General features: G+C 38.9%; 5 protein-coding genes across 5 annotated transcripts; 2 read left to right on the forward strand and 3 right to left on the reverse strand.

Annotated features, from left to right (window-relative positions):
- Positions 1–14,466: 14,466 nt before the first annotated feature.
- Positions 14,467–15,411, reverse strand: OR56A1 (olfactory receptor family 56 subfamily A member 1). The gene is given in 1 exon segment (NM_001388907.1): positions 14,467–15,411. A coding segment is annotated over 1 exon segment (945 nt).
- Positions 15,412–19,368: 3,957 nt separating this feature from the next.
- On the forward strand, positions 19,369–26,394 carry LOC119877339 (ubiquitin-like). The gene is made up of 2 exons (XM_038568120.1): positions 19,369–19,384; positions 25,908–26,394. The coding sequence occupies exons 1-2, from the start codon at positions 19,369–19,371 to the stop codon at positions 26,228–26,230; spliced, it is 339 nt and encodes a 112-aa protein (XP_038424048.1). The 3' UTR covers positions 26,231–26,394.
- A 4,033-nt stretch (positions 26,395–30,427) lies between these two features.
- Positions 30,428–31,372, reverse strand: OR56A1B (olfactory receptor family 56 subfamily A member 1B). The gene is given in 1 exon segment (NM_001388728.1): positions 30,428–31,372. A coding segment is annotated over 1 exon segment (945 nt).
- An 11,702-nt stretch (positions 31,373–43,074) lies between these two features.
- OR52L2 (olfactory receptor family 52 subfamily L member 2) lies at positions 43,075–44,028 on the reverse strand. Its single transcript, NM_001388908.1, has one exon. The coding sequence runs from the start codon at positions 44,026–44,028 to the stop codon at positions 43,075–43,077; it is 954 nt and encodes a 317-aa protein (NP_001375837.1).
- Positions 44,029–69,509: 25,481 nt separating this feature from the next.
- Positions 69,510–70,475, forward strand: OR56B6 (olfactory receptor family 56 subfamily B member 6). Its single transcript, NM_001388729.1, is given in 1 exon segment — positions 69,510–70,475. A coding segment is annotated over 1 exon segment (966 nt).
- The last annotated feature ends 1,614 nt before the right edge of the window (positions 70,476–72,089 follow it).

Below are 72,089 nucleotides of genomic sequence, written 5' to 3' on the forward strand. Positions count from 1 at the left end.
AAAGAAACAAAGGCCTCCAAGGGGGAGGGGCCCCGCGAGGAGCCGGGCTGAGGCCGGGGCGAGTGTCCCCAGGACAGGAGAGCCCCGTCCCGAAGCAGGAGCTGCAGCAACCTTCCCGGGCGGAAAGGGGCTCGCGGGGAGGTGGAGCAGGACCCAGGAGGGCGGGGATGCCCTCGGGCTCCCGGGGACACTAACAGACACCTGCGGCCCGGGAGAGTGCGCCATACCCCGCGGCCAGAGCTCCCTAAAAGACTGAAGCACGCTAGGCTGGACCCGGAGCAGCTCGGAGGGGCTCGGGCGGCGGCTCCGCGGAGGGGGCTGCATGGCCGAGAGCGAATCCAACAGCGCAGGCCCCGGAGCACAGGGCAACGGGACAGGGCCCAGGATCCGGCCTACCCCGGGACAGGCAGAGGCCGGGAGGGCCCAGGACAGCGAGGACGCTCCTGCCCCGAGCTGAGCAGATCAGCGGCCCCGCCCCGGAGCCTCCAGGCCCTGCAGACGGAGAGCTCCAGAGTTACTGCGGGGGCTGAATCCAGGGCTCCAGAGCTGCAGCAGCCACTGGGGTTGTTTCTCCTGAGGCCTCACGGGGTAAACAACCCCCACTGAGCCCTGCACCAGGCAGAGGTACAGCAGCTCCCCCAAGTGCTAACACCTGAAAATCAGCACAACAGGCCCCTCCCCCAGAAGACCAGCTAGACGGACAAGTTCCAGGAACTTAAAGTAAACAGAATCAGAAGATACTCCCCCATGTTTTTTTGTCTTTTTTTCTTTTTCTCTTTGATTTCTGATTGCTTCCCCCACCCTTTTTTTCACCTTTCTTTTTCTTTCTCTTTTTCTTCTCTTTTTTCCTTTCTTTTCTTCCTTTTTTTTTCTTTTTCTCTTTTCTTTCCATCTCTCTCTCTCTTTTTCTCCTTTAATACAACTTGTTTTTGGCCACTCTGCACTGAGCAAAATGACTAGAAGGAAAATCTCACCTCAAAAGAAAGAATCAGAAACAGTCCTCTCTCCCACAGAGTTACAAAATCTGGATTACAATTCAATGTCAGAAAGCCAATTCAGAAGCATTATTATACAGCTACTGGTGGCTCTAGAAAAAAGCATAAAGGATTCAAAAGACTTCATGACTGCAGAATTTAGATCTAATCAGGCAGAAATTAAAAAATCAATTGAATGAGATGCAATCCAAACTAGAAGTCCTAACGACGAGGGTTAACGAGGTGGAAGAACGAGTGAGTGACCTAGAAGACAAGTTGACGGCAAAGAGGGAAACTGAGGAAAAAAGAGACAAACAATTAAAAGACCATGAGGATAGATTAAGGGAAATAAACGACAGCCTGAGGAAGAAAAACCTACGTTTAATTGGGATTCCCGAGGGCGCCAAAAGGGACAGAGGGCCAGAATATGTATTTGAACACATCATAGCTGAAAACTTTCCTAATCTGGGAAGGGAAACAGGCATCCAGATCCAGGAAATAGATCCCCCCCTAAAATCAATAAAAACCGTTCAACACCTCGACATCTAATAGTTAAGCTTGCAAATTCCAAAGATAAAGAGAAGATCCTTAAAGCGGCAAGAGACAAGAAATCCCTGACTTTTATGGGGAGGAGTATTAGGGTAACAGCAGACCTCTCCACAGAGACCTGGCAGGCCAGAAAGGGCTGGCAGGACATATTCAGGGTCCTAAATGAGAAGAACATGCAACCAAGAATACTTTATCCAGCAAGGCTCTCATTCAAAATGGAAGGAGAGATAAAGAGCTTCCAAGACAGGCATAACTAAAAGAATATGTGACCTCCAAACCAGCTCTGCAAGAAATTTTAAGGGGGACTCTCAAAATTCCCCTTTAAGAAGAAGTCCAATGGAACAATCCACAAAAACAGGGACTGAATAGATATCATGATGACACTAAACTCATATCTTTCAATAGTAACTCTGAACGTGAATGGGCTTAATGACACCATCAAAAGGCGTTGGGTGTCAGAGTGCATAAAAAAGCAGGACCCATCTATTTGCTTCTACAAGACTCATTTTAGACAGAAGGACACCTACAGCCTGAAAATAAAAGGTTGGAGAACCATTTACCATCAAATGGTCCTCAAAAGAAAGCAGGGGTAGCCATCCTTATATCAGATAAACTAAAATTTACCCCGAAGACTGTAGTGAGAGATGAAGAGGGACACTATACCATACTTAAAGGATCTATCCAACAAGAGGACTTAACAATCCTCAATATATATGCCCCGAATGTGGAAACTGCCAAATATATCAATCAATTAATAACCAAAATTAAGACATACCTAGATAATAATACACTTATACTTGGTGACTTCAATCTAGCCTTTTCTACACTCAATAGGTCTTCTAAACACAACATCTCCAAAGAAACGAGAGCTTTAAATGATACACTGGACCAGATGGATTTCACAGATATCTACAGAACTTTACATCCAAACTCAACTGAATACACATTCTTCTAAACTGCACATGGAACTTTCTCCAGAATAGACCACATACTGGGTCACAAATCAGGTCTGAACCGATACCAAAAGATTGGGATGGTCCCCTGCATATTCACAGTCCATAATGCCTTGAAATTAGAACTAAATCACAACAAGAAGTTTGGAAGGACCTCAAACATGTGGAGGTTAAGGACCGTCTTGCTAAAAGATGAAAGGGTCAACCAGGAAATTAAGGAAGAATTAAAGAGATTCATGGAAACTAATGAGAATGAAGATACAACCATTCAAAATCTTTGGAATGCAGCAAAAGCAGTCCTGAGGGGGAAATACATTGCAATATAAGCATCCATCCAAACAAATGGAAAGAACTCAAATACAAAAGCTAATCTTACACCTAAAGAAGCTACAGAAAAAACAGCAAATAGATCCTAGACCCAGCAGAAGAAGAAAGTTAATAAAGATTCGAGCAGAACTCAATGAAATCAAGACCAGAAGAACTGTGGAACAGATCAACAAAACCAGGAGTTGGTTCTTTGAAAGAATTAATAAGATAGATAAGCCATTAGCGAGCCTTATTAAAAAGAAGAGAGAGAAGACTCAAATTAATAAAATCATGAATGAGAAAGGAGAGATCACTACCAACACCAAGGAAATACAAACGATTTTAAAAACATATTATGAACAGCTCTACGCCAATAAATTAGGCAGTCTAGGGGAAATGGACGCATTTCTGGAAAGCCACAAACTACCAAAACTGGAACAGGAAGAAATAAAAAACCTGAACAGGCCAATAACCAGGGAGGAAATTGAAGCAGTCATCAAAAACCTCCCAAGACACAAAAGTCCAGGGCCAGATGGCTTCCCTGGGGAATTCTATCAAACGTTTAAAGAAGAAACCATACCTATTCTACTAAAGCTGTTTGGAAAGATAGAAAGAGATGGAGTACTTCCAAATTCATTCTATGAGGCCAGCATCACCTTAATTCCAAAACCAGACAAAGACCCCACCAAAAAGGAGAATTACAGACCAATATCCCTGATGAACATGGATGCAAAAATTCTCAACAAGATACTAGCCAATAGGATCCAACAATACATTAAGAAAATTATTCACCATGACCAAGTAGGATTTATCCCTGGGACACAAGGCTGGTTCAACACCCGTAAAACAATCAATGTGATTCATCATATCACCAAGAGAAAAACCAAGAACCATATGATCCTGTCAATAGATGCAGAGAAAGCATTTGATAAAATACAGCATCCATTCCTGATCAAATCTCTTCAGAGTGTAGGGATAGAGGGAACATTCCTCAACATCTTAAAAGCCATCTACGAAAAACCCACAGCAAATATCATTCTCAATGGGGAAGCACTGGGAGCCTTTCCCCTAAGGTCAGGAACAAGACAGGGATGTGCACTCTCACTACTGCTATTCAACATAGTACTGGAAGTCCTAGCCTCAGCAATCAGACAACAAAAAGACATTAACGGCACTCAAATTGGCAAAGAAGAAGTCAAACCCTCCCTCTTCGCCGATGACATGATACTCTGCATAGAAAACCCAAAAGACTCCACCCCAAGATTGCTAGAACTCATACAGCAATTTGGCAGCAGGACAGGATACAAAATCAATGCTCAGAAGTCAGTGGCATTTTATACACTAAGAATGAGACTGAAGAAAGAGAAATTAAGGAATCAATCCCATTTACAATTGCACCCAAAAGCATAAAATACCTAAGAATAAACCTAACCAAAGAGGTAAAGGATCTATACCCTAAAAACTACAGAACACTGTGAAAGAAATTGAGGAAGACACAAAGAGATGGAAAAATATTCCATGCTCATGGATTGGAAGAATTAATATTGTGAAAATGTCAATGTTACCCAGGGAAATTTACACATTTAATGCAATCCCTATCAAAATACCATGGACTTTCTTCAGAGAGTTAGAACAAATTATTTTAAGATTTGTGTGGAATCAGAAAAGACCCCGAATAGCCAGAGGAATTTTAAAAAAGAAAACCATAGCTGGGGGCATCACAATGCCAGATTTCAGGTTGTACTACAAAGCTGTGGTCATCAAGACAGTGTGGTACTGGCACAAAAACAGACACATAGATCAATGGAAGAGAATAGAGAATCTATAAGTGGACCCTGAACTTTATGGTCAACTAATATTCAATAAAGGAGGAAAGACTATCCACTGGAAGAAAGACAGTCTCTTCAATAAATGGTGCTGGGAAAATTGGACATCCACGTGCAGAAGAATAAAACTAGACCACTCTCTTTCACCATACACAAAGATAAACTCAAAATGGATGAAAGATCTAAATGTGAGACAAGATTCCATCAAAATCCTAGAGGAGAACACAGGCAACACCCTTTTTGAACTCGGCCACAGTAACTTCTTGCAAGATACATCCACGAAGGCAAAAGAAGCAAAAGCAAAAATGAACTATTGGGACTTCATCAAGATAAGAAGCTTTTGCACAGCAAAGGATACAGTCAACAAAACTAAAAGACAACCTACAGAATGGGAGAAGATATTTGCAAATGACCTATCAGATAAAGGGTTAGTTTCCAAGATCTATAAAGAACTTATTAAACTCAACACCAAAGAAACAAACAATCCATTCATGAAATGGGTAAAAGACATGAACAGAAATCTCACAGAGGAAGACATAGACATGGCCAACACGCACATGAGAAAATGCTCTGCATCACTTGCCATCAGGGAAATACAAACCAAAACCACAATGAGATACCACCTCACACCAGTGAGAATAGGGAACATTAACAAGGCAGGAAACCACAAATGTTGGAGAGGATGCGGAGAAAGGGGAACCCTCATTACACTGTTGGTGGGAATGTGAACTGGTGCAGCCACTCTGGAAAACTGTGTGGAGGTTCCTCAAAGAGGTAAAAATAGATCTGCCCTACGACCCAGCAATTGCACTGCTGGGGATTTACCCCAAAGATACAGATGCAATGAAACACCGGGACACCTGCACCCCGAGGTTTCTAGCAGCAATGTCCACAATAGCCAAACTGTGAAGGAGTCTCGGTGTTCATCGAAAGATGAATGGATAAAGAAGATGTGGTCTATGTATACAATGGAATATTACTCAGCCATTAGAAACAACAAATACCCACCATTTGCTTCAACGTGGATGGAACTGGAGGGTATTATGCTGAGTGAAATAAGTGAGTCGGAGAAGGACAAACATTATATGGTCTAATTCATTTGGGGAATATAAATAATAGTGAAAGGGAATATAAGGGAAGGGAGAAGAAGTGTGTGGGAAATACCAGAAAGAGAGACAGAACATGAAGACTCCTAACACTGGGAAACTAACTAGGGGTGGTGGAAGGGGAGGAGGGTGGGGGGTGGGGGTGAATGGGTGCTGGGCACTGAGGGGGGCACTTGATGGGATGAGCACTGGGTGTTTTCTGTATGTTGGCAAATTGAACACCAATAAAAAATAAATTTATTATTAAAAAATGGAAAAAAATGAATGAAAAACAACAACAATAAAAGAGAAACAGACTCATAAATATGCAGAAAAAAACTAGTGGCTGCAGGATGAGGAGGGGGATAGGTGTAAACTATTTGGTTGAGAAAAAAGATGTTGGTGCAAAAGTAAAGTGAAGGTGGTGATACTAACCAAGGCAGTATTTGCCCCACAGCAAGAAAAAGACATGTAGAGAAGTATGATCTTACAGTCTCAGAAGTACGTTCTAGCAGAGAGTAGTTGGCTGGATAAGCATAGTGTACAGACTTCTTTATACTCCTCCAAAGGCATCAGCAGACCCAGGAAGCTAAGGAAACTCACCCAACTCTGAGGAAGCACAGCACATGGACCTATAAACAGACCTCTTTTTGGCTCCATCTACAGACAAATCAATATTTACTTTTTCAGGAGCAAGCATAAGTCTCACAGCTACTTTCCCAAACAGGACACAGTTCTTAATTCTATTATAAACATCCAAGCGAAGGCAATAAATTCAGTGACTGTGGAGGAAATCCACCAAAATCTGCCCTTCCCTAAAGTATTAACTCATCAGGTCCCCTACCTGCTATGTCCTAACAGCAATGTCCCTTGACAGACCAGAAGAACTCTGCACAAACTAAAGGACTGAGCATAAAATGCTTTAATCATTTGATTTCCATGCCAGGATCCTGATGTCATCCTAGCAAACCTCAAGAAAGCTTTCAGGAATATATCTGGACAGTCTGGGGCTAGAGACTGGGTCTGGAGGGGAGGACATTCAAATCCCTGTACCCATGCACTAAGATGCAGCATATTATCAAATGAGGCTCTAAGGCTGACAGTGTCTCAGAGAGACCAGGAGAACCATAAAATCTCCAGAAGTCTCCTACCACTTCTCACCCTTCCCACTACACAGCTTGAAGTTCTACTGACAATCGATGTGTACAAATGACATAGATAAGGGTAAGTTCACTGAACAGAGTTCTTCCTCCTCCTCAACACACAGATAAATTTACTTTTTTCCAGGCTCACCTGTATTTAAATGAGGCTATAAGATTGAGTTTGGCCAAAGAAATGGCATGCATTTACTAGGCATAATACTTACAGCCTACTTGATGTCCTCTACACTCTCTCCCTGCCATTCTGGCCAGTTGCATTTAATCCACTGGAGACATGAAGCCCTAGAAATGATGGAACCACACAATGGAAGAAGCTAGGTCCCTGAAAGACAGCATGGAGAAGAGCCTCCCCTCCCACATACTTTGAATGAATGTCGTTAAAAAATAAAGTTGTATGTGTTAAACTACTGACATATTGAGATTCTTTGTTTCATCAGCCAGAAACTATCCTGATTAATGCTGGAAATACTGAGAAAGTTGACAACCAGAGCTAGAAAGATCACACAACAAAGAAAGCTGACATGTCTACTAAATAATAAATCTAGGGGAAATGTTGGAACAATTAAAATAGTTGTGTGTATTTGCAATTGTTGATTCCATTGACAAGTTATTACAATAAGTAGATGAGCTTAGCAGAAAGTTGACTGGTCTTCAAGTAGAAATTAATTATAATAGATAAAGTTCATAAATATGGAAACTTGAAGAATTGTCCTACTGCTTGGGAGATCGAAGGTTAAGAGAAAGTTTTACGTTGTAAAACTTTGAAAAACAGACTATTAGCAACCAGCACTGACAAGAGTAGATTATGTGTACAGTTGTCTTACTCAAGTCCAATGGCCTTAGATAGACACCATTACCTAAAAAAACACTGACATGGTGAACTAGAAAAGGCAATAACAAAATGAAAGAAAAAATTTAAATTATGCTTAAGAAAATATGTGCATTTGATTATTAGTGCTTGGAAATGCCCTGATAAAAACAGGTCAAAAATCTGTTTGGTTTTTGAGGGTGTTTATTGATAAAGGCACCTGAGCTTAGCTTTTAAAGAAACTTTTTGATTAAGAACTAAAACAATAATTGATCTTAATATTTTATGAGCTGGAAGCAGGCTCCAAATGCAATAATGAAAAAAAGTCACATGTTCCAGTGCCTTCATGTTATAATGCCATGGGGAACAATGAAGAAGACACAACCCCCAAAGGCAGAACAAATGGCCATAGAAACAATGGTAAGTTCCTCCCAGAGAACATAACCAATGTTTAGTCAATGTTTAGTCATTTTCCACCACTTCAGTGGGTAAAAATGTTGCAGCACCTGCCACCAAAGTATTCCAGCCTTACCATGGACAAGTTCCTACTAAACGAATTCCATGGCTCACTTCCAATCTTAATGTCTGGTAGCAGTATCTTCTCCACCATTATCAGTGCAGTGAGGAGAAAAATGACTGGTCCACAAAGAATCACATCAGAACCTGATGGAGAAGACCCTCACTGCTCGAGATCTTGGACTTCGTGCTGCATACAGTGACTGCATGAAAGCCTGGGTAGTCTCCCTTGGGAAAAGAGTAAGTATATTTTACATGCGAGAATCTCTCTTGTATCATTTCTCTTTAAGAAATGAATATTCAGGGGATCCCTGGGTGGCTCAGCGGTTTAAGGGTCTGCCTTCAGCCCAGGGTGTGATCCTGGAGACCCCAATCATGTGGGCTCCCTACATGGAGCCTGCTTCTCCTTCTGCCTGTGTCTCTGCCTCCCTCTCTCTGTGTGTCTCTCCTGAATAAATAAATAAATAAAATCTTTAAAAAAAAAAAAAGAAATGAATATTCAGTGACCCAGCTTCACCTATAGGCAACTGGATCTATGTGAGCAGTGTGGCCAATGGAATGATAGAAAAAGTGATGTAAATCTCTCCCCAATTGAGCCACTAAAACCTCCTACAAGATCCTGAACATTGTCTCCCCTCCATCTCATGACAGCCAGATTCAGAAATACCTGTGGAGATCCATAAGGGCTTAATACGTGGAGGATCCATATATGGAAGAAGCTTGCATCTCTAAGTGTTGACATGAACAAAGCCCCCATGAATGGGTTTGGATGAGAAGTAAACTAGTATGTTCACTTAGTTGTTAGTTACTAGTATGTTAAGGTACTGTGATATCTTTGTTGTAGTAACTAACTTCACAAGTTTTGATGAATTCAATATATGATGGGTTTTGTTGTGCACTGCCTCTGCTATCTATAATCTGAAACACAAAAAAACTCAGAACACTACAAATCTGTCTAGGTGAAGTCTAAAAATGTACCTCAATCCCTAGACAATATTTTGGGAAAAATGGATTTAGTTAGCAAACATACCTGATTCCTCTCTCTTGATTCTGGTCTGTTAGCTGAATGACCATTCAGCTAGGTATTCAAAAAGGTATTTTACCTTTTTGTTCTATTGCTTAATCTGCAAAATTGGGAATAATGATAATTCATGAGCTATGTTGACTATAATTTCTCTAAAAGTAGTTTATCTCTTAGTAACTATCTATACTAATCACTAATGTGTTAAACACACATAAAGCACTCAACTAGTTTTTGGCTGAGTGGATAAAGAAGTGAATTAATATTGTTATATATTGTCCTTAGCCAATACTACTAATGTAACATCTTATTAAATACCAAGATACAGTCTACTCTCATGAATTCTAGACTAGTGTCATAGATTTGATATTGATTTTGAATGTCACTGAAGAAAAAATCAGAGTATAAATTGTTATATTCCTTTTATTCTTTTAATAATTAAATCCCCATGTGCCGTATGAGCAGGAAATACAGTATCTTCTTGAAGCCACTCACTACCACTTCCCTAAGTGTTGGAGATCCCAGTTTTCTTCTTTTTTTTTAATCTAAGATTTTATTTATTTATTCATGAGAGACACTGAGAGAGGCAGAGACATAGAGGGAAAGGCAGAGACATAGAGAGAGAAGAAGGCTCTTTGCAGGAAACCTGATGTGGGACTTGATCCCCAACCCGGGATCACGCCCTGAGCCCAAGACAGACACTTAACTGCAGAGCCACCAGGCTTGTCCCCCTACTCCAGGAGTTTTCATAACAAGGAGTTGTCAGTTCCCCTTCAAACTACAGCTCACTCATACATGGAATATAAGAAATAGTGGAAGGGATTATAAGAGAAAGGTGGGGAACTGAGTGGGAAAAAATAGAGAGGGAGACAAACCATGAGAGACTCCTAACTCTAGGAAACAAACAAAGAGTTGCAAAAGCGGAGGTGGGTGGGGGGATGGGGAGACTGAGTGACGGGCACTGAGGAGGGCACTTGATGTGATGAGCACTGGATGTTATACTATATGTTGGCAAATTGAATTTAATAAAAACGAAATTAATTTAAAAAATAAAAATCAATGAAAGAATGATCAAACTATGGGCAAAGGTTGAACGCACCCTGGTATTGCTATGCCCATTAGTGGCCACAAGAGAGCAGTATTGACTTGCAGGCTATGAGTATTTTTTTACTCCTGGCTATAGCTCCAGGATTTATAGACTCTGGCTGCACAGTTTGGTGTCAGGATGACCATATACTAAAAGGCTCCCAAACTCCACTATATTGTATGTGGAAAATGTAATTTTGTTCCTTCAACAATATTTAGGTCTTCATTTTGAGCACTGGTCACCAACATTGACTTCCTTTTTTCTCCAGATAATTTAATTCCAGGAGATTTGTTGCTCTTTCCTGCTACTGCCCCTTTATTTAAATCTGCTTTGGTCCTGAACAGCAGTGTTCAATGGCTTCAGGTATCCGGTTCCAAAAGGCTCTGTATTTCTCTTGCAAATGTGACTACATTCAAACCAGGGAGTAGAATAAGTGGCAAATGGTTGGCCTCTCCCCTTTCCCTTCTCATATTTTAATACACCCCCTTCCAGTACAATTGGACCATGGTGACTCCACAGATATTCAATAAACTAACAAAACATCTTTTTTTTCTTCCAGTTTATTGAGATATAATTGACAGCATCACAGAAGTCTAAGGTGTACTGAATAATGGCTTGATTACATATGTAGTGAAATGATTACAAATTTAATTAATATCTAGTTAATATCATAAGGAAGAAAAAAGTTTTCCATGTGATGAGAACTTATAGAATCTAGTCTTTTAGCAACTTTCAAACATACTATACAGCAGTGTTAACTATAGTCGCCACGTTGTTCATTATATCCCCAGTACTTACCTGTCTTAAACTGGAAGTGTGTACCTTTAAAATGTCAACTTAAAATGCTGTTAGTTTCTGATGCTTCATTCTATCCATTCAGGACCTGTTCAAAGACTATACTAAAGGAACTTTTTTTTTTTTTTTTTTTTGCTATGGGAGCTTCATGGCAAACTTGTGTCTGCTGTACAAGATCTAGCTCTTTGGGTAATCCTGTTCCTCCATTTTCTTTATCTGTAAAAGGAATCACCCCAAATCTGTCTTAGAACCACTGTGTCCAGTTCCTTGAACCATCTACACAAGGTTTGACAATTTTGTGAGAAACTGTGGTCCTCTTAATCTGTCTCCCAAGGACCAGAGTGGAGAGCCAACCTCAAGTATGTCTTGTCTGTTCTTATACTTAGGGCTCTACTACCTGGAACTAAAGATGCATTATAAACACTATGAAGACTCCTAACACTGGGAAACGAACTAGAGGTGGTGGAAGGGGAGGAGTGTGGGGGTTGGGGGTGAATGGGTGCCGGGCACTGAGGGGGGCACTTGATGGGAAGAGCACTGGGTGTTATTCTGTATGTTGGCAAATTTAACACCAATAAAAAATAAATTTATTATTAAAAAAAACAATATATCCCAGCAGATTGAATGCAAAAAAAATAAAATAAAATTCTTTGTCTTTTCAAAAAAATAAAAAATAAATAAACACTATTGGTTACTCTTCTATCCACTTCAATATTGTAAACAAGGAGATGTTTGCTGAGTCCCCTGATGTGCCAGAAGCTGTGCTCATCACTACGGAGAATGACAAAAGGTATGCTGGACTCTACATCCCTTACAAATTCCTAATACAAACTGTAGTTTCTATAACCATGTAGAGGCAGTTTGAGTCAAGCTTCTTATAATTATAGTGGCCGTTTGCACTGATCTACAGAAACCTAGTGGAGGAATTAAGATCTGAATAAGATCCGAATTCAGGAATTCCTCTTTGAGTCCCTTCTGTATTTGCACCTGGGAGAAGCATAGCAGAGGTAGGGAAAGCACTCCTTGAGAAACCAACGGAGTAGACCAAATGCTGGGCATATCACCTAACAATGTGTCCTATTCCTATGAATTGAATCCTTATTGTTAGATGTTTTTAAAACTAATTTTTATAATCATCCACACAAGGGTCTTATGAAAATTAATGTTATCATGCCCAGATACTAATATATTGAAAGTGCTCAAAACATTTGAGCTTTTGTTTTCATTGTCATTACTATCACTGTTACCAGTATGTAAGGATGTTGAGATTATTACTATCATTTAGGTCATCAGTGTTGAAGCTGGCCCTTCTGTCCTCTGAGGGACAGGAGGAAGGTGGTAGTAGATAAACTCTTCCAGCAGCTGTGAGATGGAGGGGAGTCCTGTGAGAGAATTCTCTTGTAGAAAATGACAAATGCTTAGTCACACCTATGGCTCTGGCTTAAGAAAATGAGAGCCAAGCATGAGGGTATTGAGAGCCGATTCTTACAGGCAAATGGATGTCATTTTCCTTTCCTGCTGTTATTGAGTGTGGCTTTGGAAGAGTCTGCCCTAGAGCCCACAGCAGCCCTAAGCTACAGTTACTCTGTGGAATCTCCACTGAGTGATGCATGCAGTCTCTCTCTATTCCTCTTGACAGCTAATTCCAAACTCTTCCACAGCTATGAAAGCTGTCCCTGTAACATTACGTTATGATGCCATGTCTCTTTGCCTACCTGCATAGGAGGACTTGATTCTGTGTCCAGTGTCCAGTCCCTGAGAGCTAGTGTGCACTATAGGGTGCTGCCTCAGTTGTCCCCTATATGGTCATAAGCCCTCAAACTCAGAACCAACAGAAGCTGCAGAGTCATTAACTCTTGTCTCTCAGCCCCAGACCCACCTATCCAGATATGCTTTGGGATGCTGGGATTTGAACTCTGGGACTCTTCTTTGTCAGCTGGCTCCCTTTTACTTTCCACCCACAGAGAACAACAGGAAAAGACTTGGAAGGCTAAAGCAGAGCAGAGGATCCTTGTTTCTTCCTGTCTGTTCCTGTCGTATCAGTATCCCTGAGCAATGACTGACTCATCAAGGGCAGCAGAGTTGATTCTAGACTTCAGGATTTATTGGTTGGTTGGGTTTTGGACTTGAGTTTGATTTGGGTTTGGGTTTGGTTTGGAACTCCCAGGGTCCAATCAACCTTATTGAATTTCCTCTCAGGTACCAGCAGTAGCAGGACAGAGTCTCATCCTCAGAGATATTAATCCCAGCTCTGAATACACCTCCTCTGAGCTCCTGTGACAGCAGTACCAGTTTAAGGTAGCATCCTCCTTAGATATTTGACACCCAGTCCCATGGGCTTATCGCCAACTTTCTAAGGTCCAATGACCAAATTCTTCCCAAGTGTGAGATTCTTCCTTCAGGTGCTACCTCTGGCATTACTTCAGCAGCCCCTGTTTTAGTTTCAAGTTTCCAACATCCATTTAACCATTTGCTTATATTAAATCTCTGAAAACAAACAGTGCAATTTCCTTCCTCTTCTCCTCACTAGACCTACTATATTATCCAGAAACCTGACCCTTTGCTATGTCTTCTCACCTTCAATGAGAGCTCTTGAGCAGAGTCAACAGATCAAATAAGACCTGATTTTCAGCTTCCTAGGTATGTAGGAATATTTAGGAGAAGTGGCCAATCCACTGTCTCAGTCAGTTTCCCTATTTTCTGGGAAATGGCTTCCTTTCTCCCCATCTCTCTGTCAACCAAATGCTCATTTCTAAGACTCGTTGAAAGTATCGAGACTGTATAGGATAGAACAGGAAGCTGGCATTGTTGTATATTAATATGAACATTCTTCTCCTGCAGGCCTACAGATGCTTTATCAGGCAGGACTCTGCCTTTTCTGAAAACCCACTGGTTCTCAAGGAAGTAGGTATGGGCAGGAAATAGATATCCAGAAGAACAAAACAGAAGCAAAGGAGATAGAGGCTTGGTATCCAGGGTCAATTGCACTGGAGGGGGCATTTCTGCAGAAGAAGCCCAGGCTCTGGAGTCTGGATTTTGATCTCTGCCATTTCCCAAATAATGTGGTCTTTGACAGTTACTACTCTTGAAAAGCATTTTTTTTCTACTGTGTAAAATGGAAGTAATAACACCTGCAGAAATGTTGTGAAAGATTAAATTTACTTAAATAAAATTACCGAGGCTCAAAGCAGCAAATCAAGAAATACAAGTTCCTTCTTTTACCTACATTTATCTGAACCAAGTGAGAAAAATAAAGGAAGAAATCTGGGTCAGTTATGAAGTGAGCTTCAGAGTGTAAAATAAATACCAAGTTTTGTCCAATTCATTGCCTAGACAAAATTACTGAGGAGAAGAAAGAAAATGAATTAGAAATGTATTTTACATATTCACATCCTTTTCCACAGCAATTTATTCATTCCTTGTTTTATCTCTTTGGTCCGAACTCCATATACAATAGGGTTCAAGGCAGGAGGTATGAGGTGATGAAGGACATTGAGCAAGATGAGGATGTCCATAGGGACACTCTTTCTGGCCACATTTGTTAACACAACAACCAGCAGGATGGTGCTGAAGAACAGGATGAGGATGAAGTGAGAGCCACATGTGCTCAGAGCTTTGACAGCAGCCCCCTCAGCCTTGAACCTAAGCACAGCTCTTAGGATAAAGGTGTAGGAGAGGAAGATGAGGATGAAATCTGAGCCCAGTAAAGTCCAACCAGCCACAAATTGGTAGATTCTGTTAAGGGTGAAATTGTCACAGGATAGCCTGGACACAGACAAGTTGGCACAGATGCAGTTCTCAATGACATTTTTCCCACAATAATGGAGCTGGGCAGTGAGAATAGGAATAGGTGCAGTGAGAAGGGCATTCCGGGTGACAATGAAAGCACTAGCTTTGGCCACAAATTGGTTAGTGATGATGGATGGATACCTCAGTGGGTGGCAGATGGCCACATAGCGGTCATAGGCCATGACCATGAATGTGCAAGACTCCATGGGGAGGAAACTGTTCATGATGAACATCTGGAGGAAGCAGGCAGAGAAGCTGATGGACCTCAGATCAAACCAGAAGATGGCCAGGACCTTGGGGATGACAGTGAGGCAGAGCACGATGTCCAGCAGGGAGAGGAGGCTGAGCAGGTAGTACATGGGCTCATGCAGAGAGGCCTCCAGCCGGATAGTGATCAAGAGGGTGGCGTTGGCCCCCATGGCCAGGAGGAAGAGGAGGCTGAGGGGCAGGGACAGCCAGTGCTGCCAACTCTGGTAGTTAGGAAAGCAGATGAGGAGGAATTCGGAGACTGGAGCAGTGGAGTAGTTGCTGGGTGAAGCCATGGAATGAATCTTGAGGCTTCTCTTGACTATTTGTATGGGCAGATACAAGAGGCATTTTTTTTTTTTAATTCACTTCAAAAGTGTGTTGCTCACTTACTCTTTAGGAAGATCATGATATATAGGAGACTCTTCCCAAAAGGCAGATCCCAGTCAATATCATAAAGACAGACTGGTGAGATTTGACAAATAATGCTATGATCTATGAAGGGAAATGAGTCAGTGAAAAAACTAAGATTTGAAAGGGAAATAATGCTAGGGAATAATCTCACATTAAAAATATGCAACAAATCATGTCAGTCTGGTACCAGTGTAATAAAAATAAAATGTTAATAGTATAAAAAGATAGGCCTAAAACACAACTAGTTTTTACAATTAACCAGTACTAAGATGAAGGAAGCATGAGAAGAAGAACACCTATTTTTAAATAGGTGTTTTTTGAGATAATTATTGACATTGATGTGGAATGAAAAACCTTTAATTAGATACTCACCTACTACCATAGCCAATATAATTTTAGATGGAAAATTGTGTTATATCCTTTCCCTCCACTCATGATATACTAGAAGAAAATAGAACACAAAATTGATTAAATCGGTCCTTTGCTAAGACTCCAATCCTATTTGAATACAACCATTTGTTCTCGAGGGCCTGTACCTGATCATCCCAAATGTTCTTAGAATAAGTCTAAAACTACAGAAATGGCTGCTTTTACTATAAATTTATAGTTACCAACTTTAAATGAGTCCTCAATGCTGCCTGTCCATCCTACAAAGCTTGCCCGATCGACTTTTCCTTCTTTCAAAGCTGTTTTCAAGCCTTCTTCATTCTTTTCAAACCTTTAACTCCACTTCTTCTCTTGAAGAAATGGCATCAACCACTACCTCACAGAGAAAAGAGATGCCCAGTGATATTTTCTTCAACTTCCCAAGATAAAACCTATCAACCTACTTACACATTCTCCCATCCTTTCTTTGTTTCCTCCCACTGAAACAGAATCTGCCCATCCTCAAACTGTCAAACCTTCTACCTCCTCCGGTGATTTGCAAAGCTCCTAGCCTTGCAGTTACATGATCAATGGTTTGTTCTACTTCTCTAATTTGGAGTCATATTTCCTTCTTCACTAGATCTGCCTTATTTTTCAAATATTCTCCAGTATCTTTCATCTTTAAAAATAAAAATAAAAAAGCCTCTTGGTTTCCTTCCAGTTATTTCTCCTTCTCCCTCCCTTCACACATAAACTTCTCACAAGCACTGCCACACTCACTGTCTCCAGTCCTCACCTCACATCTGTTCCACAGCTCCTGGCATGGCCTCCTTCTAATAGGGTCATGAAATGCCAAAAAAAGAAAGAAGAAAGAAAGAAAGAAAGGAAAGAAAGAAAGAAAGAGAGAAAGAGAGAAAGAGAGAAAGAGAGAAAGAGAGAAAGAGAGAAAGAGAGAAAGAGAGAAAGAAAGGAAGAAAGGAAGAAGAAAGAAAGAAAGAAAGAAAGAAAGAAAGAAAGAAAGAAAGAAAGAAAAAAGAAAAAGAAAATCTTGCTAAAGCAATTGATCAATTCCTCTTCCTGACACACCCTCTTTGTTTTGGTTTGCATCACAATCTCCTAGTTTATTTCACACATCCTAGTCTCCTCATTTTCTCTTATGCTTTTTCTTTTTCTTTTTTTCTTTTTTTTTTCATCCACCATCTTAGCATCAGTTTCAAGTTTCGGTCCTGGGTTCTCTTTGATTTTCTTTTTTTTTTTTTTTTTTTTTGAGATCTTATTTATTTATTCATGAGAGACAAGAGACAGAGAGAGAGAGAGAGAGAGAGAGAGAGGCAGAGACCCAGACAGCGGGAGAAGCAGGCTCCATGCAGAGTGCCTCATGTGGGACTCTATCCCGGGACTCCAGGATCATGCCCTGGGTGGAAGGCAGGTGCTAAACTGCTGAGCCACCCGGGATCCCTCTCTGATTTTCTTCATCCCTCTGTGCTATTCTGCTCTACTCTGTCTCCTACTTCCTTCATCCATATGCTCAATTACCATCTCCATGTTGATGATTACTAAATTATATCTTTTGTCTAAACCTCCTTAAATGCCTACTTGACATATCAACTTGGATTTTTCAAAGATATCCAAACACACCAGGTTTAAAATTAACCTACTATTTGTCTGCCAAGCCTGGTTTTCTAGCATCTCCTATCTCAGTGAATAGCATGTATATCTGGACTATTCCACAAGTCAAGGGCTAGAGACCATCTTGAACATATCCTTCACCTGTACCACCTATTTAAAACCCACAACCAAAACCTGTCAAATTTTCCTTTTAATTAGCTCTTGAGTCCACTTACTTCTCCATCACCACTATCACCAGCCAAGACTACAGTACTATTATCTCTTGGGTGAAATTTACTGAAATTGCCTCTTACTGCATTCTAGGTTTCATTATAAAACCATTCTTGGGATCCCTGGGTGGCGCAGCGGTTTAGCACCTGCCTTTGGCCCAGGGTGTGATCCTGGAGACCCAAGATCGAGTCCCACGTCGGGCTCCCAGTGCATGGAGCCTGCTTCTGTCTCTGCCTCTCTCTCTCTCTCTCTCTCTGTGACTATCATAAATAAATAAAATTTTTTTAAAACTTTAAAAAAAATAAAAATAAAAATAAAACCATTCTCTACTTTGAAATTAGAGAAATTTTTTAAAATATTAAAACATGATCTTGCCACTCATCTGATTAAAATATGCCATTGGCTTCTCATTCTTAATAGACATAAAACAAAATTCTGAACTTTAACTTTATTAGATCACAAGTTTATGAGAGAAGAAACCATGTTTGTTGGTGTTTTTCATCATTATAAGTACAGTGTATAGGTAGATTCCTTTATAGGTGCTCATAGTTAATTGAACAAATTATTTAATAAATGAATGAATGAATGAATGAATGAATACTAAGTCATATATCATTTGCATCCTTCTCCATTTCCCAGCCTCATCTGATACCTTTCTTTCTCTCACTCCCAGAGCTCCAGTCACACTGTCCTTTTTCAGATCTTCAAATACAATATGCACTTTCTCCTCCCTCTTCTCTTAGAAAACTATGCATCCCATACTTTTATTTACATGTCTACATCCACTTACTTTCTATTCATCCTTTACATCTCAGTTCAAATATTCCCTTCTCTGCATGGTTTTCTCTAATCCTCTCCAGACAAGATACAGATATCCTATTTTATGTTCTCATAGCATTTTATCACACCCTCACAGTTTATATGTGAGTAATAATTTGGTTATACTCCTTCCCTCATGTCCAGTTAGACATTTCATGCCATGATAGGAGGAACTATGCTCACTAACTGGTACAGTGCTGGCATTAAGAGGTACCCAACAATATTTATAGAATAAATTAACTGCTTTATGAGCAGAGTGATAGAGAGGGACAAAATAAAATTTTCTAAATCAGCCTGAGGAGAAAAGGAAGCCTTTCTAAAGTTATCAACACCTTAGCTGAGTTTTGATGGAGGTGGAAGACATACATGCACAAAATTGTAGGTAGCATATTTCAGATATATAAAATGGGTTATGTAAAAGCATGGAAATAAGTTGGAGAAAAAGTTCATAAGGAAACTCTATGATATATTCAATTTGACTGGAGCCATGAGGGTGGGGAGTTGAAAGAAAGAGCAGAAAAAGAAGTTAAAAACAAAGAGAAAGCCAGATCATGAAGGACGTTTTCTATGCTAAGGATTTTAGAATTAATCTAATATATAAAGAGAAGACAGAAATATTTTCATTAGGGGAGAGAGGTGACTAGGTATGGGTTATAGGAAGAGGACACAATGCCACTGATGATTTGAGTAAGGAGAGACAGCAAAAGCCAAAAGAATGGAAACTGCAATTGCCCAGATGAGAAGTGTTGTCCAAACAAAGTCTGAGCACTGAGGATGGACAGAAGCAGCATATTCTGGTGGTAATGTAGACAGCTATGAAAGATACAGGAGGTGAGAAGCCCAGAATTTTCTGGCTTGAATAAATAGAATCACCAAGGTGATCACAGGAGAATTAATAGGTTTAGTGTGTATGAGTATATGTCAAGACTGAGGTGTTTACACTCTACATAGAGATTTATCTTAGACTGTTGGAAATGAGGAGTTTTGAACAAATTTGAAGGAATCTGGTTTAAGATATAAATTCAGAAAGCATTAGCACATAGCTGAAGTATTTGGAATAGCATAGAGCTGATATGCCAGAAAATAACAACACCAAAGGGTGAAAAAAGAAAAAAAGAGACATAAATGGATGGCCTCCATTTATGAAGGAAAGTAAGATAAATGAAGTTCATTGAGAAAGTAATTTATTATTATTACTATTATTTACTATTTAACACTTAACACATAGATTTTGGACTTCTTTGTCTCACTCCACCCTCCTGTGAAATATCTGAAGACAGACAAAGTCCACTTTTCCACTCATACATACCAATATTCTCTAACATCCCACAGATTCTTAATAAAAATCTATTGAAAAGATTTTTGAATTATTGGGCCTTGGTGTTTTATGTTGTTGGAAAATCCCAAGGAGGGAAAGGGAGACAAGAGAGTTAGCCAGAGTTTCAGTGTGCTGGAGAGGACACTGAGAAAGGGAGAGAAAAAGTCCTGTGGTGGTGTCACTGAGGGGGCAGGCCACAAATCCATGGTGGAACTTGGGTGCTTCTTCATGACACTGTTTATAGGTGCTCCTCAAGAACCTACTCCTTGGTTAATGGTAAAACCCCGGGCTCAGTCTCTGGCTTAAGAAATCTTTTGCTTTTGCCCTAATTAATACAACACAAAACATTCTTATTTTTTGCTCCTAACATATCCATTAGAATTTTCTTGAATTTCCTCCAGTTTGGTCATTACCGCATTATCCATACAAAACCTATCTCCCTGCACCAGTCTTTCCTCTCCTTCTTGACCCTTATCCTCTCTATATCCTATTTTCTCATCCTGGTCAAATATTATTAGCACTTTGTCCTCTTCTAGCATTGTTTAACATAATCTTCGTATCTGTTTATGCTTCTTCTCAAAGTTTACTCACTGATCAATTCTCCTATGTATCTGCTTCTGTTCTTCACATATTGCTCATTAACTTTTGGAAAAGTGAAATCTCTATTGCTCAAAACTTATCAAGTCCAGGACACTTGTCTTCAGCCACCCAGTGTTACCACTTCAGATCAGAGTCTATTAAATCCCAATTCTTCACTGCTTAACATTGGAGAATGGGACAGAGGGAGGAAGTGAGAAATCTGGAATAGGAGAGAAGGAAAAAGGGACAGATTCATAGATATCCTGAAAGGTAGAAGTACACATTGAACATAAGTCAGTGATGTGGTATATGAAGTAAACATCGATTTAGGACTTTAAAACTAGACTGACAGTATTAGCTGCAATATACCAAATGTCTAGTATGTACCAGGCATTCTTTTAAGTGATATATATATAATTTAGATATAAATATTAAATTATAAAAATGTAAATTAACTATAAATATATTTTGTACACATACAATCTCAAGAGCTAAGTAGATGAGAATCTTTCTCAACCCTATTCTGGTTATTTCACCTGGAGTATCCTGTCCAATTCAGTACACTATGTATTAAATCATATAAGTTACAGGATGATAAAAAGCAAAGGGCATAATCATTACAAATTATAGATGTGTGACCTGCCAAAAACAACTTCAAAATATAGGAATGGTTGTCTTGGGGAAAAGGGCAAGACTAGGACCATCAGAGAGATATCACAGAAAAATTGAGCCCAATTGAATATGAGAGAGAGCTTTCTATAAATCTAAAGGAAGTTCTATCTCTCCAGTTTAAACTGCTCTACTGAGACAAGGTTGGGAGGCAGCTTCTTCATCATCATTTTTTTCTGAATCTCCATGCAAGGCAACTAGTGACATACTAAACTCGGCATCCCTACACTCTCTATCCCAATGTCGAATTTATAGATCTCCTTCCTTTCCTGATCAGACAAGATGAAGTCCAATTCTCTACATGCACTAAATCTAACCAAGCTAGGAAATGGAATCCTCTTTTAGAAAGGCAGAGGGAAGAAAGAAAAACTAAGACGTTTCTTACAGAGGTGCTTAGGATTTCGGAATGCTAATATATCCAGAGCCACTATATCTCCCACCTCCTCATTGTCTTTTCTTCCTGTTAATTGGAGGCTGCCTATTAGAAAAGGTCCCTGCCTGTCTTGTCACTCTTCCCATCTAGATCCAATTCAGTCTGTGCTATCTACCCACCCTTGGCCCCAGAACTTACAGAAGATGTCAAAGGATGAGTCTTTAAATGATATATCAGCTGTATTGGTAATCATGCTGGGACTTTGCTAAATAAATCTGAAGAGTTTTATGAACTCCTATTCCTCTCCTACCCTCCCTTTTTTGGACCCAGATGGGAAACAGTGGCTTGGAAAATAGACTTAGGAGATGATGATCTGAGTCCTTTGGGAACTGTCTTATTATGCTTCTGCAAGTAGGAAGTTGGGATGTGAAGAATGGAGTGGTTTAAAACTAAGGTTAAAACTTGCCGGAAGCCAGGAGCCAATGATCTGGTGCACAAACCTGACATGGTCAAATATGTAGGAAAAGAGAATATAGAGCAATCCCTTTTGTTATAATTTTAAAGTTTTGAGTGAAATTTCTAAGTGACCTACGGTAGTTAAGTTCTTTTACATTTTTTCTCATTGAATCATCTCCCTTAGATAGGAATGAGCAACTCTTTGAAGTAGGAACTATTATCCTCACTATGTAGGAAATAAACAGAAAGATGAAGCCTTGCCCAAACTCACCACAGCTAGCCTACATTCATAGCCACGTCAATCCAATTCCAATGTCTGTTTTCTAAATGACATTTCTCTATACTAACAAATGTGACCATAGGTATTGATATCCTAAACAAAATTCTAGCAAGTCAAGTTTAGCAAACTGTTAACATTTTTTAACTGACAAATATATTTATCTTTTGAAGAATGCAGAGTTCAATACAAGGAAATTGTCAACACATCAAGATTGCAGATAAGATCATGAGAATAAAACCATTCAAATCATAAGAAGGTTTAAATACTAGCTCTGGCATTTTCTATTTGTGTCATTCATCCATTAGACAAATACTAACTACCACTTATGCCCCACAAACTGTATTGGGCACTGTATACAATGCTGAATAAAGCAAACACAGTTCCTATCCTCACCAAGAGCTCATTCTAATTATGTGGTTGTTAAAAGAAAATAGGCATCTCTAAATGTACTTCTTTGAATAATTTCTAAGATATATTGTTTAGCAAAGAAGCAGCAAAAACAGTGCACAGAATAACATAATTTTAATGCTATGCAAAGAATACATATAAAAAAGTGTATATATAAATACATATGTTATCATATATTTTATTATATATAATTAAATTACCTCTAAAAGAATATATAAGAAACCTGTAAGAATAGTTGCTTCTGGAAAAGAAAACTGTGCTTGGCAGTATAGAATAGAATGGTATCTTAGAGATTGCTGGTTATTTACCCAATGCCCCCATTCTTAACAAAAAACAATTTTATTGGGGTACCATCTATACTGCCAAAATACTATACCTCTCAGATTCTGAATGTTAGCAGATGTCATTTGGTGGGGTTTTTAGGAAGACTCTTCAACATGAACTAACTCAATTGAGAAATGAAGGCCTTTAGCCCACACTCCTTCCTTATGGATTGAGGATTGATACCTGAATTTCTAGTTTAAACTATCAGCAACTTTGAGGATAAAAGTCAGTTTCTAAGTATGATAAAGAAGAAAGAGAGAAACTAGTGAAGCTCTGGTTTCAGCCTTGGATGCCCACTTCTGAAATGCTTCTATGTGAAAGGAAAAGAATTTTTTAATTTGTTGGTCACCATATTTGGAGTTTCTATTATATGCAGTCAGATATACACTTACTGAAACAGAGAACGAATTACTTTTACTGAATACCTTTTTTAATCTTCAAAATTTTGAACCATGTACCTATATTATTTTTTAATTAAATATATTTTTTTAATATTCTTTCGAGGACTCCCGGGTAACTCAGTGATTGAACATCTGCCTTCAGCTCGGGGTATGATTCTGGGAGCTGGGATTGAGTCCTGCATTGGGCTCCTTGCAGGGAGCCTGCTTCTCCCTCTGCCTATCTCTCTCTCTCTCTCTCTCTCATTAATAAATAAATCTTTAATTTAAAAAAAAGTATTCTTTTGGTAAAAACAGTAAAAATATAAAACAGCTAAATGCTGAAAGTTTTGGTAATTATAAAAAAGAAAATATACAAAATCCTAACTCTGGGAAATGAACAAGGGATAGTGGAAGGGGAGGTGGGTGGGGGGATGGGGTGACTGGGTGACAGGCACTGAGGGGGAGCACTTGATGGAATGAGCTCTGGACATTATACTAGATGTTGGCAAATCGAACTCCAATAAAAAAATATACAAAAAAATAAAATAAAATAACATATAAAAATTAAAAAAAATAAAAATCCTATCATATACCATCATAGAGCATTACTATGGGAGTATCAGTTTAGGTAAGGTAGATCAAAAAGGTCTTAAAGAGAGGTATAAATAGGAAGACAAAGGTAGAAACAGGACAGGCAAGAAGGCTATTATCTGATCCAGGCAAGAGATGGTGGTGGCATGGACTAGATTGGTGGCAGAGGAAAAGACTTTGAATAAACAAATTTTGGGAGAATAGTCAAGTCAACATAATTATGAATTAGAAATGAGAAATGAAGTATTCAATGTAAAAATCAAATATGAATCTTAGGAGTCTATCTTGGGCAACTTGGCAAAGATAGGCTCATTTACTGTCATGACATCACACATTAGGATTTCTGGGTATTATTGAGTGTACATCTGAAATTTGTGATAATAAATTTAATGTGAAATCAGTAAGTTTATTTACAGGATTTTTTTCCTAGTAAATTTCAATCTTTTACAGAAGAGACAAATATTTAGATTTAAACAAAGTTTGGGGTTTTTCAAGCAACTACAATGGGGAAGAGAAGAAAGGAGGCTAGATTATTTCCCAAAATGTAATTAAATGATGGGCTATAGAATCTATTTGGGGAATATAAATAATAGTGAAAGGGAATATAAGGGAAGGGAGAAGAAATGTGTGGGAAATATCAGAAAGGGAGACAGAACGTAAAGACTGCTAGCTCTGGGAAACGAACTAGGGGTGGTAGAAGGGGAGGAGGGCGGGGGGTGGGAGTGAATGGGTGACGGGCACTGGGTGTTATTCTGTACGTTAGTAAATTGAACACCAATAAAAAATAAATTAAAAAAAAAAAGAATCTAAGGCTAGACAAAAATAGTCAGGACAAGGAAGGATGAACGATATGAAGGGGATTCAGCCAATGGCCTATAACACAAGATATCCAACAATTGTGATGTCCAAGGACAGTTGAAAATTTGAGCCTGAAGGCAGAAGGTATAAAGTAAATGTTTCAAGTCTATCTGTTAGAGGTGGACCAACACAAAAATGAAATAAGTCAAAATTGGAGATTTAAACAAAAAAAAAAAGTTGTTTTGAGTACAGGCAAAACTAAGTACTCAAATTTCATTTTCCCAGCAATAAGACTCCACCAAAAAATAAATGTATATACATAAATAATTAACAATTATAAGAGAAGATATACACAGTATAGTTACCTAAAGATACATCTAGAGGAGCTTAGGAAAGACTTAGACTTCAGGCAAAGAATATGTTCAAGAGAGAAATAGTCTGAGCTATGTATTTCTAGCCCATAGTATTCCCATGGATTTTAGACAATTTAGTTAGGTAATAAATAATTTATTTAATTTTCTTGTTGTCTCATCTAATACACCTGTAAACATAATTCACCTGGACCCATATATTAGAAAAGGAGCAGAAACTTACTCTCCTGTGCCCTTTATAAATTTGTTTGGGATCCATGTAATTGTAGCAATCTGGAGCTTCCTGCTGCTTTATATTGCACAGGAGGATGGAGTCCATCTGAAATAGATACAATAAGGGAAACAAAGAGATAACCACTCAGCTGGCAAGCAGGCATACATGAGCTGTTTCTGTGGGAATCCAGCAACACAGTTCTATTCACTTGTGCTGGGAAGTCCATGCAAAGATAGGACCAGAACAGACTGATGGCTAAAACCGAAATCCAAAGTGATGCTACAATTAAGCCAATAAAAAGTGAAAAATCTGCTTTGTGGTTCCCACTTCTCCCGCACTTATTTTTCACTGTTTCTCCACAAGTTCCTAACTGGTGACCTTTAAATGCATCCCTGAATTCACTGACTTCTTACATTTGTTTTCTACTTACATAAACTGATTGTTTTTCTCCCCAATCCAATACTCATTCTTTGAATGCTCGCTCTGAACAGTACAACCAATGGCAGCTCAAAATTTTTCCTCTGATTATGAAATAATACACTGACATTCAAACATTCCAATTATATAATATTGTATATCATTTATCTTTGTAGGCAAGCAGCTGGAAGATGGCTGTACCCTTTCTTATTACAACATCCAGAAAGAATCAACTCTGCACCTGGTCCTGCGCCTGAAGGATGGTATGCAGATCTTCATGAAGACCCTGACCAGCAAGATCATCATCCTGGAGGTGGAGCCCAGTGACACCATCGAAAATGTGAAGGCCAAGATCCAGGATAAAGAGGGCATCCCCCCTGACCAGCAGAGGCTCATCTTTGCAGGCAAGCAGCTGGAAGATGGCCACACTCTTTCTGATGACAACATCCAGAAAGAGTCAACTCTCTACCTGGTTCTCCGTCTGAGGGGTGGCTGTTAATTCTTCAATCTTGAATTCTTAGTGCCCAATGATGGCATGGCTCTGCACTCTAGCTAGCTATTTGCCCCAATTTAAGTTTAGAAATTACCAGTTTCAGTAAGAGCTGAATCACTGGTTTTCTCAATAGCTGTTCAAAATGTTAATAAAAGTTTTGTTGCATGGTAAAAAAAAAAAAAAAATCATTTAAAGTGCAGCAAAATGTCACCCATTAGAAATAATTGTATAAGCAATCTGTTGTATATTTTTCATCTGTCCTTCTAAGTATATTAAAATTATATACATGTAAATATAATATCCCATATCAGTTTAACTTACATACATGAGCCTGTTATAAACTCCATTATATCCTATACCTTTGCACTAGGCACAGCCATTAGATATATAATGAGTCTGTAGTATGTTTTATTATCTGGTAAGGTGTGACAAATCTTTTTAAAAACTCTCTTCTATTTGGTGAGACTATAACCTTACATATACACTTTACATTTTAGAGTAACTGCACCAAAAATCCTCTGAAAACCTTTGCTGTAATGTTTCTTGAAATTGCATTGACTGTATGAATTAATATGAGGAAAACAGACCTCTTTAAAATGCTCTTGTGTCCTTTCCATGGACATGGTTTATCTCTACATTTAATCAGGTCTTCATTTAAATACTTTAAGCGTAATTTAAAACAGTATCCTTAAAGGTTTTGTGTATTTATTATGATTCCAATTTCTACATACTAATGAGTTTTATATTACTATAAATAGTATGTTAATTTCTATTGTTTTCAGATGATTTTTGTTGGTATAAAGAAAACTAGTGATTTTTTCAAGTTTATTTTATCTGAACATTTTATTGAACATATAACTAATTCTAAAACCCTGTTTATTATGTTTACTAAGTATATCACATAAAAAATGATAATTTAACCATTTCTACTTTGATCCTTAAAACTTTTCTTTCTTCCTTGACTTACTGTGTTGGTCAGGACTTCCTCTTTCACAATGAACAGTAACAATGATGAGGGCAGGGCATTCATCTGTGTTCTTCTAGAGGCATAGCCTTTACCAAAAGGGAGCTATCTCCTCCAAGGTTTTGCTCTCTTCCTGGGGCAATCTCGTCCAAAGAAGTTGATAAGAGAGGAAAGGGTCTGTCTGACACACATGTCTCAACTTAGACAATTCTGAAAAGCCATCCAGAGATCCCTACATAATTATATGAATGTTGTTTTTGTTTTTTGTTTTTGTTTTTGCAGTTTCCACACATGCATGCACCCATCTGCTGAATACTTTAGGGGGCCTTCTGTAGATCTTTGGAATTCTCTTTCTATGCAGTTCTCTGTCCTCTAAAACTCTACCCTGTGAACTCTGACTACCTTGGCCTTCCCTGATTCCCATGTCCTCCTCCTCAGTACAGGAAGGCTGCCAGGCTACACCTAAATTCACCCTTCCTTCAACATGGCTTAGAATCTCTCTCCAATAAGTTATAACAACCTTTCTCTAGTAAACATGACTCATTTATTTTCTTTCCTATCTCTTGGGGATCATTGTTCTCCATTGTTTCAGCTCCAGTATCCTCAGAACGATTATTTTGTGTATTTTTCCAATGCTTTGTTATTGTTTTGTTGAGAGGATAAATCTAGTCCTTGCTGCTCATCTTGACAAGCTCAAGTTCCTCTTGAGTATGTATAATCATACTGGACAAGCAGAGGAAAGCACCGTCTAACTTCTGACTCCTTCCTGGGCTCAGGGTTGGATATGTGACTACATAAGCCCCCTACCCTCCCCACGAATCAGGAGATATCTGTTTTACTAAAGCTGAAGCCTTAGTATATTAGGAGGACTAAAATGAAATGCACTCTGAGGGAACCTGAGTTCACAGTGATTTGGGTACTTCAAAATTTGTCTAAGGAATTTGGAGAAAATGGGTTTTAGGACTGGAGGAAGGACAGGAGTGTACAGAAACAGAAAATCACATGAGCTGTGACTAATACAGGACCTTAAAGATTAACAATGGTACTTAGATTTATTTTTAACAGAAGATTCTATGAAAATGTTCTTCCCTGTGTGTGGAGACAATAGGATGTATACTCAGAATTAATATGAGCATCTTAGGAAAAACCATGTAACTAGGAATCTTTTTTTCATAGGTTTAATTAAGCAAGGACAGCTGCATGACCAGGCCACTAGGTTAATTATGTTTGGCTCTAGGGAACCCAGCCGTTATCTTTACTCATAAGAAGAGAACCTGATGCCAACATTCCTTGAATAATCAAAGACTGGAGATAACAAAATCCACACAAGTATCAGCATGAAAATATAGTCATCTTTCTCTCCCTCTCACGCAACCAACTTCTAATCAAATTCCTTTAAAGAAACTTCTCTAAAATACTTTTAACCACTTTTTCAAACCTTTATACTTAAAGGAATCAAGCAGCTCTCCAACTCTCCACCTTTCATCAAGTTTTTTTAATACTCTAAATGACATATAGTACGTTCCTTTATATCCAATATTTGCAATTTACCAGTCAAGAGATACAGCAAAAACAAAACAAAACAAAACAAAAAAAAAAAAAAAAAAAAAAAAAAAGAGATACAGCAAAAACAAGCAAAATTGTATTTGTTGAAATCAAGAAATTAGTACTCTCTACATTTAAAATGCCTTTTAAGGGACACCTGGGTGGCTCAGCAGTTGAGTGTCTGCCTTCAGCTCAGGGCCTGATCTCAGGCTCCAGGATCAAGTCCCACATCAGACTCTTTGCGAGGATCCGGCTTCTCCCTCTGCCTGTGTCTCTGCCTCTCTTTCTGTGTCTCTCATGAATAAATAATTAAAATCTTATAAAAAAATAATAAAATAAAATAAAATAAATAAATAAAATAAAATAAAATACCTTTTAAGAATTTTGGAATCTACTCACCAGAATCAGTGTTTAAGGATCTCTTAACAGAGTGGCTCTTGCTTTCACCCTATGGAATTTTGTAAATAAAAATTATGTCTGACCTTTGAGTAATGTTATTGGATGAGCCTGAAACCTAAATTCCCTATACTCATGTAAATAATGACAGCACTCCCTACCAACTACTATAATATATTACATATGTTTCCTAACCCATTTTCACCAGATTGTAACTTACAGGATTTTAATAATATGCTATACTTATATTCTTTTCATTTAAGGTTCTTGGGTACAGTTCTATACCACATGGTACATAATTTTGAGTAAGCAGGATGTCCTCTATACTACCACTTCAGTTTTACCATTTCTCACATTCTGGTCTTCGCATTCCTACTTCTACCTCCACTTCCGTCCTCGGTGTCTTGGCCTTTCCATAAACAGTTTGAAGGTATGTGAGGATTCTGCTGGACATAAATTGATACTATTATGAACATTATGCTTTTATAATGAAATTTTGAACAGTCGTGATCAGAAAAACCTTGTGACTTTTCTGAGTTACAAGTCTCTGCTTAGTTCTTCCTGACTCTGAAGAGGGACAGTCCAGAAGGATGCCTATTGGCAGCAGCAGCTTCTGAAAATGACACAGAGGGGAGCCTGGGTGATTTAGTCCATTAAGCATCTGACTTGTTTTCGGCTCAGATCATGATCTTAGGGTTGTGAGATCAAATCCAACACCAGGCTCCATGCTGAGCAGGGAACCTGCTTAAGATTCTCTTTCCCTCTTTCCCTCTCCCTCCGCCTGCCCCATCCTCTCCTTCTCAAAAAAAAAAAAAAAAAAAAAAAAAAGAAAGAAAAGAAAAGAAACAACACAGAAATCATGGCCTAAATGGCAGAGCTAGAGCTTCAATTGTAACGTCTCTGGAGTCAGATAATCTGTACTTGAATTGATGCCTCACCACTCACCAAGTGTGACCTTGTCAATGTTTCTCCATAAATTTTTATTTTCTAATGTATAGACAATAACAATGAGACAATAACAGTGAGAACTGTTATGAAGATGCGATAATTTAAAAATATAAATGTCTACATACAAAGTTAGGTATTAAGAAGGTTAATTACCTGAATAGGCAAATGAATTTTGGCTGGGTACTAAGAGATCCACAATAATTCCTGATACTAGAGGGACAGAACATAAATAGGAAATATTCACTATCCAAGCATTATTTTACTGTCAGGAATAAAAAATCCCTGATCTCAGGGAATGAGAAACAAAGGAAATTGTAACAGATGTTTCAATAGAGGTGCCTTCTATGTATTTAAAGCCCCCATCGCAATAACTTCTGACACCCCTGCTTTAACTCTTTGGTTCGAAACCCATATACAATAGGGTTCAAGGCAGGAGGTATGAGGTGATGGAGGACATTGAGCAAGATGGGGATGTCCATGGGGACACTCTTTCTGGCCACATTTGTCAACACAACAACCAGCAGGATGGTGCTGAAGAACAGGATGAGGATGAAGTGAGAGCCACATGTGCTCAGAGCTTTGGCAGCAGCCCCCTCATCCTTGAACCTAAGCACAGCTCTTAGGATAAAGGTGTAGGAGAGGAAGATGAGGATGAAATCTGAGCCCAGTAAAGTCCAAACAACCACAAATTGGTAGATTCTGTTAAGGGTGAAATTGTCACAGGATAGCCTGGACACAGACAAGTTGGCACAGATGCAGTTCTCAATGACATTTTTCCCACAATAATGGAGCTGGGCGGTGAGAATGGGTACAGGTGAAAGCAGCAAAGCATTCCGAATCACAATGAAAACACTAGCTTTGGCCACAAATTGGTCAGTGATGATGGATGGATACCTCAGTGGGTGGCAGATGGCCACATAGCGGTCATAGGCCATGACCATGAATGTGCAGGACTCCATGGGGAGGAAACTGTTCATGATGAACATCTGGAGGAAGCAGGCAGAGAAGCTGATGGACCTCAGATCAAACCAGAAGATGGCCAGGACCTTGGGGATGACAGTGAGGCAGAGCACAATGTCCAGCAGGGAGAGGAGGCTGAGCAGGTAGTACATGGGCTCGTGCAGAGAGGCCTCCAGCCAGATAGTGATCAAGAGGGTGGTGTTGGCCCCCATGGCCAGGAGGAAGAGGAGGCTGAGGGGCAGAGACAGCCAGTGCTGCCAACTCTGGTAGTTAGGAAAGCAGATGAGGAGGAATTCGGAGACTGGAGCAGTAGAGTAGTTGCTGGGTGATGTCATGAGATAAATCTTAATCTGAGGAGATCTCACCTGGGTTTATATACAGTGAAACACAGGAATTAGATCAATAGAAAACAAAGCTGTCAAAATGCTAACACTTACTCATCCAGAAAACTGTTGAGTATAGAAGAATAATCCCAAATGAAGCCAAAGTTCAATGTATATGAATAGGGAGGGGACTTAGCAAACTATTTCTGAAGTTAATTCAGAAAAACAAATAAGACAGACTACTCACAAAGTTTAGCAGGAAAATGAGAAAAATACTTCATTAAAACATATTGTAAAGCTACAAAAAATTTTCCAAGTGTGACAGAAAAGTGATACTGATAAAGCAAATTTACCAATTATAGATCCCACAGTTCAAAAATGTTTACTAGTAAAAAAAAATAAAATAAAAATGTTTACTAGTTACAGAGAATTCATTAAAAAATAATTCATAAAAGTCATATTTAACTGTAGGATCTTTTCAGTGAATATTGCTGGCACGATTTGCTAGTGGTAAGTTAGTTTTCCTGTTTTTATCACACATCAAAGTCAATTTGAGATGGAAAAATATATGATATACACCCAACCCTATGATAAATTATAAATAATTAAACATTGATTAAACATAAAGAAGGTCCCATAAAATCCCCTATCATTCTAACTGTACTAACCCTTATCATTCTTACTACAAACACAACTTATCCTGGACATGCTTAATTCAAGCCTGCATAAATATAGTTCAATATTCCTATAGAAAGTTATGCTCAAAAGCATAATAATGTTTAATATTTATAACCACTAACTTCAAATGAGTGCTTAATAAGCAAGTCCATTAAAATAACCTCTGGTTTATTTGCTCCTTCACTCATTGCAAGTAATTTTTTACATTTTCTAAATTCTTTTTATTTTTTATTTTTTTTTTTTACTTTCATTTTTTTTTATTGGTGTTCAATTTACTAACATACAGAATAACACCCAGTGCCCGTCACCCATTCACTCCCACCCCCCGCCCTCCTCCCCTTCTACCGCCCCTAGTTCGTTTCCCAGAGTTAGCAGTCTTTACGTTCTGTCTCCCTTTCTGATATTTCCCACACATTTCTTCTCCCTTCCCTTATTTTCCCTTTCACTATTATTTATATTCCCCAAATGAATGAGAACATATAATGTTTGTCCTTCTCCGACTGACTTACTTCACTCAGCATAATACCCTCCAGTTCCATCCACGTTGAAGCAAATGGTGGGTATTTGTCATTTCTAATAGCTGAGTAATATTCCATTGTATACATAAACCACATCTTCTTTATCCATTCATCTTTCGTTGGACACCGAGGCTCCTTCCACAGTTTGGCTATCGTGGCCATTGCTGCTAGAAACATCGGGGTGCAGGTGTCCCGGCGTTTCATTGCATTTGTATCTTTGGGGTAAATCCCCAACAGTGCAATTGCTGGGTCGTAGGGCAGGTCTATTTTTAACTGTTTGAGGAACCTCCACACAGTTTTCCAGAGTGGCTGCACCAGTTCACATTCCCACCAACAGTGTAAGAGGGTTCCCTTTTCTCCGCATCCTCTCCAACATTTGTTGTTTCCTGCCTTGTTAATTTTCCCCATTCTCACTGGTGTGAGGTGGTATCTCATTGTAGTTTTGATTTGTATTTCCCTGATGGCAAGTGATGCAGAGCATTTTCTCATATGCATGTTGGCCATGTCTATGTCTTCCTCTGTGAGATTTCTGTTCATGTCTTTTGCCCATTTCATGATTGGATTGTTTGTTTCTTTGGTGTTGAGTTTAATAAGTTCTTTATAGATCTTGGAAACTAGCCCTTTATCTGATATGTCATTTGCAAATATCTTCTCCCATTCTGTAGGTTGTCTTTGAGTTTTGTTGACTGTATCCTTTGCTGTGCAAAAGCTTCTTATCTTGATGAAGTCCCAATAGTTCATTTTTGCTTTTGTTTCTTTTGCCTTCGTGGATGTATCTTGCAAGAAGTTACTATGGCCGAGTTCAAAAAGGGTGTTGCCTGTGTTCTTCTCTAGGATTTTGATGGAATCTTGTCTCACATTTAGATCTTTCATCCATTTTGAGTTTATCTTTGTGTATGGTGAAAGAGAGTGATCTAGTTTCATTCTTCTGCATGTGGATGTCCAATTTTCCCAGCACCATTTATTGAAGAGACTGTCTTTCTTCCAATGGATAGTCTTTCCTCCTTTATCTAAATTCTTTTTAAATGGTAAATCCATCCTCTCCTCTCTCAGAAGATGACCTCCCCTACAGCATCACAAAGACAGCAGAGGCTACCAGACACAAGTTCCTCAATATCCCTGATACACTCATAAACTCATCAATACCTATACCTTGCTCTTCTCTTTTCCATCTATCCAACTCAAAGATCTATGCTTCTTCCTAATTACAATCCTCCCTCCTTTCATAGTGTCTATCCACCCTGATTGTCTTAGGAACTTTGACTTTTTAATTATCTATTCCATTTCCTGTGTAATCTCTTCATAGATCCACAGATATTCAAAATGCTGAAGTCTCTCATGTGTTAATAAATTTTTATTTCTATCCCGCATCCCCATTTGTTGTAAAGGCCATGATTTTAGTTTTGGACAAAGATTCCAAATCTCTCTTATTCCTCTTTCTTTAACAACCAAACTTAAGGAACCAGAAGAGACAAAGGACATTTAAAAAGAGGTGACTGCTGGCTTCAATAGTTATCTGAGAAGTGATCACTGTGTAAATAAATGCCTCTGGAATGGCTCTAAAGATGTAGAAAAAGGAGCATCTTTTAAAGGTATAAATATAATGGCATAAGGAAAGATTAGACTGAGTAGTTCTTTTTGTTTGGTTGTTTTTTTTTTTTTTTGGTTTGTTTTTTAAAGATTTTATTTATTTATGCATGAGAGACAGAGAGAGAGAGAGGCAGAGACATAAGCTGAAGGAGAAGCAGGTTCCCTGCAAAGAACCAGATGTGGGACTCGATCCCGCGACCCCAGGATCATGCTCTGAGCTAGAGGCAGGCGCTCAACCACTGAGCCACCGAGGCATCCCTAGACTGAACAGTTCTATAGAAGAGGAGAGGTTAGGAATTCTTAAATTCTCCCACCTCTTCTGGATTAAATGACTGAATTTCACAAGACAGGCTGTGAAAATATTCGATGTTATGTTGTAGAGGCAGAGATAGTGGATCCAATTTTGATAGGTTGAATTTATAGAGTCTGTAAGCTATCAAGATGTCCCTGAGTCTGACTTCTGCAGAAAAGAATTTGAATTCACTTGAAAGCCTGGAGTTAAAGGAAGAGAAACGGAAATCACCAGCACATAGGATATAGTTCAAAGCACTATTACGTTTATTTCTCACCCCGTACTCCTTATCTTTTCCTACCTATTCTGCCATCCGTGAAAGGTCCCTTCCTCGGCTCTTTGTTCTTTTTCCTGCCCCATATGTGCAGCCCCTGTGTATAAATAAGTTTCACAAATTCCAGTCCATTATCCATCAAAAAAGGGGGTGGGAATACAAAGGAATAGATACAGAGCAAAAGGGCCAGATGCCCGGATATATCGCCAGGTGGAAGTTTAGACATGAATATAAGCTGAAGTTTTGACATATTCAGTTAATAAGAATTACTAGAAATTGACCCTCTAGTATAAACACTGGAGTACACCCGTAGATATTGGGTGTCCAGAGTAATGTCCACAGCAGCAGTGTCCATAATAGCCAAACTATGGAAAGAGCCCATATGTCCAAATAAAGCAAAACACAATCAGAGAGGGAGACAAACCATAAGAGACTCTTAGTCAGGGGATCCCTGGGTGGCGCAGCGGTTTGGCGCCTGCCTTTGGCCCAGGGCGCGATCCTGGAGACCCGGGATCGAATCCCACGTCGGGCTCCCGGTGCATGGAGCCTGCTTCTCCCTCTACCTGTGTCTCTGCCTCTCTCTCTCTCTCTCTCTCTGTGTGACTATCATAAATAAATAAAAATTAAAAAAAAAAAGAGAGAGACTCTTAGTCATAGGGATCAAATTGAGGGTTGCTGGAGGGGAGGGACATGGGGGGATGGGGTAACTAGGTGATGGGCATTAAGAAGGGCACATGATGGAATGAACACTGGGTATTATATAAGAGTGATGAATCACTGACCTCTACCTCTGAAACCAATAGTCCATTATATGTTAATTAATTTAATTTAATTTAATTTAATTTAAATTTAAATTTAAAGAAACTGACTCTCTACTAAAGGAAGTAACAAAAAAAAAAAAAAGGAAGTAACAGTGATCAGACAGAAGGTGATTATTCTTCTATTCCACTTTGCTTTGGTTCAACCATGCTTAGAATAATAGTGTCCAGTTCAGTGTACCTTGATTTCAGGAACATTTTTGAAATTTTACTACCTAGAAGAAGGTATCCAGGATAAAAAGATCCTTAAGAACTTGCAATGAGAAACAATTTAAGAACGTGAAGATATTTTACCTAAGTGATGCCTCTCAAATATATGACTTTCAAAAGGAAGACATAAAAACTAGGACCACTGGGAGGAAATCAAGAGAGATCTGTTTATGTTGAATATGAATCCTGTATAATAATCAGAGGAAATTTGCTCTCTTGTTAACACTACTCTGCTCGAACATGATGGTGGAAGGCAATAACCAAATTTCTTCACCAGCTTTTTCCTTGACACTCATGGACCTGTGTGCCCAATGTCATATCAAAACTCCCAACACAGTCTCTGTCCCAGAACTATACTTCCACTCACTCAAACCCCTAGACTACTCTTTTGGGCAGGCCAGAAGTATTTCAATCATGTACTTGCATGAAATTCCCAGCCATATAAAATACAGGATCCCTTGTATTCAATGATAGGGAATTGCTGAGACTCTAGACCATTCTCTTTTGAATGTTCATGCATCCAGTACCGTCACCTAAAGCTGCCTTCTTGTAGCATGGGAGCCAATATAAGAATGAGGAGAACATTTTCTGTTCTTAATCTTCTGGCAATTCAGCTGCTGTGGCCCAGCACAACATGGCTTTCTTGCCTTAGCCCTGAAACTCACCAATGATGCAATAGATGGAGTCTTGCTTAAGGAATCAGATGCCTGCATCCAGTAACCAGAACCAGAGCTGCCTCCTTGGCTCTGATGAAAAAAAAAATCTAGAGGTTTTTATGATCTGTGGAAAATTCCTCACACTGTCCTACTTCCTTCCCCATGCCATCTGGGAACAGTCCTGGTTTGGGTTACTGAGCCCCTGGGGCTGATGAACTAGGTCTCTTGGGAACCTACATCTCACCTTATCTTATGGTACTACTGGGTGCCAGTAGTTGCTATGTGAGGGACAGGATTTAAAAATTAGAGAGGGAGACAAACCATGAGAGACTAAGTCTGGGAAACAAAGGGTTGCAGAAGGGGAGGTGAGTGGGGGGATGGAGTAGCTGGGTGATAGGCACTGAGGAGGGCACTTGATGAGATGAGCACTGAGTGTTATACTACATGTGGCCAAATTGAATTTAAATTTAAAAAATTAAGCATACATAAAAATAATAATAAAAAATAAAACTGACTTCAAATTCAAATCTATATCTATCCGCTTGACTCCACAGATCATCCTTCTAAACATAACACTTTCAACATCCTGAAATGTTATATTGAACCTTTCTAGAATTTCTTAATGAAACTATATTATTTCCTGTTTTTTATATTATCCTGAATTCAACTCTGCTATTTGATATCTGCATGGATGTGGGCAACTAATTTACCCTATGTAAGTCTCAGTCATTCAATAAACATTTACTTATTATTATCAACCATATAGCCAACACTAGAATAGTCACAGAGATAAAAAGGTGAATAAAGTAGTTAAGGTCATTGCCCTTACTAAGATCCCTTTATAGTTTTCATATAACATTATAATATTAGTAGCTTCCCATTGTTCATTAAATAAAACTAGCTTTCTTAATATAAATCACTGCTAGAGTTATGAGAAATTTTTTGTTTGTTCATCTCTTGTAAATAAGCAAGAATATAGAAAGCATCTATACATGTAACTGTTATTCTTTTAAAGATTGATGTCCTTTTAATAAATAAATAAATAAATAAATAAATAAATAAATAAATAAATAAATAAAAATACTCAACACTCCATATGAACTGGGTGGACAGATCCCTTTCAGTTTTGTTCCCCATTAATGTGGTGTTTCACACAGTGTGTACAATATGGTAGGATCAACACATTTTTACCTAATTAATGAAATCAAGGTCACACATAATCTGCCCCTTCTTACCTCTTAAGTGTATTTAGAACAACTTTTCTGACTAAGTAATCATTCCAGGGGCAGCCCGGGTGGCTCAGCAGTTTAGCGCCACCTTCAGCCCAGGGCCAGATCCTGGAGACCTGGGATGTCCCACGTCAGGCTCCCTGCATGGAGCCTGCTTCTCCCTCTGCCTGTGTCTCTGCCTCTCTCTCTCTCTCTCTCTCTCTCATGAATAAATAAATAAAATCTTTTTTAAAAAAGTGATCATTTCAGTCACAGACATTGTTGAATATCTTTTGGGGGTTTGTGATGATGACATTAAGGTGAAACCAGTCAGATTTTGAGATTTCTTTTCTCCTTTACCAAACAAGAAGAAAAAAGAAGTGAAGAAAAGACTTCTGTTTAGATTGTTTTTAATAATTTCTGTTTCTTTGCTAATATTCTCATTTTGTTCATGCATTCTTAACCTAATCTTATTTGGCTATATGTCTATCTATTCTTGTAGTTCACTGAACTTCTTTAAAAGGATTATTCTGAATTCTTTGCCAGACAGTTCCTAGATCACCATTTTCTTAGGATCAGTTATTGGAGCTTTATTAGATTCCTTTGGTGGTGTTATGTCTATCTGAATCTTTGGAATTCTCCCCTCCTTGCATCACTATCTGTGCATAATGGAGTAGGAAGTATCCTTTCCATACTCTACAGGTTTGCTTCAGCAAGGTAAGACCTTCACAGTCCGGTTAGCTTGGGGTACAGACAGGTCAGCTGGTAGCAACAGTGACACAAGGCTTGCTCTAGTGGTCAAGTGGAGCCACTGTCCAAGCTTCCAGTTGGGTAGGCCCACAGGCTGTGCTCTTTAATTGGGCAGAGTTACTGGTTGGGCTCTCTCTCTGTGTGCAAGGCCACAGGCTGTGTTCAACAATCAGGCAGGGCCATAGGCTGAGTGAGACTGTAGGCTAGGCTCCAAGACTAGACTAGATCCAGGGTCACTGTTGGGTTATACAGGTCAGAGGCTATGCTCAACAGTTGTACAGGGCTGCTGGCTTTCTATTTGTTTAAGGTGGAGTGATTTTTATCATTTTTTTCTCACTTTAACATTTTATCATTCTTTGAAAATAATTTTTTATCATTTGACGGGGGCAAGGCTTCCTGGTCAAGCACAACTGGAGCCTATGCTCAACAGTGAGTGGGGCTGGGAATTTGTTTTCCTGCCTGGCTGGGGTCATAGAATAGACTCCACAGCTGGTAATGCCTTGGGGACTCAAATCAGGCCGAATTGATGACTGAGCTTACTGGCCAGATGGATCCATGAGCTCAGCTCTGCAGATGGGCTGAACCACTGGCTGAGATCTCTACTCAGGTTCTACTGCAACAGGAAGGCTGTCCTCTAGCATCTGAGCACTAGTTGTGGTAAACTCCTAACTCTGTTTCCATCTCTATCTGGTGCCCAGTAGTCAAGTCATACAGATTAACTCATGATTCTTATCAGGCAAGACCTGAGTGGGCCTCCCAGAAAGCAGTGTGCAATGTAGGTGGAGCGAGATGTCCATACTGTGTTCTCCTTTCTCAGCGGAGAAACTGGATAGGAAATATCAGCGCGGTGCTGTGCTATCCTGGGAGAGGGGCAAAGCAGTAAAAGTGAAACTTCTCCTCTTCACCTTTCTGATGAAGTCTTTCTGGGTGTCTGTGGTCCAAGAGGATGCTACAGCCTCACCCCTTGATTATGGGATTTTCACAATGGTGTCTTGTCTACGGATAGCTGCTAGTTGGTCTTCGTGCAAAAGGAACTACCATGAGGCAACTTCTGTTGCCATCTTGATTATATTACCCCCTCTTTCTGTTTGTTCTTGATAAGTGTTATTAGGGCTTTGTTGATTTTATTGATCTTTCCAAATAATTGGCTTTAAGATTTCTTAAAGAAACAAGATTTCTTATTTTCTATTTTATTGATCCTACTTTTATCTTAATTAATTCCTTACTCTTGTTTACCTTAGGTTTAATTTTTTTCTTTTTCTAAATTCTTGTCAACTTAGATAATTGATAATAAATACTTATTTTCCAATATAAGCATTTAAAAGTATAAATTTCTTCTAATTTCTCTTTACCTATATTCCACAACTCTTACGATTCATTATTAATTAGTTTGAAATATTTTCTAACATTCTCCATAATTTCTTATTTGAACCACAAATTATTTAGATGTATGTTACTTAATTTCCAAGTATTTGGAGCTTTTCATGAAATTTTATTGTTATTGGTTCCCAATATAATTATTTGTTGGTTAGAGAATATACTCTGTAAGTTTTTATTCTTTCAAAATTTGAGACATATTTTGTGACCCAACACAAAACAGTGTCCTCCACCTCCCCACATTTTTTTCTTTTTTTTTTAAGATTTTATTTATTTATTCATGAGAGAGAGAGAGAGGGAGAGAGAGAGAGAGGCAGAGACACAGGCAGAGGGAGAAGCAGGCTCCATGCAGGGAGCCCAATGCAGGATTCTATCCCAGGTCTCCAGGATCACGCCCTGGGCTGAAGGCGGTGCTAAACCGCTGAGCCACTGGGCTGCCCCTTCCCACATTTTTCAACCCCCACGCAACATTATTAATCACACCCAAAGAATGGGAAAGGAGCCATCTGCAGTCTATTAGGGAAGAATTTTATTTCTTCCACTCCACTTCCATAGAGGAAGGCTTTTCTTCCTCTCACCACAGGGGGGAATAATAGGAGTGAAACTTCTGCTCTATGTTTCCCCCTCTCCTCTCTCTTGTATGCTTTTCCATACAGGAAGAAGGATCACTAATACAATTGGGCAGAGATGGTTGGAAGCACTGGGTGGCGTTAACGCATCTCAAACATAGGAAGTATGTTCTATTTGTTTCACTGCCTGTCTGGAGGATCTGTAAATATTGTAGTGAACTGTATTTTGCTTTGTATCGAAGTATCATAAACTCTACCTGGATAAGAGCCTATGATCTTTTTCATAGAAAGAAAACTGAAACCCAAACATTCTTTTTGCATTTTTTTCAAAATTCTATTTAAATTCTAATTAGTTAACATATCGTGTAATATTGGTTTCAGGAGTAGAATTTAGTGATGCATCACTTATATATAACACCCAGGGCTCAATACAACAAACGCCCTCTTTAATACCCAACACCCATCTAGCCCATCTCTCACTTACCTCCATCTATCAGCCCTCAGTTTGTTCCCTATCATTGAATCTCTTATGGTTTGCCTTACCCTCTTTCCCCTCCTCCCCCTATATTCATCTGTTTTATTACTCAGATTCTACATATGAGTGAAATCATATGTATTTGTCTTTCTCTGACTGACATATTTCACTTAGCATATTACACTCTAGCTCCATCCATATCATTGCAAATGCCAAGACTTCATTCTTTTTTATGGCTGAGTAATAATAATAATTATATATACATATATATATATTCCATTATACTATATATATATCACAGTTTATAATATAATGGAACACTTAGGCTATTTCCATATATTGATATTGTAAATTAAATTAGCTGCAATGAACCTAGGGATGCAGATATCTCTCTGAGATACTGATTTCATTTCCTTTAGACAGATACCTAGAAGTGGGATTGCTTAATCATATGGTAATCCTACTTTTACTGCTTTGAGGAACCTCTTTGGTGCTTTCAATAGTAGCTACACCAATTTACATTCCCACTAACAATCCACAAGACTTTGTTTTTCTCAACATCCTCACCAACACTTTTTATCTCTTGGTGGGATCTGAAGAGCTTCCTTGGATCACAAGATGGAAACGTGCTGAAGCTGGCAAAGCAACACTGTAGAAAAGGCTGTGTCCCTGATGCCATCTGGGCCACCAACCCTGACTTAAGCCTGAGACAAAAGCTAGTGTCTGGGTTAAGCCACTATATTTGGGGGCATCTTTTTGCAGCTGCCTAACATATAGCCTAAGGAGTAGATGCTTTTCAGATCCCACCAACATACCCACATCCCAAGAGTCAGCAAGTGATATAAATGGGAGGAGAGAACAAACTACTACTTCGAATAATCTACCTAAACTAAGTAGCTGTAGGGCCAAGACAGCTGTTTTCCCATGGATGTGATACAACATACACCACAGCCTGAGCTTCCCCAGGACAACCCACCAGAGTTCAAGTTCTAGGCCTACAACCCAGGTGATGAGAACATGTAATTACTCCTGCAATAAGAACTCATATGACTCCTCCCTAACTCACCCATATATGCCAACCAAACTGAAGACTTCATACTTAATCTCTGTACCTTAAAACTATTAGGAGTAAAATTTACACAAGAAAGGAGAAACTAGAACACTAACCCATGCACTCCCCCCTTTTAGCCACTATGGAATCCCAGGATAGGACCCTTTCAAAACCAGAGTCACTTACCTCAATGCAGGAGACTTGTGTCTTCCAGGACTGAACAAAATGTGTTACCACTTAGGAACACAAAATAGTTAAGCCAGACTTTAGGGTAACATCCAACAAACAGGATGAAATATACTAATTATGACAATCCTTTTGTAAGCTTTACCTATTTCCTATTACTAGAAAGGAGGGTGGGGAATGTCTAACCAACATCATTTCATATCCACATTTCAAAAAGAGAAATTCTTCTTTTAAGTGCCAAAACTACTTCTACATGAATTGATAAAGCTGTGTTAACCAACATCAGACTCTAGTACATTTTATAGTTATTAGATAATAATAATTACTTGGGTATTTTTCTTGGTTAAATTAAGATTTATGAAACATACATATATTCAATACTGGTCTTATTTATTCTTTATCCTAATCAAAAATATAAATAAATTAATAATTCAAACTGACCTTTTAAAAAAGAAATCTACTCTACAATATACATTTCTCCTTTAAAAATATCATTCATATTTTATTTTTCTAACAACCTACTACAGTATCTCCCCCACTTAAGTTAATTTAAATACATGACTAACAAGCATATTGTAGCAAAAGGTATTTTCTGACATATTGGAAGTATCAAATGCTTTGAGAGGCTCTGTTGCTACACAGAAGCCAAGGGACCTAGAGCTCATAGCACTAACTTCAAGCATGTGAAGACACTCTAAAACTAAAACCAAGCAAAGATTGGGACATCTCATTCCATTACCAGATGATATTATACATTCATTAGGTGAAGCCAGAAAAAAATGGCATATCAAAAGCTTTATCTTGTCTCTAGTCCTCAAGTGCCCTCAACAATGTTGGAAACAAAGTCAAAAGAAAGGATAGGAAAATAATCACTACTCCATCTATCCATATAATCAAATAAGTGATGGAACCAAGTACCTAAGGATATTCTCTGCCATAAGACTAGCAGGACTTGAAGGACTCTTCACTCTGGAATAGTCCCTATCCACATAGCCTAGACCAGCCAGGGGCTTCTGGCATTAACTTTGGCAGGAGCCTCAGAAGAAAATGACTGTGAACTGTTCAGATCAATCCTTTTAGGGAGAAAACTCTAAGTACTCGCTGGCGGATCTGTCGAGTCTTCACCCCATAGACAAGAGGATTGAGTGCAGGTGGCACAAGGAGGTAGAGTGTGGCCAGAAGAACATGGACGTGGTGGGGTACATGGTGGCCAAAGCGATGTGTGAGGAAGGAAAACATTCCAGGAACATAGAAGATCAGGATAACACAAATATGAGACCCACATGTGCTAAAGGCCTTAAGTCGGGCCTCACCCCCTGGTACCTTCAGCACTGTCTGCAGGATGAGGGCATAGGAAATACCAATGGCCACGACATCTAGCCCAACCACAAGCAGGGCCACTGCCAACCCATAAGCTCGGTTCACTGTGGTTTCTGAGCAGGCAAGTTTTACAACAGCCATATGTTCACAATAGGCATGGCCTATGATGGTGGCCCGGCAGAAGAGGAGTCTCTGCAACAGGATAGGGAAGGGGAGGAGGAGGACTAACCCCCGCACCAGCACTGCCATCCCAATGCGCCCGATGATCCCCGGACGCAAGATGGTGGAATGATGCAGAGGGTGACAAATGGCTACATAGCGATCCAGAGCCATAGCCACAAGTACCCCTGACTCCATGGAAGAGAACGCATGGATGAAGAACATCTGGATCAGGCAGAAAGTGTACCCAATCTCATGGGCATGAGCCAGGAGCACCGCAAGGGCTTTGGGTGCAGTGGAGGAGGCCAGCACCAGGTCAATGCCAGATAGCATGGCCAGAAAGAGGTACATCGGCTGGTGCAAGGATGAGTCAGTCCAGATGATGAAGATGACGGTGACATTGCCCATTACAGCAAGGACATAAAGGACACACAGTGGCAATGCTATCCAGTGCTGGCTTTCCTCTAAACCGGGGATGCCCATCAGAAAAAAAGAAGGCTGGAGTAGCCTCCAGCTAGAATTACTAAAGGTCATCATCAATGGCTTGGAAGACAGAAAAGAAAAAAGAAACCAGAATCATGATTGCCGCATTCCTGGTGGGTCATCCAGTGTCTAGATCTGGCTACCATCTTCATGAGAAGAAACAAGCTGAAACTGAAACACAAGAAAATTAAGTGAGATACAAAGAAGAGAATCCCCTTTTCTTGAGACAAGGTCTTTAAGGTGAGACATCCATGTCTTAACTATGATAGGTCTAGTTTCATTTACAGATAAGAGTAAACATGCTGCTTCTAGAGAGATGCTTAGACTCTACCATTCAATTACTCCTCATTTGGAATGTCCACTTGAAAGGATCTTCTGTATCCCCTGTTGCCATTACTAAACACTGCATATCAATTTGTTATCTTTTAAAGTATTCTCCCTCAGTTTCCATAACACAGCACCCTGCAGTTCTTCCTCCTATATCTCCCATCTCACCACCTTCTCCATCTACCTCTCCCTTATATGTGGCTGATTCCAATGTCTCAGCCTCTCCTCCTTCCCCTATTCTATACAGTATCTCTGATTGAGCTCATCCATTTACCATATTATGACCATTTATATTTTTTAATTTCTTCCAAATCTAGGTTTCTGAGTCAAATACCTTTCTGAAACCCAAATCCATTTCCATTTATCTATGCCTAAATATCTATACCACATGCTCAACAAATTTGAGACTGGAGTAACTTGTGCATTCTTCACAAATCCACTCTACCTCCTTCATGCTCATATTTTTGTGAGTTAAATCACTATATCTACGTATCCAACCCAATGTAGAAACTTGAAACAATGCTTACGCATTTTTCTTTCTCATCCTTTTTACCTTTTCACTAGTTCCCTTTGACTAAATTTTTAATCTCTAAATATTCATTCGTTCTTCTTGTCCCCCGCCTCCACTGTCACTGCCTACTGCATACTCCTAACTCCTATCACCTGTATTCTTTCCTTAAATCTGTATGGGTTTGATTTCATAACCTTCAAACCAATCTCCACCCTGTGGTCAGAGGATTTTTCCTAACATGCAGGAGTCATCTTGTCATTTCTTTTTTTAATTTTTATTTATTTAAATTCAATTAGCCAACATATAGTACAACATTAGTTTCAGATACAGTTTTCAATAACTCATCAGCTGAGTATCACTTATGAGGTTAAAACCTTTAGCCAATTTAATCCATGGAATAAAATCACACATTTAAAGACTAGAGTACAAAATTTTCAAAGGTTATCTCATATACATCATCTTAAATCAATTGTAGTTATAATTACCATTAATATTTATAAAAAAGATTACTTAATATGAGATTATAGTCTCTTTACTTTGTCCACACGAATCTGTTTCTTTGTCTCAAATTTTTGCTATGTCTATCTCTCACCACGAAGTCGGGATGATTCAGTGTTCCTGGAACCCCCATATTAACAAGAAGTACCAATTAAATAGGTATTGTGTTTAACCTTCTCCATGTGATTCACTTCTTGAGCATTAAACTTGACATGGGATGTATCTTCAGCTATATGTTTTATCCTAAGAGACAGACATGGTCTAAAATAATCATATTTTTCTATGTAAGGTAGAGAGAGGTTCATGTGTCTATACATAAAAAGAGTCAAGAAAGACTCAGTTCCTACAGACTGTGCATCTATAGATCACTACAAGTGTCTTTTTTATGAATCAATGATGACCACAATATTGTCCCAAATCTCTGAACACGGAAGTTACAAAAACTGAAATGACAAGTGGTCACATAACTCCTGGTCGGTTTCCTTCCAGATTCAAATCCACTTAAAACCGCAAGTAACAGGAACATATTTTTATTCAGAACTCCAGGAGAATCTCATAATTACCAAAATTTGCATTTCAGTGCTTAACATTCTACACAGTGAGAATGTTAAGTCTTTGTCTTAACTACATCCTCTCTGCTGCAGGTTTTAGCCCATGTCTCAGTTTTCAGCTGAGGGGGTCAGAGAACAGCTGTGCATTTGTGGAAGATAACCCATTGCTTTGATAGGAGCAATGTCAGCAGAGCTGTAGAGGATGTAGCCAAAAACAGTAGGTAAGGGAAACAGCAGACCACAGGTACCTGAGTACAACAGCCCCTTTATGCTGTGTGATTTGTGAATCCAGAGCAAAAGCCTAGGACTATTTCTTAAAAAGTAATTGTTAAAGTCAACAAGAGGTCCCCCCATGATTCTTAGAGGAAAAGCAGACCAGACTTACTCCCAAGAACCTAAGTGAAGAGATATTTAGTTCTCTGACCAGGGAGCAGAGGACAATTAGCAAAGAACTGAAGTTGTACATTGTTATTTATTTATTCAGATAAATCCTGCCCAAGTAACCTGTCTTCTGTAAAATCATCCCCAAATTCTGTAAGGCAGCATGTCATGTCTCCTTTTCTTTCCTATCAAACCACTTTACCTGTTGTGTCATTGCACTGACTCCCTTGCACTGGAAAACCTGTCAGTGTGTTAGTCCTTGAAGACCAGGGGCTGTGCCTTGCTTGGGGCAGCAGTCCAGGGCCAAGTTTCAGAAGTGCCAGAATCTAATTGGTACTCGTTTTCTTAACAAATAAATATCCACATGATTATATTACAAATAAATAGATGAATATATTTAAAAAAAAAAAACAAGAATTACAGGAACTTGACAAGATAAAAACTTAAGGGATATAAGTCATTAGCAGATAGTGGATATCTGAGGGATGAACTGGATTGGGCCTCAGTGCCCCTCACTGAGTGATATTGTGATATCACCCAAGTGATATTGTGGGTGTTTCATGGCAGAAGGAACCCTGTTGAATCTCTATCCCAGAAAGGCTATAGCAGAATCCTAGCTGTATGTCAGAATTGAGGGACACCCGGGGTCACTGCTGGTCACTTCTGTCATTGTCTCTGTCACTGCAGGCAGGGAGGGCAGGCAGCCCACTGTGGGCTGTGGCTTGTCCCTATTTCCTTAATCTCCTTTATAGTGGCATGGACTTGATGATAGTGGCAAAAAGGAGATGCAGGGACGCAGATTATGGGAGGGCACAGAACCAGTGTGTTCACAATTATGACCTACTAGGAAAGGGAGGCACAGAAATCAAACCCTCCAGAGTTCAGGTGTTTAATACAAGACACATAAACAATCAGTAAAATATGCCTAGCGCAGCTATGCCATTCTCCTGATCTCTGGGCTATCTCTGAGGATGCATACTTCACAGTTTTGATTCAGGGTTGAGGGAAATTTAGCAACTTGGAGAGAACTGAGAAAAAGGAGAAAATTACCAGACTCAGAGATTCCATTGTCATCCTCTCTGCTCAGCTGCAGAAATATCCTGAATCCCCAGTTTAACGTCCATGCTGACTGTCTGCCCAGCATGGGAATAACAGTGATGAAGGGGACTTTATATTCAGAAGGGCTATACAAAATAATAATAATAATAATAATAAAAACAATAAAATAAAAAAAAGAAGGGCTATACAGCAATCTCTGAATACCAAAGGGAAACCAAACACATCACTCAAGTCCTGAAGATAAAGATTTCCAGGGTGAGCTCTTTATAGCTCTGGTGACATTGAGGTAAAATGGGCACATTAGTTAGGCCTACATGCATTATATATGATGATGAGGATGCCAAGATATGATACTAAAATTCTCTGTGAGTGATTGTGAATATTCAGCCATGACTTTGGTAAATATTGTCAAGCTCAAAGCTTGCCTTACAGCAGCGTGTGGTCTGAAGTGCATAGGGGAATCTGAAGTGCCCCTGAAGTGCTAAGGGGAATCAAATAGAGAGGGTTACTTTTGAGAAGTCAGACCTGGTGAGAACAGTTAATCTGAGGCAAAAGGAAATAAGTTTAAAACAACTAAAAATGTGTCAGAACAGATGTATTGGAAGACTCAGAGCCGTAGTAGCCAACCAAGAAATAGCTCTTATCACAAGGACTATAACAAAGGCAGAATCTAGCTGTCAATAGGCTTCCCCAAAGCTGTAAGCCTCAAATATGACCTTAATTCCCACACCTGAAATCCTGTGCATGGACCTTTAGCAGGTTCCGTTATCTTCATTCTGAAAGGCAAGTCCATTCTTGATAGTTCTCCAAAGTTGGTGACTGTAAACAAGGCACTGGGCAAGCAAGATGTTATACCAATTGGCAGGTCCCAGAGGACACTGTAATATACCTGGACAGAACCCAAGTTAGCCTCCACATTGGCTGGAGGCACGCAGCACTAAGTCTACTGCCCCCAGGATAGCTGATTGGGCAGGAGAGTTGGTTATTTCCCTGAAATAACCATCCTGTCCTATATAAGAGGAGAGAAAAAAACTAAAAGACACTTGTGAAGTTCACATTCTAAAAGACACTTGTGAAGTTCACAGTCCAGTGGTACTAAAACACTGAGATCTAAATACAGTACTATAGAACACTTCCCCTTCCTCTACATTTTACTACCACATTATGAGGGTCTATATATAGCAGCTGGGGGGGATGGTTAGGTTTTTGTTTTGTTTTGTTTTTTGCCTAATATATCATGTCCAGCTATTAACGAAAAATTACAAGGCACTTAAAAAGCAAAACACACAATTTAAAGAGACAAAGCAATCATGGGACTCAGACATGGCAGGGTAGTTGGAATTATCAGACTAAGAATTTTAAATAATTATGAATAATAGGCTAAAGACTCTAATAGACAAAGTGGACATCATGCAAGAGCAGATAGGCAATATAGGCAGAGAAATAGAAATACTAAGAAAAAAACAAAAAGAAGCACTAGTAATTAAAAACAACACCAACAACATTCTATTTTTTTCTGTAACAGAAAGGAAAAATGACTTTGATGGGATTATTCATAGATTGGATATGGCAGAGTAAAGAGTCTCTGAGTTTGAGGGGATCCCTGGGTGGCGCAGCGGTTTGGCGCCTGCCTTTGGCCCAGGGCACGATCCTGGAGACCCGGGATCGAATCCCACGTCGGGCTCCCAGTGCATGGAGCTTGCTTCTCCCTCTGCCTGTGTCTCTGCCTCTCTCTCTCCCTCTCTCTCTCTCTCTCTCTGACTATCATAAATAAATAAAAATTTAAAAAAAAAGAGTCTCTGAGTTTGAGAATAGACCAATAGAATCCTCAAAAACTGAAAAGCAAAGGGAACAAAGACCAGAAAAAAAAAAAAACAGAATAGAATATCTAATGACTGGGACAACTACAAAAGGTATAACATTTTATAAATAATGGGATTACAAGGAGAAAAAAGAGAGAAAGGAAGAAATATTTGACACAATAATGACAGAATTTCCCCCAAATGAATGTCAGACACAAAACCATACCCAGGAAGCTCAGAAAATACCAAATAGGATAAATGCCCCCCAAAAACCACATCTAGGCATATCATTTTCAAACTACCAAAAATCAAATATAAAGAAAAAATAATGAAAGAAGTCAGAGGGGTAAAACACACTTTCTATAGAAGAACAAAGATAAGAATTACATCTGACTTTACCTCAAAAAATATGCAAGAAAGAAAATAGAAGAGTGAAATATTTAAACAATTGAATGACAGAACACAACAAACCAGAATTCTCTCCCCTGTGAAATTATCCTTCAAAAATGAAGGAGAAATAAAGATTTTCTCGGGCAAACAAAAATCTCACTGAGTATGACACACTACAAAGAGGACGACACATCTGCATTCCACATGCCCCACTGCAATGTAACATTGATAATTCCTCCCCTTGAATCTAAGCTGGCCATGGTGATCCACTGACAATCCATAGAATGTGACAGAAGTCTGCACTAGTAAAGGCCACACAGCATCTGCTTGCATGTCTTGGAATGTTTCCTCCCTGGATGCTCCCTCCAGTAAGCTCCCTCTTAGAATCCACCTGCTATGCAATGAGAAATCTAAACCACATGAAGAGGCCTTGGGTAGATCCTCTAGTCAACACTCCTAACTAAGACCAGTTTTAAAATAATGCCAGCCCAGGAGCAGACGTGAGCAAAGACACCATCCACTGATTCCAGCCTCTAGCCCCTTGATTACCTTTACCTGTTTGAGAAGAAGGAAGCCACTGCACTCCACTCCATTGTACTCCTTTTAAACTCCTGACCCATAGAATCTGTCAGAGTGATAAAACAGATGTTATTTTATGCCACTATGTTTATGATGGTTTGTTAAAGAAAGTAGATAACCATAACCCTGGATTTTACTAAATAATTTGGGATTTTACTTATGAGTCATTATTGGTGATTTTTTTTTTTTTTAAATTTTTTTTTTTTATTTATTTATGATAGTCACAGAGAGAGAGAGAGAGAGAGGCAGAGACACAGGCAGAGGGAGAAGCAGGCTCCATGCACCGGGAGCCTGACGTGGGATTCGATCCCGGGTCTCCAGGATCGCGCCCTGGGCCAAAGGCAGGCGCTAAACCACTGCGCCACCCAGGGATCCCTAAGATTTTATTTATTTATTCATAGAGTCAGAGAGAGAGAGAGAGAGAGAGAGGCAGAGACACAGGCAGAAGGAGAAGCAGGCACCATGCAGAGAGCCTGACATGGGACTCGATCCAGGGTCTCCAGGATCACTCCCTGGGCTGCAGGCGGCGCTAAACCACTGAGCCACCGGGGCTGCCCTATTGATGATTTTTTAAAGCATGTGCTTCTATTTAAAAAATTTGGGAGGTGCTTGGGTAGCTCAATTGGTTAAATGTATGCTTTCCATTCAGGTCATAATCCCAGATCCTGAGATGGCAGGCATTTAAGCTCCCTGCTCAGCAGGAAGTCTGCTTCTTCCTCTACCCCTCCCCCCCCTACTTGTGAGCTTTCTCTCTCTCTCAAATAAATAAATAAAATCTTTTTAAAAATAGATTAAAAATAGATTTAAAAAATTTTAATATAGTTCACAACAACACTAGCAAAATTCTTTTTTATTTGGCTGTGAACCTTTACTAAATCCTTTGTGTTTTGTTCCTTTAATATATCATTCTGCATACAATCAGAAGAGACAAGCCACATGATTATTTATTTATTTGTTTGTTTGTTTAAGATTTTATTTATTTATTCATAGAGTCAGAGAGAGAGAGAGAGAGAGAGGCAGAGACACAGGCAGAGGGAGAAGCGGGCTCCATGCAAGGAGCCCGACGTGGGACTCGATCCCAGGTCTCCAGGATCACGCCCCAGGCTGCAGGCGGCACTAAACTGCTATGCCACTGGGGCTGCCTGCCACATGATAATTTAAATATGGAAAGTTAAATATAAATAATTTTCAACTATAACAAGGAATTGGATTATCAAGGGATTGGCTAGTAAATAGAGAGTACTCCAAAGAATATATCAATAGCAGATGAAAAGAGCAGCCCTTACCACTAGAGATAAGACAGATTGCCCAGGAAGACCCATCCTGAGCTGAGAATCATTTCCTGTCAGAGAGGGAACAAGGCAGTACACTGAATAGAAAAGAAGTTGTTGTAATGGTATGTCAGTGGAGTTGAAATTGCTGGAATCCACATTCTAGGACGCTGAGGACAGTTGTTCACAAGAAAGTACCTTGCCAGATGCTCTGCCATAAACCCACTCCAGGGAGATGGTGCATGAAGCACCTGGCCACTGGGCACTGCTGGCTGCCAAGCACTACAGAAGCTGGGTACTTGGGAAGATGAGTGCACTGCAAGGCCTGGGCACTCAAGAAGCTGTGCACACTTCAGCAAAGTCTGCCAGACAATCATATAGCAACTAGGAACCAAAATCCTTTCCGGTGACTTTAGTGAAATAGTAGACTAAGGAACTACAGAGCCTGTTCCCCCACAAAAACAGCAAATAATCTATCCCAAACTACTAGAATCAGCTTTATCAGAACCTTGGAAACTAGTCAAAGATTTGCAGCAAACAGGTGAACACTTAGTCAAGGAAAAGGTGGTTGAATCTAAGTAGGAGAGCTCTGTGACATTTTAACTCACCCTGGCTTCATCCCTCCCTCTTTAGTTCAGCAGTACTCTTGAAAATGGTAGCCCATGTTACCCATGTGGATCCACAGAACTGAAAGAAGCAGAGCAGACCTTGTTCTCAAAGAATTATAGTTGTTTGCTTTGACCTATCTTGTGGTTTCCTGAGGATAGGTGCACGGAGGTTGCTTTTATTTTACATAACTCAGAACTTTCCCAGGATAAGGTGGTAGCTACTTATGAATATTTGTCAAAACATTTAAAGACAAATGGATTAGCCTCTGCCACCTGAGAGAAGGAATGATAGTTGGGGAAGCAATAGATACACCAAAAATGTTGGAGGAAGGTTAGGGAGTGAGAGGTCTCACTGGAATAGGGGCTTACTTTGAAAAATTCTCCTATATTCCTGGGAATCTAGAAAGCCTCATACATGTCCAGGACTTAATACATGCTCAGAAAAGACCTGAGAAGGCCCTTAACTCATCTCTGCTGATCTTTGGTCTCTGTGCAAGCAGAAAATCAATACCAAGGTAGCATTGCAAAGTGCCTAGCTGACTGTTGAAGGCATGCTTTAACACACACAGAGCCCACCTGCAAAGAATGTAGGTTTCTCATTTTAGGCAATTAAAGAAATTTCTACTGAATCTAGCTGACCACTAAGCTAGTCCATAGAGACTTTAGTAACTACAAAACAAAAACAAAAACAAAAACAACAGCCTTTACAAAATTTGTGTGGAATCACTAAAAAGCAAGAGCACCACCACAGGGAGTCACTGTTTAGTGTCCTTTCATTTCATCCTAAAGGACTCCTTTCATCCCAGGGTCCCATAAATTCCAGAGGGGAGAATTTGAATTCCACAGTTGCTACATTATAATATTCAAAATGTTCACTTTTAACCAAAAATTATGAGGTATGCAAAGAAATAAGAAATATGTCTTATACACAGGCATAAGAAAAGGAATTAATAGAAACTGTCTTAAACATTTTCAATGAGCAGAAGAAAGTCATGAATAAAAAACTAGAGCAAACCAATATAACAATATCTCACCAAATCAAGAATGTCAATAATAGGAAAGAAATTATATAAAGAGACCATATAAAAATTCTGGACTTGAAAAGCACAATAACTTAATTAAATTTCACTAGATGGATGCAATAGAAGATTTAAGCAGGCAGAATAAAGAATTTATTAAACTGAAGAATCCATTGGGATTAACCAAAATGAGAAGCAGAAAAAATAGAATGAAGAAAAGTGGACAGAACCTAAAAGACCTGTAGGACACTAATAAATCACATCAACACACACATAATGAGAATGGCAGAAGGAGAAAAAAGAAAAAGGAATATTTGAAGAAATAGTTACAAAAAGCTTCCCAAATTTGGTTAAAGATTTGAATCTATCCATTCAGAGCTCAATAAATTATTTTAGTGTAAACTCAATGATATCTACAATGAGACATATTATAATCAAACTTTAGAAAGACAAAGAAAAAGAATCATGATGGTAGCAAGAGAAAGGTCTTAAGAGATCCTCAATAAGACTAACAGCTGATTTCTTGTCAGAAACCATGGAGACTAGGGGCACCTGGGTGGCTCAGTCAGTTGGGCATCTGACTCTTGGTTTCAGCCCCGGTCACAATCTCAGGGTTGTGGGATCAAGCCATGTATCAGGCTCTATGCTCAGGGTGGAGTCTGCTTGAAATTCTCTCTCTCCCTCCTTCTGCCCCTTCCCCTACTTGTGCCCTCTCTCTTTTTCTCTCTCTCTCAAATAAATAAATAAAATCTTAAAAAAGAACCCATGGAGACTAGAAGTCAGTAGGATGGCAAATTAAAAGTGCTAAAAGAAAAAAAATCTCAACCAATATTTCTGTATCTGGTAAAATTATCCTTCAAAATAAAGGAGAGTTAAAATATTCCCTGCCGATTCCCAAAAAAACAAAAACAGAATTCATAGCTAGTAGAGCTACCCTACCAAAAAATGCAAAAGGTGTGAGTCCTTTAGGATGACATAAAAGGACTCTAAACAGTAACTCAAATCCATATAAAGAAACAAAGATTAGCCTTGGTCTGGCCAAGAGGCATGGCATGGGCAGAGGCCAGGCTACTGAAATACAAAGGGAGGAGCCTGAGCCTGAGCCACTGCTGCCACCACCACTGCTCCTGCCAGAAAGAAGCAAGTGTGCAACTTGAGCCAGGAAAATGAAGATGGCCACCAAATCATGACTCGATTACAACTAACAGGTTCCTGTTGCATTTAAATCTTGTCTCTGTGGTTATGTACTTATTAATAGGAAACTTCTAAAAATAAACATCTAAGATAAATCATCACCTTTTACTGATGTGAACATTATCGTATCTTTGAAAGATTTCTGAATACTTTTTTTTAATATGATCTTAAACAAGGATACAATGCATCTATAGTAAGTAGAAACATCAAGTCTGTCTTTTGAGAAGGCTCTGTTAGTAAAAGGTCTATAGAGTGGTGGCATGAAATTTTTGTTCTGGAGAGCTGAGTCTGAAAAATTACCCTGTAGGAAGACCCAAATCTGTTTTAAATGAAGATCAGCTGAAAGCCATGGTGGAAGCTAATTCCAAAACAGTAAATCAAGGCCTTCCAGCAGACTTCAGAATTTCTGCTACAACATTTTCTCAACATCCAGCTTCTGGCTGCAATAGGAAACGTGAAAACATTGGACAAGTGGGCAGGTATGACACCATGATGGATGATCACAGACAGATGATTAGTAATGTGCTCATCTCTTAGACTTGAAAGAGGAGAGAACTGTTTTAGAGAGGATCATGAGTTTTGACAAAAAAATAAAATTGAAAGTGATCTGGACAATAGTTGGATGTTGACAAAGTTCCCAAATATGTGTTAAAGCCATCATTGGAATGAAAAAAACTTCCAGTAAATGTACGGTGGCCTGCAAAAAGGGCATTTCATTACTGCTTTTTAAACAAGCTTAAACTAACTTCTTATTGTCAAGAAATTGAAATTACATACCAAAAATTGCTTTATAAGCCCTCTGCTTTGGTTAGTAAACATGCACCTATATTTTTCCATGACAATATTTGACTATAGACATCACAAAATACCATAATAAAATTAAGTGAATTGGGCTAAGAAATTCTGCTACATTCATTATACTCACCTGAATTTCTTTCAAAAGATTACCACATTTTTTTGTCATTTGAATCTCTTTGTAAGAAAGAGGCATTCAGAGGCGGGGCAAGATGGTGGAGAAGTAGGATTCCCAAGTCACCTGTCCCCACCAACTTACCTAGATAACTTTCAAATCATCCTGAAAACCTATGAATTCAACCTGAGATTTAAAGAGAGAACAGCTAAAATGCTAGAGAGAAGGGTTTGTGCTTCTAAGAAGGTAGAAAGTCAGAAAAAAAAAATTTTTTTTAATCCAGTGGGGGAGGGGTCCCACAAGGAGCCAGGCTAAGGCCAGACAGCAAGAGCCTCCAGGACAGGAAAGCCCAGTCCTGGAGAGGCAGGAACTTTAAAAATCCACACTGCATTCTTCCCAGATGGAAAGGCACTCACAGGGAACTCGGGCAGAACTGCAGGAGGGGCAGTGGAGCCTCTAGGTTCCTGGGGTCACTAACTGAGGAAGTGCGCCCCAGGGGAGAGCGTGCCACACGCCGGGGGATGATCTCGGTAAAGGGCTGGAGGGCGAGCCCTGCCAGGCCTCGGGAGCAGCTCAGGTCCCCAAACGCAGGGCCTGGGGGACACCGCCCAGGATCCAGTGCTCCCCTGGGACAGGCAGAGACAGGGAGAGCACAGGACAGTGAGGATGCTCCTGCCACCGGGCACCCTGAGCTGGCAGATCAGCGCCCCCCCCCACCTCCCCCAGCATCCAGGCCCCTCCAGACTCGGAGACCATGGTAGTTACCTTAGGTGCTGACTCCAGGGCTGGAGAGCTGGCCACCGCTAGTGTTGGTCACCCTCCTGGTGTCACCCGGTGCCAGGGACAGAGCGGGGCCACCAGGGAACAGGGGCCTCACAAGATAAACAGCTCCCACTAAGCCACGTACCTGGCAGGAGGTGGGGCAACTCCCTCAGATGCACACACCTGAAAATCAGCACAGCAGGACCCTCCCCCAGAAGACCAGCTAGAAGGACAGGGGAAGAGCAAGTTCTTGGTCAAGCAGCACTGGAAAGCTCCAGCACAAGTTATAGGATTTACAATATACAGAACCAGAGGATGCCCCTCCTTGTTTTCTTTTGTTTTGTTTTGTTTTCTGTTTTTTCTTTTTCTTCCTTTTTCCAGTACATTTCCTTTTTAGTCACTCCGCATGGAACAAAATGACTAGAAAGAAGAACTCATAACAAAAGAAAGAATCAGAAACAGTACTCTCTGCCACAGAGTTACAGAATTTGGATTACAATTTGATGTCAAAAAGGCAATTCAGAAGCACAATTATAAAGCTGCTTGTGGCTCTGGATAAAGCATAAAGGCTTCAAGAGACTTCATGACTGCAGAATTTAGATCTAATCAGACCGAAATTAAAAATCAATTAAATGAGATGCAATCCAAACTGGAGGCCCTAATGACAAGGGTTAATGACGTAGAAGAACGAGTGAGTGACATAGAAGACAAGTTGATGGCAAGGAAGGAAGCAGAAGAAAAAAAAGAAAAACAATCATGAGGAAAAGGTAAGGGAAATAAATAACAGCCTCAGAAGGAAAAATCTACGTCTAATTCAGGTCCCAGAGGTGCCGAAAGGGACAGAGGAACAGAAAGGGTATTTGAACAAATCATAACTGAGAACATCCCTAATTTGGGGAGGGAAACAGGCATTCAGATCCAGGATATAGAGATATCCCCCCCTAAAATCAATAAAAACCACTCAACACCTCGACATTTAATAGTAACTTGCAAATTCCAAAGATAAAGAGAAAATCCTTAAAGCATCAGGAGACAAGAGATCCCTAACTTATATGGGGAGAAATATTAGATTAACAGAAACCCTCTCCACAGAGACCTGGCAGGCGAGGAAGGGCTGGCAGGCTATATTCAGGGTCCTAAATGAGAAGAACATGAAGCCAAGAATAATCAATGCAGCAAGGCTCTCATTCAGAATAGAAGAAGAGATAAAGAGTTTCCAAGATAGGCAGAAACTGAAAAACTATGTGACCACCAAACCAGGTCTGGAAGAAATATTAAGGGGGACCCTATAAAAGAAAGAGGAAGCCCAAAGAAATAATTTACAAAAACAGGGACTGAGTAGGTATTATGATGACACTAAATCCATATCTTTCAATAGTAACTCTGTAAGTGAATGGGCTAAATTATCCCATCAAAAACACAGGGTATCAGACTGGATAAAAGGCAAGACCCATCTATTTGCTGTCTATGAGAGACTCATTTTATTTTTTTAAAAAGACTTATTTATTTATTCATGGTAGACAGAGAGAGAGAGAGAGAGAGAGGCAGAGACACAGGAGGAGGGAGAAGCAGGCTCCATGCCAGGAGCCTGAAGTGGGACTCCAGGATCACGCCCTGGGCCATAGGCAGGTGCTAAACCGCTGAGCCACCCAGGGATCCCCCAGAGACTCATTTTAGATGTAAGGACACCTACAGCCTGAAAATAAAAGGTTGGAGAACCGTTTACCATTCAAATGATCCTTAAAGGAAAACTGGGGTAGCAGTCGTCATATCAGATAAATTAAAGATTATCCCAAAGACTGTAGTAAGAGGTGAAGAGGGACACTCTATCATATTTAAAGGATGTATCCAACAAGAGGACCTAACAATCATGAATATTTATACCCCTAATGTGGGAACTTCCAAGTATATCAATGAATTAATAACCAAAGTAAAGACATATTTAGATAACAATACTTTAATACTGGGAGACTTCAACACGATGCTTTCTGCAAATGACATCTCTTCTAAGCACAACAGCTCCAAAGAAACAAGAGCTTAAATGATATACTGGACTAGATAGATTTCACAGATATTTACAGAATTTTACACCCAAAAGCTACTGAATACACATTCTTGTCAAGTGCACATGGAACTTTCTCCAGAATAGACCACATACTGGGTCACAAAGCAGGTCTCAATCAATACCAAAAGATTGGGATTGTCCCCTGCATATTTTCAGACCTTATTGCTTTGAAACATGAACTCAATCACAAGAAGACATTTGGAAGAAATTCAAACATGTGGAGATTAAAGAGGATCTTGCTAAAAGATGAAACACTCAACCAGGAAATTAGAGAAGAAATACAAAGATTCATGGAAACTAATGAAAATGAAGATACAACCATTCAAAATCTTTGGGATACAGCAAAAGCAGTCCTGAGAGAGAAATACATTGCAATACAAGCGTCCCTCAAAAAATTAGAAAAACTCAAATACACAAGCTAACCTTGCACCTAAAGGAGCTGGAGAAAGAACAGCAAATAAAACCTACACCCAGCAGAAAAAGAGAGTTCATAAAGTTTCGAGCAGAACTCATTGAAATAGAGACCAGAAGAACTGTAGAACAGATGAACAAAATCAGGAGTATGTTCTTTGAAAGAATAAATAAGATAGATAAACCATTAGCCACCCTTATTAAAAACAAAAGAGAAAAGACTCAAATTAATAAAATCATGAATGAAAAGGAGAGATCACCACCAATACCAAGGAAATACAAACGATTTTAAAAAACTTATTATGAGCAGCTATACACCAATAAATTAGGCAATCTAGAAGAAATGGACGCATTTCTGGAAAACCACAAACTACCAAAACTGGAACAGGAAGAAATGGAAAACCTGACCAGGCCAATACTGTGGAGGAAATTGAGGCAGTCATCAAATACCTCCCAAGACACAAAGGCCAGGGCCAGATGGCTTCCCAGGGGAATTCTATCACACGTTTAAAGAAGAAACCATACCTATTCTACTAAAGCTGTTCTGAAATATAGAAAGGGGTGGAATACTACCAAACTTGTTCTATGATGCCTGCATCACCTTAATTCCAAAACCAAAGTCTGACCAAAAAAGGGGAATTATAGACCAATATCCCTGATGAACACAGATGCTAAAATTCTCACCAAGATACTAGCTAATGGGATACAACAGTACATTAAGAAGATTATTCACCATGACCAAGTGGGATTTATCTCCGGATGCAAGGCTGGTTCAACACTCATAAAGCAATCAACATTTTAGATCATATCAACAAGAGAACAAAACAGGAACCATATGATCCTCTCAATAGATGCAGAGAAAGCATTTGACAAAATACAGCATCCATTCCTGATCAAAACTCCTCAGAGTGTAGGGATAGAGGGAACATTCCTCAGGATCTTAAAAGCCATCTACGAAAAGCCCACAGCAAATATCATTCTCAATGGGGAAACACTGGGAGACTTTCCCCTAAGCTCAGGAACATTATAGGGATGTCTACTGTCACCACTGCTATTCAACATAGTACTAGAAGTCCTAGCCTCAGCAATCAGACAACAAAAAGAAATAAAAGGCATTCAAATTGGCAAAGAAGAAGCCAAACTCTCCCTCTTTGCAGATGACATGATACTGTACATAGAAAATAGAAAACCCAAAAGACTCCATCCCAAGATTGCTAGAACTCATACAGCAATTTGGTAGCGTGGCAGGATACAAAATCAATGCCCAGAAATCAGTGGCATTTTATACACTAACAATGAGACTGAAGAAAGAGAAATTAAGGAATCAATCCCATTTACAATTGCACCCAAAAGCATAAGACACCTAGGAATAAACTTAACTAAAGAGGTAAAGGATCTATACCCTAAAAACTATAGAACACTTCTGAAAGAAATTGAGGAAGACACAAAGAGATGGAAAAATATTCCATGCTCATGGATTGGAAGAATTAATATTGTGAAAATGTCCATGCTACCTAGGGCAATTTACACATTCAGTCCACTCCCTATCAAAATACCATGGACTTTTTTCAGAGAGTTGGAACAAATCATCTTAAGATTTGTGTGGAATCAGAAAAGACCCCAAATAGCCAGGGGAATATTAAAAAAGAAAACCATAGCTGGGGGCATCACAATGCCAGATTTCAGGTTGTACTACAAAGCTGTGGTCATCAAGACAGTGTGGTACTGGCACAAAAACAGACACATAGATCAATGGAACAGAATAGAGAATCCAGAAATGGCCCCTCAACTCTATGGTCAACTAATATTCAACAAAGCAGGAAAGACTATCCACTGGAAAAAGGACAGTCTCTTCAATAAATGGTGCTGGGAAAATTGGACAGCCACATGCAGAAGAATGAAACTAGACCATTCTCTTAGACCATACACAAAGATAAACTCAAAATGGATGAAAGATCTAAATGTGAGACAAGAATCCATCAAAATCCTAGAGGAGAACACAGGGTGTTGGAACTTGGCCACAGCAACTTCTTGCAAGATACATCTATGAAGGCAAGGGAAAGAAAAGCAAAAAGGAACTATTGGGACTTCATCAAGATAAAAAGCTTCTGCACAGCAAAAGAAGCAGTCAACAAAACTAAAAGACAACCTACAGAATGGGAGAAGATATTTGCAAATGACATATCAGATAAAGAGCTAGTATCCAAGATTATAAGAACTTAGCCAAGAAACAAACAATCCAATCATGAAATGGGAAAATGACGTGAACAGAAATTTCACAGAGGAAGACATAGACATGGCCAACAAGCACATGAGGAAATGCTCCGCACCCCGCATCACTTGCCATCAGGGAAATACAAATCCAAACCACAATGAGATGCCACCTCACACCAGTGAGAATGGTGAACATTAACAAGATGGGAAACAACAAATGTTGGAGAGGATGTGGAGAAAGGGGAACCCTCTTGCACTGCTGGTGGGAATGTGAATTGGTGCAGCCACTCTAGAAAACTGTGTGGAGGTTCCTCAAAGAGTTAAAAATAGAACTGCTCTAAGACCCAGCAATTGCACTGCTGGGGATTTACCCCAAAGATACAGATGCAGTGAAACAGCAGGACACCCACACCCCATTGTTTATAGCAGCAATGTCCACAACAGCCAAACTGTGGAAGGAGTCTCAGTGTCCATCGAAAGATGAATGAAGGGATCCCTGGGTGGCGCAGCGGTTTAGCGCCTGCCTTTGGCCCAGGGCGCGATCCTGGAGACGCGGGATCGAGTCCCACATCGGGCTCCCTGCATGGAGCTTGCTTCTCCCTCTGCCTGTGTCTCTGCCTCTCTCTCTCTCTCTCTCTCTCTCTCTCTCTCTCTCTCTCTCTCTCTCTCTGTGACTATCATGAATAAATAAATAAAAATTTTATAAAAAGAAATATGAATGGATAAAGAAGATGTGGTCAGTGTATACAATGGAATATTACTCAGCCATTAGAAAAGACAAATACCCACTATTTGCTTTAACGTGGATGGAACTGGAGGGTATTATGCTGAGTGAAGTAAGTAATCGGAGAAGGACAAAGATTGTATGGTCTCATTCATTGGGGGAATATAAAAAATAGTGAAAGGGAATAAAGGGGAAAGGAGAGAAAATGAGTGATAAATATCAGAGAGGGTGACAGAACATGAGAGACACCTAACTCTGGGAAACAAACAAGGGTTGGTGGAAAGAGAAGCGGGTGGGTGGGTTGGGGTGACTTGGTGATGGGCACTGAGGGGGGCACTTAGCAGGATGAGTACTGGGTGTTATGCTATATGTTGGCAAATTGAACTCCAATAAAAAATATGCAAAAAAAAGATAAAAAGGAGAACATTCTCCAATTGAGTAGCAGTAATAGGAGAATTTGAATAAATTTTAACAATGCTGATATATGGTATTATTTAATATTTGGAGAAATTTATCATTTAGGGAAAGTAGTTAATGCTAACAGTGGATGTTTTAGTTGAATAAAACTTTCCTTTTTCGAAAGAAAGTTGAATGTACATAAGTAGTTTACAACATGTGTAGATATAAAATATAATTAATCATCTAATCACTAATCATCAAAGAAATGCAAATCAAACCACAGTGAGATATCACCTCATACCTATCAGAATGACTAAAATCAAAAACTCAAGAAATAAGTGTTGGTGAAGATGTGGAGAAAAAAGAACACTCATTCACTGTTGGTGGGAGTGCAAACTGGTACAGCACCTGTGAAAAACAGTATGAATATTTCTAAAAATCTTAAAAACAGAATTACCATGTGATCCAGTAATTCCACTGCTGGGTATTAGCCCAAAGAATATGAAAATTCTAGTTCAAAAAAAATATATGTGCCCCAATATTTATTCTAGTATTATTTACAATAGCCAAATTATGAACACAGTCAAGTGCTCATGTATAAATAAATGGATAAAGAAGATGTTGTATATATCCATACAATGGAATTCTACTCACCCTTTATAATATAAAGAATGAAGTCTTGCCATTTGCAACAATAGAGATGGATCTAGAGAGTACAATGCTAAGTGAAATAATCCAGTCAGAGAAAGACAAACACCATATGATTTCACTCCTATGTGGAATTTTTTTAAAGATTTATTTGTTTGTTTGTTTGTTTACTTATTTGAGAGACAGAGAGAGTCATGGGGGTAAGGACAGAGGGAGAGAGAGAGAGAGAGAGAGACTGTCTGTCAGACTGCCTGCTGAGCATGGAGCCTGGCATGAGGCTAGATCCCATGACCCTGAGATCATGAGCTAAGCCAAAACCAAGAGTATGATAATTGACCGACTGAGCCACCAAAGTGTCCCCATATGTGAAATTTAAGAAACAAAACAAATGATCAAAAGAAAAAGAAACCAAAAAACAGACTCTTATCAATGAGAACAAACTGATGTTAGGAAAGGAAAAGTGGAAGGGAGGATGGGTAAAATAAGTGAAGGAAATTAAGAGTACACCTATTGTTATGAGCACTGAGTAGTGCACAGAATTGTTGAATCCCTATATTGAATACCTGAAATCAATATAACTTTGCACATTAACTACAGTGAAATTAATTTTTTTAGCCTTTTAAAAATACAATTATAAATTTACTAGTAAACAACTTTTTATTATTTAAAGTACAACTATAAAACAATTATAAATTTATGTTGTAGGCATATAAAAATGTAATTTGTGACAACAACAAGATAAAGGGAATAGAACTATATAAAAAGCAAAGTATTTTGAATATTATTGAAACTATATTGATATTAATTCAAACAAAATTATTTTTTTTACATTTTTTATTTATTTATGATAGTCACAGAGAGAGAGAGAGAGAGGCAGAGACACAGGCAGAGGGAGAAGCAGGCTCCATGTACCAGGAGCCCGACGTGGGATTCAATCCCGGATCTCCAGGATCGCGCCCTGGGCCAAAGGCAGGCACCAAACCGCTGCGCCACCCAGGGATCCCCAAACAAAATTATTATAAATTAAGATGTTAATTATAATCTCCAAAAACAAATGTATATATTGTTTCCTCATATATATATGAGGGAAAAAAAGAAGGGAATCAAAATAGTATACTATTTGTATAACACATAGAATTGAGAAATTCAGGAATACAAAAGATATAAGACATGTAGAAGACAATTCGTAAAATGGCAGAAGTTCTCCCTTACCAATAATGACTTTAAATTTAACTAGGTTAGCTCTCCAATTATAAGGCAGAAATTGGCAGAATAGGTTAACTAAAACATGATCTAACCATATAGTGCCTACAAAGAGACTCACTTTAAAACCAAAACAGAAATTCATTGAAAGTGAAAGAAAAGAAAAAGATAATCCATGAAAACAGTGACCAAAAGAAAGCCATGATATATATTAGTATACTTAATATTAGATTAGACTTTAGTAGTAAAAAATTGCTACACGAGATATAGAAAGACATTATATAATGACAAAAGGTAAAAATCCATCAAGAAACTGTGACAATAATGCATATATACCCACCAAATAACAAAGCCTCAAAATATAAAAAGAAAAATTGACAGAATTGAAGGGGAAAGTAAAGAATTCAACAATAATACTTGAGGATTTCAACAACCACTTTCAACAATGGATGGAATAATCACACATAAGGTAAGGAAATAGAAAATTTGAACATTATAAACCAACTAGACTTAATGGTTATGCATAAAACATTCAACCCAACAAGAGCAAAATGCACATTCTTTTTAAGGTCACATGGAACATTCTTCAGGATAGGCCATATATTAGGCCACAAAACAAGAGTTAATAAATATAAAAAGACTGAAATCATACAAAGTGTCTTCTCTAATAATAATGGAATGAAATTAGAATTCAATAATAGAAGGAAAACTGGAAATTTAAAAGAATGTGATAATTAGACAGCACATAGTTTTAAAAAGTTGAGTCAAAGAGAAAATCAAAAAGAAAATTAGAAAATACTTGATAAGAATAAAAATGAACATATACTTTTCCAAAACTTATGGGATATTGCAAAAGCATTGCTCAAAATTTATACCTACAACACCTACATTAAAAAAATAAAATAGATCTTAAATCAAAAACCTAACTTTTCCACTTAAGTAACTAGGAAAAGAACAGCAAACTAAACACAAAGCAAAAAGAAAGATGGAAAAACTGAAGATTACAGTATTACAGTGTCAATAAATGAAATAGAGAATAGAAAAGAATAATGAAAATCAACCAAACCAAGATTCAGCTCTTTGAAACAATCAACAAAATTGACAAACCTTTAGCTAGACTGACTAAGACAATTAGGCAATGAAAAAATAAAAGTAAAAAGTATCCAAATAAAAAGGGAAGAAGTAGCACTATCTCTAATCACAGATGATATGATATTATACAGAGAAAATCCTAAAGAATACACACACACACACACACACACACACACACAACACTAGCACTAATAAATTCAGAAATTTTGCAGGATACATTAGCATAAAAATCAATGTATTTGTATGCATTAGCAAAGAAAAATTCAAAAATGGAATTAAATCCATTTACAATACCATCAAAAAACATAAAATACTTTTTTAAAAAAAGTATATAATACCTAAGAATTTAACCTAGAAGTTACAAGACTTGTACAATTAAAACTACAAAACATTTCTAAAAAACATTAAAGTATGAAAACAGAGAAGGATGCAAACCATAGGAGAAGCTTAACTATAAGAAACAAACTAAAGGTTGCTGGAGGGGATATAGGTGGGGGGGATGAGGTAATTGGGTGAGGGGCATTACGGAGGACACTTGATATAATCGGCACTGGGCATTATATGCGACTGATGAATCACTAAATTCTACCGTTGAAATTAATAATACAGTATATGTTAACTAAATTGAATTTAAATAAATAAATCAGCAAATAAATTAAAAAATGAAATTAAATTAGAATTAAGTGAATGTAAAGATATCAGTATTCATGATTGGAAGACTCAATATGGTTCAGATGGCAATACTCCCCAAATTAATCCACAGATACAATACAATCCTAGGAAAATACTAATTGCTTTTTTTTTTCTTGAAGAAATGGACAAGCTGATCATAAAATTCATGTGGAATTTCAAGGAACCTTGAGTCAAAACAATCTTGGAAAAAATCAAGTTGGAGGACTCACATGTCCCAATTTCAAAACTGACTACAAAGCAAAGTAATCAAAACAATGTGGTATTGACATAAAGATAGACAAATAGTTGAATGCAAGAGAATTAAGAGTACACAAATAGGGTGCCTGGGTGGCTCAGTCAGTTAAGTGTCTGCCTTCAGTTCAGGTCATGATCCAAGAGTCCTGGGATCAAGTTCGATGTCGGGCTCCCTGCTCAGTAGGAAGTCTGCTTCTCCTTCTTCTCCCCTTCCTCCTTGCTCATGCTCTCTCTCTAGATAAATAAATTAATTAAATCTTTGGGAAAAAAAAAGAGTCCACAAGTAAATTTGTATATGTATGGTCCACCAATTTTCAGCAAGGTTGCCAAGATCATTCAATAATAGAATAGTCTTTTCAACAAATTATTCTAGAAGCACTCAACATCCATGTGGAAAGAAAGAAGTTGAATGCTTCCTGGCACCACATACAAAAATTAACTTAAGATGAGTCACAGACCTAAATATGAAAACTAAAACTACAAACCTCTCAGAAAAAATGTACAAGCAAATCTTTATGACCTTTGTTTTGGCAAAACTTCCTAGCTATGATACCAAAAGCAAAGGATAAGGGGGAAAAACAGACAAATTGGACTTCATCAAAATTAAAAAACTGTTTGTACTTCAAAGAATATTATCAAAAAAGTAAGAAGACAACCCAAAGAATAAGGTAATAATTTTATAAATCAAAGTGACAAAGAAATAACTCCATACTTTGGCATGTTGTGATAGTTGCCCTCGAGATAAAGGGAAGTTGGGTGGATTCCTCCTGTGTGTACCACCTTGCAGAAAGATAAAGGAAAGAATGGGACTGCCATTTTAGACATAATTATCAACAAATACCTTTCTCATTAAGGAGCATCTGATCTGATTTCGTGTTCACTATCACTCTTTCATTTCAGTTTAATTAACGCTAAAAGTACCATATCTTGAAAGACAAGAGAGGTTCCTAGAAAGAACCGATCAACACAGACAAATACTAGAAAGGGTTCAGGTAAGATGACATTATAAATCCATTCTTTTTGGCTATTTGAGAGCAAGCATTAGCAAGAGTAATTTCTGTGCAATGTTGAAATAAAAATTAAACTGTGAAATAAGTATTAAGGAGATGAGGAAGAGTTAACAAAATAAAGAGGTTACTCACAAAGTTTATGAAGGGGAAAATAGATGGGGTAATCTCTAGAAGGAATATGAAGGAAAGATATATTTGAAGGGGGGATACTTCAGAAATGTCCTTTAATCTGAAGGGCATTATTCGTCAGAGAAGAGTGAGTTAAACTCTGGGGAGTCTGGAATAGAAAGCTGTCCATCTGGTGGGCTGCTCTGAGATTAGTGTTGAGTGGATCTACTTGCTGAAATTACTCAGCTAACCCCTAAGGGCACTGGAGCCCTTTTCCCATTTCAAAATAAAAAAAGCATTAGACCCAGGAGAATGCTTAGAATAGAGTGGTGAGGGCTTATATAGCTGCTCACAAAACCAGAGCATCCCCAGCACCTAATTTATTCTAAAGCTCCACTCCAGAGATGTCAAACAAAGCTACAGATCTGTTCTGAACAACAAATGACTGAATACAGGCAGCTGAAGCCAGGAGTGCTGAAGCAGCTACAGAAAGCAGTGCCTGTCTGAGAGAACCTTTTCAAAGATCCTATTGGTAAGGAAACCAACCAATAATCTACATTCCAAGAGGTGAGGGGATGGATGTGTCCCAAATTCCAGTATTTCTGTCCTGATCTCTGAATTTGATTAGTATGTGTCTTATCTTTGGCTTCCATGGCTGGCTTTCCTTATTCGATTCTTCACTTCCAGTACCTCCCTCTCACAAGCTCTTCACTTTTATAAAGACTAAGGTCTATGATCAGAAAATAGAACTGGGTGGGTTCCTGGGTGGCTCAGTAGGTTAAGCATATGTCTTCCACTCAGGTCATGGTTCCAGAGTCCTGGGATCCAGCTCTGCATTGGGTTCCCTGCTCAGTGGGGAGCCTGCTTCTCCTGCCCCATCTGCTACTGCCCCTGCTTGTGTGCTCGCTCTCTCTCTTCCTCAAATAAATAAATACAATCTTAATTAAAAAAAAAAAAGGCAGGAATGACGGACAACCTCAAAAGGGTGGGATTTTCCAGTCAGAAGCCCTTACAAACACTTTTTACTTTACATCTCAAGAGAGGAACTAAGACTTGGGTGGATTCCTCCTGTGTGTACCACCTTGCACAAAGGAGAGAGTGAGGCAAGAAAGAGGGAAAAAATGCCATGAAAATTTCTGCAATTTTGAGTGTAGCATTTCCTTGGTTGGGCACTTACCTGTTTCCTATAGATCCTGACTTAGTTTCTCAGTTTCTAAAACTTCCACAAAGCTATTTTGGTCAATCTGTTGCTTGGTGTTCTGTAGTAGAACAAGGACCTAGAGGTTCCTAGTCTCCACCATTTTGCTGACATCCGTCTCTTAAATACACTTTCTGGTACACTTATTTGAAAAGTTTTCCAAAGATTAAAGAATTAATGAAATCAAGAATGTAAAAATGAAGAGGACCAAGTGTGAAAGGGCCAAGGGTAAGCCATGAAATTCCTTAGACAAAGAAAAAAAAATGTTTATGTGCAAAAAAAAAATGCATGCTCTATTTCCAACTTGTACCATACAGAAATATAGTTTGTTAAAAGTTTATTGTCACTTGGAATTTAAGAAATAAAACAGATGAACATAGGGAAGGGAAGGAAAAGAAAATAAGATGAAAACAGAGAAAAGCAAACCATAAGAGATTCTTAACTCTTGGAAACAAACTGAGGCTTGCTGGAGGGGAGGGGGCTAGGGGTGTAGGGTGATTGGGTGATAGGCATCAAGAAGGATACTTGATGTACTGAGCACTGAGTGTTCCATGCAACTGACAAGTCACTAAATTCTTTCCTGAGATTAATACTACACTATATGTGAACTAATTTGAATTTAAATAAAATCTTGAAAAAAAATAAAAGTTTATTGCCACTTGTCCCTCCTTCTATCTTTTGTTAATAAAATTGGTGATTTAAAAATACAACTCTAGGTATTTTAACATTACTTTAATAATCAGAAGAGGAAACATGCTATTCTATAGGGTACTAACGTATCCACTAAGATTTTATGGAAGGAATGTTGGATTTAAATGCATAACATTAAAATTTTACTGTAGCTTTGACACTTATTAGTGATTTCAATACATGATCCTTATCTAGACAAATCATTCAGTTTCCTCATATGAATAACACTTATATATGGTGAAAATTAAATGAAGTGCTTTATGTCAAAAACTATTTTCCAGCAACAAGGCACTTAGAAAGACTGATCAGAGCTCTAATTGCAGCTACTTATTCTCTTGCTGAAGATCCCCAGGAATGGAGACATCACCTCTACTCTCCAACTTTACTTACTTGTTTTGGCTTAATTGTATCCCTCAATTCATTCATTGAAATTATAATCTCTAGTACCTCAGAATTAACAGCTTTGTAGAAAACGTCTTTAAAGAGGTAATTGAGTTAAAATGAATCTTGACCACAGGCCCTAATCCAATGTGACTAGTGTTCTTAAGAAGAGTAAATTTGGACATGTGCATTCACAAAGAGTGGATGAAATGAAGACACCGGAAGATAGCTATCTAAAAGTCAACAAGAAGGGACTTAGAAGAAACCAGGACTACCAACACCTTGATTTTGGGCTTCTAGCCTACAAAACTGTGAGAAAACAAATTTCCATACCGGATTTCTAGCACATAAAATCAGTGAATCTCTACTTTTATTATATTACATTTTTAATCTTATTATCTATAATGGACCTTTTCTTATTCTTAGGTAAACTTTCCCCAGAATCTCAAGGAGATAAAGGATACATTATATTTCAAAGGACTGAATTATTATTGGTGAATCTTACACCTGTACACAAGCTTTGACATTCACCTAAGCTAACCATAGACTGTCCTTGCTTCTCTTAATCCATAGGCAGATGCTGAGAAGAAGACATTCCATAATATGGATATCACCCTGAGTATAACCAATAGCTCCAGGTTTCAAGTACCTGAATTCATCCTCCTGGGGCTCCCAGGCATTCATGAGTGGCAGCACTGGCTCTCTCTGCCCCTGGCTCTGCTCTACATCTTAGCTCTTTGTGCTAACATCCTCATCTTAATCACCATCCAACATGAGCCTTCCCTGCACCAGCCCATGTATTGGTTCCTTGGTGTCTTGGCTATAGTGGACATTGGCCTGGCTACCACTATCATACCCAAGATCCTGGCCATTCTCTGGTTTGATGCCAAGGCCATCAGCCTCCCTGAGTGCTTTGCTCAGATCTATGCCATCCACTCTTTTATGGGCATGGAGTCAGGCATCTTCCTCTGCATGGCTATCGATAGATATGTAGCCATTTCCTACCCCCTTCGGTACCCCTCCATACTCACTGAGGCTTTTGTGATCAAAGTCACACTGTTCATGGTGCTCAGGAATGGCCTGTTGACCCTCCCAGTGCCTGTATTGGCTGCCCAGAGACACTACTGCTCCAGGAATGAAATTGACCACTGTCTATGCTCTAATTTGGGGGTCACTAGTCTGGCCTGTGATGACATCACTATTAACAGATTTTACCAGTTGGCCTTGGTATGGGTTATGGTTGGGGGTGACATGGGTCTGGTCTTTGCTTCCTATGCTTTGATTATTCGCTCAGTGCTGAGGCTGAACTCTGCTAAAGCAACATCAAAGGCCCTGAGTACCTGCAGCTCCCATCTCATCCTCATTCTCTTTTTCTACACGGCTGTTATTGTGGTGTCTGTCACCCAGCTGGCAGGAAGAAAGGTCCCCCTTATCCCTGCTCTCTTCAATGTGCTGCACAGTATCATGCCCCCAGCCTTTAACCCCATGGTTTATGCCCTCCGGACCCAGGAGCTGAGAGTGGGCTTCCAGAGGGTGCTTGGTTTGGGTGACAATGTGTCCAGGAAGTGAGCCAGCTTTAAATGGCTGGTTTTTATAACTGGTATTACAGAAAGAGCACAGGCTTTGGAGTGCAACAGCCCTGGATTAAAATTCCATGTCTCCCAATTGCTAAGAACATCAATTCAAATTAATTCACCTGTTTTATACAGCATATACTAAGTTCCAAGCACTGTAAACAGTTCACAAATATTAATTCATATAATTGCATAACAATCCTATGAAACAAATACAATCGTTATTTAGATGACACAATTGTTACTGAGAAACTTGCCCAAGTCCAATGGGAAAGAAGTTGACAATGACATTAAAATCCAAGCAGACCCTGTTCTTAACCCCTTTCTCTCTATTCAACCTTGCTACTAACTTTTAAAAACATAAATTGACAATAAGAAAGAATGATATCCAAGTAAAATTTTAAATCACTTGTCTTTTTTTTTCACTTGTCTTTTAATAAAAGAATATTCCATTTAAAAGTTTACAGCAATTTTCCTGTCCAATACAATACATTTTAAATCCTCTCAAGTCAACCTAGAAGATCCTGTTATATAAATGTAAGTCAAGAACTTGACAGTATTTTGTTACTTTATAAAATCTTTACCAACTCTTGAGTTTATTTTCATTAGAGCCCAAAGAAGAATATTGCAACTGCTTTTTGTTACCATTCAACATTACTTGAATTTCTCTACTGAATTGAGAAAATCCCAATGATATCCAGTGGTTTACTGAAAGTATAAAGGACACCAAAAGTACCTAAAGAGAAACTTTTCCCATAAGAGAAATGATATGTGTTTGGGGGAAAAAGAGGGGGAAAATTGGTCAATTTTTTTTTTATTTATTTCAATGCCAGAGTATATATCAGTAAGGGTGCAATGCTGACTCAAGATAATATGTGGATATGATTGGGTTTCATGCTGACCCAATCACATGGCCTTATGGCAGACTTTTCAAAGTGAATCCTAATTTATGCCAGTAAATTTGGAAGTTCAAATGTGAGGATAAAATTCTCACATTAATCCTTAAGGAATTGAATCATCTTTCCTTTGAACAGAGCAAGTTAGATAGAGTTTTATATCTAATGTCAAGGCAGAATTGGACCATGGGCTTTCACCTGTTTTTAATTGTGATCCTATATACCAAAAACAAAAGCGCTGACAACTGACAAAGAGTAGTGCACTAATGGATAGGTCAAAGCCTTTTACTCTTTCCATGTGATATTTGGACCAGTCCTTGAGATCCTTTGATATTTCAGGGAGAAAAAAATAAGCCCTAAAAGAAAGATACTAGAATCTCTTTTAATCTGGCCCTCCAAGAGGTTGGATTTCATCTCTATTAATGGCTAAGAGATATTATTAATCCTCTCAGATAATTCAAAGATTCCTGGTGAGAACAAGTAGAGATGATGGACAAACATCTTTAAAGGGGTGTAGAGATTTTGGAGAACTAAGAAATCAGTAAAAATAATGTGAGAATCAGAGACTTCCTTTTGCTGCAACTTGTAAAGGAAACTCAGAAGTTGTCACTCACATTCTTACATCAAGATAAAACTGGACAAATGGAAAACTAACCACTTTTCTTGGACCCATCAGAGAACTGAGGTCACAGGACTAACTGACTTCCTGGAGT

This window comes from Canis lupus, chromosome 21 (assembly GCF_011100685.1).
Source record: "Canis lupus familiaris isolate Mischka breed German Shepherd chromosome 21, alternate assembly UU_Cfam_GSD_1.0, whole genome shotgun sequence".
Classification (NCBI taxonomy): Eukaryota; Metazoa; Chordata; class Mammalia; order Carnivora; family Canidae; genus Canis; species Canis lupus.

Excerpts from the sequence above, each read along its gene's own strand:
- OR52L2 (NM_001388908.1), bottom strand. The coding sequence starts at position 44,028 with ATGATGACCTTTAGTAATTCTAGCTGGAGGCTACTCCAGCCTTCTTTT.